At 44.4% G+C, this 52,775-nt stretch overlaps 5 protein-coding genes across 10 annotated transcripts in view; 2 read left to right on the top strand and 3 right to left on the bottom strand.

Moving 5' to 3' along the window:
- Positions 1-1,879, top strand: part of LOC114785202 (T-box-containing protein TBX6L-like) — a 2,113-nt gene extending 234 nt beyond the window's left edge. Inside the window, exons 2-8 of the mRNA XM_028971064.1 lie at positions 1-46; positions 260-434; positions 536-687; positions 756-826; positions 991-1,076; positions 1,160-1,364; positions 1,450-1,879. The exon at positions 1-46 is cut by the window's left edge and continues 57 nt beyond it. Coding sequence (XP_028826897.1) covers positions 1-46; positions 260-434; positions 536-687; positions 756-826; positions 991-1,076; positions 1,160-1,364; positions 1,450-1,879 — 1,165 coding nt within the window. The remainder of the gene's footprint in view (positions 47-259; positions 435-535; positions 688-755; positions 827-990; positions 1,077-1,159; positions 1,365-1,449) is intronic.
- Positions 1,880-14,675: 12,796 nt separating this feature from the next.
- crkl (v-crk avian sarcoma virus CT10 oncogene homolog-like) lies at positions 14,676-20,142 on the bottom strand. The gene is made up of 3 exons (XM_028973345.1): positions 19,043-20,142; positions 18,137-18,599; positions 14,676-16,026 (listed from the first exon to the last, which is right to left on the bottom strand). The coding sequence occupies exons 1-3, from the start codon at positions 19,351-19,353 to the stop codon at positions 15,892-15,894; spliced, it is 909 nt and encodes a 302-aa protein (XP_028829178.1). The 5' UTR covers positions 19,354-20,142; the 3' UTR covers positions 14,676-15,891.
- Positions 20,143-22,893: 2,751 nt separating this feature from the next.
- Positions 22,894-36,523, top strand: med15 (mediator complex subunit 15). 5 transcript variants are annotated; one of them, XM_028974345.1, is made up of 18 exons: positions 22,895-23,065; positions 24,056-24,143; positions 24,274-24,325; positions 25,229-25,252; positions 25,354-25,512; positions 26,365-26,687; positions 26,839-27,153; positions 29,914-30,099; positions 31,478-31,579; positions 32,334-32,452; positions 33,308-33,426; positions 34,054-34,188; positions 34,272-34,335; positions 34,733-34,799; positions 34,886-35,046; positions 35,150-35,316; positions 35,859-35,957; positions 36,115-36,523. In XM_028974345.1, exons 1-18 carry the CDS (start codon positions 22,995-22,997, stop codon positions 36,249-36,251), a joined length of 2,388 nt encoding a protein of 795 aa, XP_028830178.1. In that variant the 5' UTR covers positions 22,895-22,994; the 3' UTR covers positions 36,252-36,523. The 5 variants fall into 5 exon arrangements, with proteins under 5 accessions (XP_028830177.1, XP_028830178.1, XP_028830176.1 ...); XM_028974343.1 differs by having other exon boundaries at positions 36,112-36,523; XM_028974342.1 differs by having other exon boundaries at positions 29,911-30,099.
- ccdc74b (coiled-coil domain containing 74B) lies at positions 36,422-41,822 on the bottom strand. Its single transcript, XM_028971063.1, has 7 exons — positions 41,567-41,822; positions 40,837-40,884; positions 40,388-40,496; positions 40,072-40,264; positions 39,859-39,959; positions 38,984-39,043; positions 36,422-36,763 (listed from the first exon to the last, which is right to left on the bottom strand). The coding sequence occupies exons 1-7, from the start codon at positions 41,820-41,822 to the stop codon at positions 36,625-36,627; spliced, it is 906 nt and encodes a 301-aa protein (XP_028826896.1). The 3' UTR covers positions 36,422-36,624.
- A 515-nt stretch (positions 41,823-42,337) lies between these two features.
- smpd4 (sphingomyelin phosphodiesterase 4) lies at positions 42,338-52,533 on the bottom strand. 2 transcript variants are annotated; one of them, XM_028974797.1, is made up of 20 exons: positions 52,341-52,533; positions 51,914-51,981; positions 51,630-51,716; positions 51,013-51,149; positions 50,851-50,926; positions 50,665-50,779; positions 50,534-50,586; positions 49,570-49,718; positions 49,192-49,324; positions 48,811-48,882; positions 47,393-47,482; positions 45,511-45,659; positions 45,332-45,422; positions 45,138-45,238; positions 44,810-44,973; positions 44,295-44,500; positions 43,932-44,159; positions 43,718-43,849; positions 43,507-43,635; positions 42,338-43,030 (listed from the first exon to the last, which is right to left on the bottom strand). In XM_028974797.1, exons 1-20 carry the CDS (start codon positions 52,528-52,530, stop codon positions 42,704-42,706), a joined length of 2,697 nt encoding a protein of 898 aa, XP_028830630.1. In that variant the 5' UTR covers positions 52,531-52,533; the 3' UTR covers positions 42,338-42,703. The 2 variants fall into 2 exon arrangements, with proteins under 2 accessions (XP_028830630.1, XP_028830631.1); XM_028974798.1 differs by lacking the exon at positions 47,393-47,482.
- Between the last annotated feature and the right edge of the window lie 242 nt (positions 52,534-52,775).

Raw genomic sequence — 52,775 nt, 5'->3', positions numbered from 1 at the left:
TGTAGTCATGGTGGACATGGTCCCTGTAGACAACTTCAGGTATAAGGTAAGCAAAGCAAAACGTTCCATCTTATGATCTTGAATCATGCAGTCTCTTTTCCCATAATACTTTGTTTTCCCCAAATGCTTCCAGCCATGACCAATGGAGTAATTGTGTATTATGGCGAGTAATTGTAGAACATATTGGATCATATTTGAATCTGTAGTAACATTGAATGAGATCAATGTTACTACATTTCAACATCTTAATTTTTTCTAGTGGAACAAAGGGCAATGGGAAGTGGCTGGAAAGGCAGAACCACAACCTCCCTGCAGGACATATGTTCACCCAGACTCCCCTGCACCAGGAAACCATTGGATGAAGCAGTCCATCTCTTTGCTGAAGCTGAAGCTCACCAACAACACTCTAGATCAGCATGGCCATGTAAGCACCTTTCAAAAACTGTATTGGGATTGTTATATTTTCAATTGCTCCTGTATGCTTGTTAAAGTCTTGCCCAGCATTGTGTAAGGAGATGTTCTCCCTGACCCATTCCTCAGATCATCCTTCACTCAATGCATCGGTACCAGCCTCGTTTCCACATTGTTCAGGCTGATGACCTCTACAGTGTTCGCTGGGGAGCCTTCCAGACCTTCAGCTTCACAGAGACTTCATTCACTGCAGTCACGGCTTACCAGAATACCAAGGTCAGTCCCAACAACCCCTTTTTTTTTTTTTTGACCGGTCACTGGCTTACTGACTTCTTATGTTTCAGATTACAAAGTTGAAAATCGACCACAACCCTTTTGCTAAAGGATTCAGGGAAGAGGGCACTCATGCAAAAAGGTGAAAAGCACAATTCTATCTTCTCCCATGAGACAATAGAGGTGACTCTCAGGGTCATACCCAGGCCAGCAGCCAAATAAAAACTTTGCGGCCATCTCTTCATGCTGTACCCTCAGACTGTTCTGACACAAACCCCCCCCCTTTTTTTTTTTTTTAAATGGCAGGTTCCGTCTTCACAAGAACCAGGAGGGTCTGTCCAAGAAGCAGAAAACTGATAATGGAAAGGAGCCGGAATATCTGAACAGCTCAAGTGAGTTATACCAACCTTTGATTCACAAAATAAAGACAATCTCGTCTTATACATCAGAGTAATGGTAACTTTCACCCCAGCAGATTACCCACGCCTGCCTTATGACCCCCAGAGAGAGGATGAGGAGGTCCCTGTGGTTGACAAACAGGGTCTGGGGTCCCAGGATGATCACATGTCCCCGTGGGATATGGAGCAGGACCCCACCCAGGGACTTCATGGAGATGCTGGTATGGACTTCAGCAGCTCAGAGCAGATGGTACCAGGCCAGGCATCCTACCCATCATTTAGGTATGAACTAGCATTGTTATGATTACCCTGTATGAAAAACAGAATGGTGATGAGGAGATGACATAAAAACATTATTTTCTCTCAGGGTGTCTAGATCGCAAGACTTTCCCCGACTCCAATCACCTTCCAGCTCAGAGGCCAGCATTGAGCGCCGTAGCTACGAGTCTCAGTTCGCTGACGTGGCCACGGTCCCTGATGAGGAGGTCACCAGACCACCGATGACCACTGGCATGGGACCATCACAGTGCCCACCACTGGACTACTCGCCGTCCACCAGCCTGCCAACTGCGTCAAAGAGCAAGCCCAGCCTCCGACCCCACCCTGTTTACGGCCACTACAGCACCGAACACACCCTGGCCCAGTGGCCCGGAGGCGTCCCGGCTCAATACTCAGGACCCGCCTACCCCCACCCACAACACCTAGCACCAGAGCACAGCGTGCCTCATTATGGCTATCACCATGGCAACGTGGCAGAGTGGAGCCAGTACCCACTGTTTTCCTACTCCTGTTGGTAAAGGCTGGCATGATGGACAGAACTACCAACCAATCAGAGTTGATGTGGTCACATCCTGGACTCCTGGTTATTGTTTCAATATAAACAATAGCAATGATTACAAACTTTTTGAAGCATGTTTTTGAGCAAGTAGTTTCATTTTTTTAGTGAAGCTAAATAAATATGAAATGAAGGAAAATGCTGAAAATGTTTCGTGTTGAAACGTTGAAGATGTAAAGCCACTTTTGTTAGACTGGAGAGAATATGTTTGCGTGTGTGTGTGTGTGTGTGTGTGAGAGAGAGAGAGAGAGAGAGAGAGAGAGAGTTCATAATTAAAATGTGCAATAAACTTAGTTCATGTGAACATAACTTCTGCCTTACTGGTTTTATTTCCGGGATGATGAGGTTTGCTAATGAATAAGATTGTACATAAAAAAAAGTTTTGCCAAATTGGTTAAATTCATTTGCTGGGGAAAGAGAAGGGTTTTAGCACACACACTGTAAATGGAAGTAAGTTTGGTGTGTGTGAATTGTCCCCCGGCTTGTTAAATGTTGCAGTAATTGGGACTCTGGTGTTAGATCCTAAATGAGTTGCAAAGCTGTGGCCCTCCCTTTGGGGGGTAATTGTGAGTTTGTCCTGGTTGTGAAAGCAGCTGTGGCAAGTTCTGAGCCCAAATGACGTTTTAACAGCCGTCTGTGTCCTCCCCACCGCAGGGGACATTTGTTCTGACCACCAGCAGTCAGCAGCCACCCATAGAGTTGTGGACATCCCTGCCAATTTTGATTTTAAATGATCTTGACCTGCCTACATTGGTGTTTCTTCATACTAAAAAGAGAGTACCATGGAGCAGCACAAGGTCTAAAGAATATGTAAGAATTCACTGTGACATCACTGGTTGGTGGCTGGCTTGACAACATTACAGTCATTCCGGAAATAAAACATAGTCAGGCAGACGTTTTGTTCCCATGAACTCATTTTATCGCACATTTTAATTGCAAATTCTCTATTACACACAAAAATATTCTCACCAGTGGCTTGACATCTTCAATGTTTTAACACTAAAAATTTTCAGCATTTTCCATCAGTTGATATATATTTAGCTTTTCATTCACTTTCACTCTGTAGATGATGATTAGAGCCAAACCTGGATAAATGAGAAACGTTTGAGGACATGTTGAGACTGGATTCTGGTTAGTTTATTCCTTAGTGCATGATGACTGTTATGATAAAACATTCCAATATGAGGGGTGTGGTGTTTTCCTGGACAGTGCTACCATTTACATTTATAGCATTTAGCAGATGCCCATTATCCACAATGACTCACAGCAATCAGTAGTGACAGGGACAAGAGCGTGGATACACTCAGGGTTAAGTGTCTTGCTCAGGAACACAATGGTAGTAAGTGCCTGCTAAATACCAGAAATGTACAATGTAAATGTAGTAACTTTGTGTTCTTCTGGTTCATAGACTACCACCCCCCTACCCTTATCCACAGTCCATTAGTGTCCCTGAATATTAAAATGATTCATGGTTCAATGACCCCCCCCCCCCCCAGTTAACACAAGTACATAAACAACCATGATGATTTGCATAGCCTCTGACTATTCAAATGTTGTCACACATTTCCATTTTACATTTCCATTTAAGGCATTTGGCAGACGCCCTTATCCAGAGCATCTTACAACGTGCTTCCATGTTACAATCAATGAAGTGATCAATTTTGGTTCACTGGGACCCCCAACTATGAATACAATATTTTTATTCACTATGTTGTAGTTTCTATACATAAGTCGGACAATAAGAAGGTTACAAGTTAATTTAAATATTCTCTAAAGAGGAAGGTCTTGAGCTGCCGTTTGAAAGTGCTCAGTGACTGAGCTGTTCTGACCTCCAGGGGAAGTTCATTCCACCACCGAGGGGCCAAGACAGAGAAGAGTCTAGATGAATCTCTTCCTCGTACCTTCAGAGATGGAGGGATCAGGCGAGCTGTACTGGAGGCTCGGAGTATACAAGGTGCAGTGCAAGGTATAATACGGGCTGTGAGGTTGGATGGTGGTATTCCATGTTTGCCTTTGTAGGCCAGCATCACTATTTTGATGCGTGCAACTGCTGGGAGTCAGTGGAGGGAACGTAGTGGAATTTTGCAGTGTTGGGAAGGCTACTTTTAAAATGTATTCCACTACAGATTACAGAATACATGCCCCAAAATGTAGTTTGTAACGTATTCCGTTAAGTTACTCAATGTGAGTAACATATTCTGAATACTTTGGATTACTTAATATATTGTCATGCTTTTTACAACTACATGAATGTACCAAACACAGATAATAAAAAAGCCCTGTTTTTCCTTAACCGTTTCTTTATTTACAAAGCTGAAAAGTGGAAGAGTATTAGACAAACTGTCATGATCCGGAGTCACCCCTGCCAGACATCGCCATGTTCAGCCCAACGTGACAGAATGACCTGACCATATTTGGATGCAGCCAATCGACGCCCTGCTGAGATCCAGGGAGCCGTGGTTGGTTGGGAGGACGTCTATCCCACAGTTCCATGTCTGGTGTTATCCAAGGTTCCATGTATGGACGTCCCCCAATGCTGCCGTCTCGTCCGGATTCCAGCAACGCACCCCTGGTAATTGCCAGTTCCCCGCCATGATCCATGCCTCGTTTTTAAATTTCCCCCAGTGTGACAGACTCTCGACGGCCTACGAAAGCTACCATGGGGTTGAGAAATTCTGTGACTCTGTCCATGTTCCCCCTGGCGATTCCAGAGGCGGGGAGTACTGGCAAATTCACCGGTCTCCTCAACCCCACGGTAGGTTTCGTAGGCCATCGAGGTCCGGTCGCACGAAATCGCTGGTACTCCCCGCCGTTCAGGTGCTCCCAGTGTTAACCAAGAAAAGGAGAGCGCAGACTTCCTAGCGGGGCGAGCCGGAGACTGACCGGAGTGACGGGTGCCTGCGGAAGGAGGATGCCAGTCCCCCAAAGACGAGCCGCCACTCATTCTTATGGACTTCCTCCCCCCCTTTCATGGACCGTTTTGTGGGGCACTCCGAAGGTTGTGCCTTTTGAGGGGGGTACTGTCATGATCCGGTCTGGCAGGGGTGACTCTGGGTCCGGAGTTAGTCTTGTGCAATGTTCCCTGATCGTGTTGAACTGTGCATAATTATATAATTGTATAAAGCTATCCTGTTTGTGTCTGTTCGCTGTAAAGTCATTGTGTCGTGATGTTCCCCTGTTGCGTGCATCATGTATTAAACCCCTGTCCTGTGACGTTGTGTGTATGCATCTTCCTTCATCACCATGTCCAGCCCAATGAGACACAAATATAAACTATGCCATTGAAAAGTTTTTACTGTTATGGTCACCAACATATTCCAACATATTTGACCTAATCTTCCTGATTAGGTCAAAAAAGATAATATATAAAAATTAAAAATGTACTTTTTTTGGCATGTACTGTCAATATTATTCTTCTACAAAAAAATTCAAAATACTAAAGATCCTTCAATACAAATAAGATATTCAAACATGATGTGACAATGACAAAATGCACTTTAAACCTTGCCACCAGATATAATTTTAAACACAAGGCAATATATGTTTTAATGCAACCCAGCAACATTATTTCATGGCCATTTAACAAAAGCATGCAACAAGAACCATCTAAGGTGTCAGTGAGGAACTGTTTGGTTGAAAAACATAAATCCCCCCCAAAAATGCAATAATTGGCTAACAATTACCATAAACATACAGTATGAGGTGCTGCTTTTCAAATGCTTGCAAAAAAACAAACACTAAGTTTACAAAATAATTAGGTTACAAGCCTTATCAGCGAACAATAAAAATGCATGAATTAATTATTCCTCACACTCATACTGAACTTGGAGAAAATGGAACATTTTGCTGAAGCGTTTGGCATTATTACGCGCACTATTACGCACACTTGTGTTTGCTCTGTAACGGGCAGAGGCTTTTGCACACGCAGGCAGCGCTCAACGCGGTTCTGCCCGGCCAGGTCGTCCTAGTGGCAGTGGGCACCATGTAATCCATTTATTTCAACAAAGTAACTGTATTCTGATCATCACTCATTCAAACGGTAACTGTAACGAAATACAGTTACTCATATTTTGTTTTCTAAATACGTAACGCCAGTACATGTATTCCGTTACTCCCCAACACTGGAATTTTGGAAGGTTGAAGATCAGTCGTGTTGCTGCATTTTGTATTAGTTGTAGAGGTCGGATTCTACATAGAGGTAGACCAGCTCGAAGGGAGTTACAGTAGACCAGTTGTGAGATTACCAAGGACTGAACCAGTATCTGGGTGGCCTGTGTTGACAGATAAGGATGGATTTGTCTGATATTGAAGAGAAGGAATCTACATGAGTGGAAAAGATAGGTGGGTAGCCTAGTGGGTAACACACTCACCTACGAACCAGAAGACCCAGGTTCAAATCCCACTTACTACCATTGTGTCCCTGAACAAGACACTTAACCCTACGTTACTCCAGGGGGACTGTCCCTGTAACTACTGATTGTAAGTCGCTCTGGATAAGGGCGTCTGGTAAATGTTGTAAATGTAAATGTTGGAAAGATTGCTGATGTGAGTCGAGAAGTTGAGTTGGTTGTCTATTGTTACTCCAAGGTTGCGGGATGTTGTAGAAGGAGAGAGCTGTGAGTTGTCCAGGTAAGATCCTGATGTGGTGAAGGTGGTTGGTACATGGCCAGATGTGATTGAGCTGTTTATGAAAAAAATGAAAGGAATGAGGTCAGGAGAGATGGTTTGGATCATTGCAGAAGGGATTGGATCTAGTGGACAGATGGTTACATTTACATTTATCAGACGCCCTTATCCAGAGCGACTTACAATCAGTAGTTACAGGGACAGTAGCTGTGTCACACTGGTTTGACATGGCGAGGCAGTAGATCTGGAACAATGGCTGGACATTGCGAGGAAAAAGGACGCATACGCATGACGTCATGAAACAGGGGTTTAATACATGGTGAACAGGACAGGGGAGACATCAAGTAACAAAAACCTGACAGCGAACTGGGCAGCTTTATACAATCAGGAAACAGAATAGCACAGGACCAACATGAAACTCCGGTCCGAACTCCAGACCTGAAATGTAAAGTTGAACAAATTCAAGTTTATTTGAGGTCCCATCTCCTCCCTTCCCATCTTATCTATTTCCCTTTGTTGTCTTTGCTCATAATACACCTTGTCCATGATGTCAGCTGACATCACAATTGCAATCTCTGTTATAGTCATCTTAGAACTACTGTTACAAAATCAAGCATATATATAGATTTAATTATATAAACCAGAAAAAAATCAAGAAATTCTTAAAATACAATAATAGTACAAAATAGTAAGCTGTGTTAAACTTGGCATTAGTGAACACTCCTTGTCCACCTTAAAATATCCCCCTTTCTGTGGCATCATGAGCATTCTTGCCTGATAACTGAAAGAATGACAACACTGCTATTCAATCCCAAATCATCTAGAATTTATACCTGTTATACAGCAATAGTCACAGGTCAAATCTGTTATTAAAAGAAAGGGTCATTCCAGTTATTTGTGACCAACTGACAGGAGCTACAGATGCTGTTGTCCTACAAAAGTGCAACATGAAGTTTGTTTGTGATTGCTTCATGGCAAATTAAAATGCATCCAGGTCACTCTTATATTAAAATGGTAGCAGTGCAAACTCCCACTCTATAACATTACAGCAGAGGGCTGATGAATCATATGGAGGCTTGAAGGCCAGAAAAAGAATGAGAGAGGTGGTGGGCAAGAGACAGAGAGAGAGAAGAAAGTGTGAAAGGTCGGATGACTCAGACAGAGTTTGGCAACAGAAGGTAGAGAAAGAAGAGATGAAAGCAGGATTAGCGATCGGGTGCGCTCCCCGGAGGTCCTCTCTGAATCGGGAGCTCCACTTCTGGTTCTGACCCAGATCCCAGAGAAGCGGGTGGGGAGGCGGTCAGGCACAGCCTGGCCTCGTTTCCACAGCACAAGGTAACCGATTCCGAACCGTAAATTTAATCAGAGGAGATCACAAAAGGACCAAGCTGGTCAGAGGTGTCCTTCCCATAACTGAAGGATCCGGACATCTTACCAACTTATGCTGCCTCTGGTATTAGTGAAGCATCACATGATGGACATGCAGGTACCATATGCAGTATGGTAATACATATAGTACAGCAAATCTTCAAGACTTTATATTGTCATTGTACATTTAAATCAGACAATCTGGGCTGCATAAAGACACAGACAGAGCAAGAGTAGCATTTAACAAAAAAAACAGACAGCACTAAACTAGTGAAATAAATAATAAATGTGCAAAATAAAAACCATGCAAACACTGCTGTGCAAAATGGAACAGTGCAATAATAGATAAAATTACTCAATATAACAGTGTGTCTTCTTGGCTGTTGAGCTGGTGTTCCAGGAGAGGTTCTCCTCTAGATGAACACAGATGAAAACCAATTCTTGACAATCTCCACACAAGATCTGTCAATGTTCAGTGGGGAGTCATGATAAATATATTTATATAATAACCATAAAGGGGGAAGGGCTTTAGTCAGTAAGAATAAGTGAAACTATTAGGTGGGTTGGTGATTGCACATTTGCCAGGATGTTGCACAGGTCCATATTTAGTAGCAGCAGTGGGATGACTGTATGGAGGAAGTCTGCACATGTGCACACACTGCACACACACTCTCTCTCTCTCTCTCTCTCTCTCTCTCTCTCTCTCTCACACACACACACACACACACACACACACACACACACCCCAATGAAGGGAAAAGGTTATATGAGTTATGTCAGTGATCTGGTGCATTAAGAATTGTGGCTGGCAACGGGTGGAAGCTATACTTCAGTCTCTTGGTTTTGAACCTGATGGATCTGAACCTTTTTTCCAGAGGGCAGTATGTTGACTAGGTGGTGGTTGGGATGGCGGTGGTCTGTTATAATTGCTCTGTCTGAGGAGAGACACCTTGAGCTGCCAATGGAGTCCAGGGAGGGGAGAGGAAAGGTGATCACCTTCTCTGCTGTTCTGGTGACCCTCTGGAGTCTCTCCTTATCAGCTACTGTACAACCAGCATACCACACAGGGATGGTGTACACCAGCACACTCTCAATTGTGGCTCGATAGGAGGACACCAGTAGGTTGGTCTGAAGCCTGTTTGATCTCAGGACTCTCGGGAAATAGAGGTGGGCTTTCTTCCCTAGTGCCGTTGTGTTTGTAATCCAGACAGGTCCTCAGAGATATGGGTCCCGAGGAACTTTAAGGAGGACACCCTCTCTACATAGTCACCTTTTATGGAAAAAGGATGGGTGATCAGCTTTTGTCTTACGGAAGTCTCTGACCATTTCCTTGGTTTTCCTGGTTTTGAGGGTTAGGTTAAGCAATTTTGAATTCACAGAAGGTTAAAAATTTTGGTTTGGCAAAGATGGTCAGTCCTGTTTTCTTTTATATACCACAACAATGCATTTATTGATTGGTTCATACTGTCTTTGGGAAAATAAAGGAACCACAAATGAAAAGATGATCTATGAATGAGGGAAGGAATGCAAATGTTGTATTATGAAAGTGATTGTCATTTCATCGTGAAACACTGCTGCATGGCACATAGTGCACAGAACGAAATAAGCAGTGGGCAGCCATGACAGGCACCCGGGGAGCAGTGTGTGACGACGGCACCTCAGTGGCACCTTGGTGGATTGGGATTTGAACCTGCAACCTTCGGGTTAGGGGCCCGCTTCTGCTAGGTGAACACTGCCCCTTAAGGTTGGTTATGTGGTGGCCTAGCAGGCCCACACACCGCTCCCCTGGCACCTTTTCCTGCTTCATGTTCGACTCTGACTTTCAGCATCTGTTTAAACTGGATCTACCATATTTATTATTGAACGCAGTAAATGGTTATTTCCAAGTAAAACTCTATCAAATATGTAAAACCTCAAGTGGTGGGTGCCAGGGGAAATCTGTCATGCGGGATTCTGGGTGACCCTAAAAAGCAACTTCAGTGGTTCAGTAGCGCTCGGCTAAATGTGGCATGAGTTCACCTGACCGCATTTAATAGAAAGTGACTAAAAATAGACCAGTACCTTCCCCATCGAGGTTACCATCGAAGGAGAAACTGACTTGTCTCTCCGATTGGAACGGGCGAGAAGAGGAGGAGACGATGTGCGACTGCTGACCCTTACAGCCGGACAATTTTGCATTACCCAGATTCTGTACTTAATGTTTTCTTTTGTATTTGGATAAAGCAGCTATGCAACTAAAACAAAAGTGGGACTATTGTAATTTTCTTCCATCTTCATGTTTTTCTTTTTGTCTTTTATCCTTTTTTCCTGAATCTCAACCAATTACACTACTAGGGATATTGTTATTTACATGAGTGCTTTTCAGAATTTTAATGAAATAAGTAAAAGTTCCCTTTGATATTACTAATAATGTATGAGAAGAAACACCATTTTATTTGTTTAATATTTATTACCCCAAAAATATAGACAATAACAAGGATATCCCCAAAAAACAAAAATTGACAATGTCAGAAGCGGGTGTTTCCACCATTTGCCGCAATGACAGCTTGACAGCAACATCTCATGCTCCTCATTAGTCTCATGATGTTGTTCTGAAACAATGTGTTTCACTCTTCCACAAGTGCTACACTCAGTTCTGCCAGGTCACATTGGGGTGGGGTATGATCATTCAGTCTCTGCTTCAACTGGTCCCAGACGTGCTCCATGGGGTTCAGGTCAGGGGACATTGATGGCCATACCATATGAGGCAGTCCAACTTCCTGAAGTCGAGCTGTGATAATTCTGCCACTATGTGATGAAGCATTATCATCCATGAACAGAAGGTTGGGGGTGTGCTCATGGAATCGGGGGATGATGATGGGTTCTATGCTGTCTCTGAGTTAAGAACGTGCTGTGACATGTACAATAACATACCATGTTGACCTCAGCATATCAATCACCTTGCCTTCTCCAGCAATGCTGACATGACACTTATCAGCGAGCAGGATGGTAGACCACTGCTGCATTGTCCAGGTCACATGGTTTTGTGCCCACTGTAAACGTTCACGGCAGTGTCTTGGTGTCACCTGCAATGGTCATCTAGCATTCAAGCCAAAGCAGTGGAGTCAGTTGCGAATGGTTTACTGTAAACGCTAGTACCCCTCGCATCTCGTAAACGGGCCTGCAGCTGTGTGGCAGTTACATAACAATGTCTGAGTGCATAGGTCCTTAGGCACTGGTCATCATTGCGGTCTGTCACTCGTAGAGCTCCACTCCTGGGTCTGTCATGAACAGAAGTTCTGTGTTTTGATGCAATTGTGCCGTATCAAGTTCACGAGCAACATCTTACTGCCTGCCACCGACCCGAAGGCGTGCCATAGCCAGGTGGTGCTGCTCGTCCATTAAGTGAAGTTGTGTGTTCATGGATGTTTGAATGATGAACTTGGAATGACTTAATGACAATACCAGGTTTTTATACCCACAGAATGTTGAAATAGATGCCACACTGAGAAAGGTTGCCTCTTGGTATTGGCCCCAATATAAGCCACACCTGTACACAATGAGACCATTACATGGAAAACACAAATCAAGGTGTGTATCACCCATATACATTTATCTCCCTATCCCAAAAATGTCTGAAGTGAAACAAACACCTTATGTATGACATCCACTACGTCTCTCACAATATCCCTAACTTCTTGTGAGTAGTATTCTTACTTAAACATTCATAAATCAGCATTCTGTTATACAGTCTTTGCACTGTATTTCCTCTCAGTTGCATCCGTGTTGAGGTTTCTGGGCTAGATGTTCTTGACCCGGTCTTTCTTGTACATCTTCAGCCATGCCTGGTGGTGCTGGCATCTGTGTTCCTGCGCATGGCCAATTAATCTTCTTCTCTTGATCACCTCTTCCACAGAGTGCTGACACATGGCCAGTGGATATTCAAAAAGTTTGTCCTTTTGGTCATGGAGGCCTTGGTGTTCCTATCCTTCATTTGGTAATAGGCTCATGGTTAGGCTGTGGTTAGGCTGTTTTGAATATAATTTATTGTTCGCCTATCCTAAAAATTTATCTTTGTGAGATTATTTAACATTAATACAAGCTCCCCTAGCCTGTCTATGGTCCTTTAGCCATTCTGCTTCACTGTTCAGAGAGCAGCAGCTCAGACGGTCGGATCTGGAGGTTACCTCCTCTTTCTCATGCTTTTTCCAATCACTCCCCTAAAACATTATCTTCACCGACTGTCATGGCTTCCAAATGTTCCATCAGCTGGGATGGAACTAAATGGGTTAATTTATTTTTTTATGGAAAAATGGTAACACAATTTCCTATCTGCACCAAACATCATGGATGTTGCTGATGAATATATTGCGTGAATGCCTGCTCATTTCTGTAGGTCACTCTCCTAGTGATCCCGCCTCTCTCCTCATCATTTAAAGCTACAAAGAACGAAATGGCGTGTCATGGGGAAATCTCATTATGGGACTGGATCAAAGTGGCTGTAATTCTGCAACAAGGCTGAATTTCGGAAAGAGACTTCAGATACAGTATTAGTAGACCACTGAAAAAAAAAAAAAGAATTCATAATAAAAGTGATGCTGCACTTCTTCCAGGCTGAAATCCGAATGGACAAAATTCAGGCAGCGTGAAAACAGAGCAAATCAATCATTTTCATGGAGAATGGTGACACCTAGCATACTGGTGGCTAATTTCCTGCCTCCGAAGTGGAGCTGCTCATTAAATATTTAATGCCGGTCTTCAGAAAAGTTATACTCTTTTGGTGAGCTGGCAAAAAAGCTCTAATCCAAAAACTGCTCTCCTTCAGAGGAGAAGATCTGCTGCTCTGCATAAGTTAAGCATTTCAAATCTAGAATTACTGCACGGGGTGACCAGAGGGAATGAGGATGGGTAGGAAAGAAAGGTCAGCCCCTCTTCGTCCTACACACATACACTTCGGTAGAGTTGGGTAAAGTACCCCACATGTTTGTCACACCCAGGGCTGTGGTGAGCTTGTGGTGGTCGGGATTTTCGCATCTGAAGCCATCTGTCAGGAGGTTGCGACAGCAGAAGTGTGAGAACTCGAGCTCCGGTGTGAGTGAGCGTGAATACACTACAACGGCCGCGTGTGAGCAGACGACCTGGCAAGATAAGGGGCTGGGTAACCCTGCACTGCAGGCAGTATTAGGAACAGCATGCGAGTGGCAGGGTGAATATCCTGGGGCTGAGCACTGACACCCCCCCATCCATCCCATCCCCAGCCAAAAGTGAAAGACGAGGTCAGGATAACAGTAAATGAAAAGAAAAGCCCTCAGGAGGACATTACAAAAAGAGGTGAATCTATAAATAACACATGGTGCTGGAGAAGAAGTCTGCCCCCACTGGTCAGATTAAAGAAAGCATTATGATCTTTCAGATCAAAGCTGCTGCTTGCTGTATGCAGCCAAACTGTTCTTCATTTCGTGTTCTCATCGTGCCTCATGCGCCCCGCTAATCGAACGTCCTCGGTCAGCCGGTTAATTGCTGCCAGTTTGGAAGTGGGGAGCAGGGCCCAGCGACAGTTGCACAACAGGCAGTATTTATAGAAGCGGCGCAGCAACGGCCCAGTGCCTGCAAGCCACCCGCGTCCGTCCCGCCCGCAGCCAAGCTCGGTCACGCTCGTCCACACCTGTTTGAACAGATCACCCCGCTGAGCCACGCCCCCCTCGCTGGTTCACAGAAGAGCTGCCGCCCACAACCCCACCGCTATTTCACTTCCTCCTTGTGGCACCCCTCCCTTGTTTACCAGCACGAGGCACGAAAAGGCTTTCATTATGACTTGTGCCAGCCGACCACCCAGCGCCAGTAAATCTTGTTGTTTGGTGCCACCAATCCCAGGGGGGGCACAGCCAAGACCCCCACATCACAGCATGCCTCCTCTCTTCCGGTCCTGAACCACTGAGCGAGCTTCTCTAGAATAGCAGAGGCGGCCATGCCAACAGCGCACAGCTCACAAATAGCAGTCAGTACCTAATATTTCCAAGCGGCTCGCCCCAGGTCTGTAAGAACTTTCCTTCCTGTGGTACGGTTGGCCTACTAACTCCATCCCAATGCAGGCACACAGCGAGGTGACCTTCAGAAGTTTACCGCTCTGGGTCGCATACTTTCTTTAGCACCTCATTAAGATCTCCTAATTGCTTGCAATCTCATGGGCACCGTCACAAATCGCAACAGGCACCGAATGGCAATTCGGCGGAGAACTAGTGCGGCCCACGCCCCATACCGATGGCACTCGAAGTTAAGAGGACGCAAAAGGCTGGAGTGGCTTGAAGAAGACCTCCGTGTTTATTTACTAGATCTGTACGGTATGCCTTATACCAGCATGGGTGTTAACGCACGTGATAGAAGAAGAAAATCGTTCACCATTTAAATAAATAACAATAAAGTGAAGATTTGTCACATGTGATACAAAGCTGCACAGCACATGGTGTACACAGTGAAATTTGTCCTCTGCATTTAACCCATCAACCTGAGTGAGAAGTGGGCTGCCATGACAGGCGCCCGGGGAGCAGTGTGTGGGGACGGTGCTTTTGCTCAGTGGCACCTCGGTGGCACCTTGGCGGCTCGGGATTCGAACCGGCAACCTTCTGATTAAGGGGCCGCTTCCTTAAACGCTAGGCCACCACTGCCCCCATTTGTCTCAAGGATAAACTAAGCTCAACATGGACAAAACATACATTCTGCACAAGGAGCATTTGACCTGGTGGAGAGAAACGGGGGGTCTTCCTTTTAAAGAACATCAACAATGATACGTTTTTACAACTGTTTTATTTTAACACACATTAAATGGTTTAACAGCTGGCTAATAAAAAAAAAAAAAAAACATTCGAAAAACAAAGGTTTGTCGAGTTGTGTACTGGTATTAACGCTATTGAACTGAAAGGCTGAGACCTACTCTCTGTACATTATCGATGTGCGGAGGCATCGAGGCACGCAAGCCCTGGCACTGGAGCGTGAGGCGCAGCACAGTAAAGTGTCAGATGCGGCGTTCACTTCAGTCTTTTATGTGGTGTGAGGGAGTGGGTTAAAAAAAAAAAACAAATGCTTGTGCGATCGGCCCCTTTTGAAGAGTAGATGCTTGCCAGGTGGCCACTTGGCCGTGTCATGTGTTAGTTAAGCCCTTCACTGTCCTGGAGTTCAAAGTCTCACCACAACTACAGCAGCACGCAGACGTCGTGCTGTTATGGCACAAATGGAGAAGAGAACAGAAAGGCTACGATGGCAGAGGAGGAAAAAAAAAAAAAAGAAAAATAAATTTGCACATTCCGGATGTTTGGAAACAGGTGACGCGCGTGTGCCGAGCTGTGGAGAGGCACGTAAAGAAGTTGCGCACATACGCAGTTCTCTCTCCATCTCTCCCTGCAGGCAGTGCGGCTCCCGTCAGAACTTGCATCCATCTCTCTCTTGCACACACACACACACACACACACACACACACACACAAACGCGCTAGTCTAAAGGGAAGCAGCTAGGCAGAGATGCAGTAAAGGAGTCGTAAATTGTTTAGAGCGATGAAGCTGGAGAACGAGGGTTTGTTCCTCTCCAGAAAAGCGTTTATCTCCCTCATCAGCCTGTGGCGTCCGCAGAGAAGCCCAAAACAACTTCGGTCTGAAGATCTCACTCAAGGAACAGGAAAACAGGCAACGGAGGAAAGACAAGGCAAAGAGAGAAATAGTAATGGCAACGCTAGGCATGGTGGCGGGACAGACATGGCACGCATGTGTTCATCACCTTGGTAACAGGAGTATAACCGTTTACCACGAACTTGGGTAGATGAGGGGGGGGGGTCCTGTAACCGTTTAAGGGGCTTAGAATCGGTTTGAGATGGGAGCTGTAATCAGTCAGAAGCCGCAGGATGGTTGAGCTGGAGACGCACTGCGGTGGCGGAGCACCCCTGCAGGCCGGCTGACGGCGTGTCGGGGCGACCTGCGGGTGGAGACGTGGGCGAGGAGGAGGAATCCCCGGTCATTCGGTCTCGTCCGCGTTCTGGCCGTCCAGCAGTTTGACGTGGGTGAAGGGAAAGAGACCTCTCCTGCCGTTCACCTCGCCTTCCCACTGACCACTGATGTTCATCCGTGTCACCTTCACAATGTCTCCCACCTAGGGACAGGGAGAGAAGTGGAACAGAGGAATTATTATTAAATAAAGCCTCATTGCAGTCAAAAACAGGACAATTTTCCTCAAACACAGAAAAGTGACCCAAATCCATCATCTCTCCGGATCCAATCCAACACATTGACATATTGTCGAGATTAACTACCTGAAAGTAGTGCTGCGTCCACGGCCTGGTTTAATCTTAGAGCGAATTTCTCCTTCAACGTCCTTGAAATTGAAACTGTCAACGTCAACGGCGTGGTCAAGAAGCTGCGAGGCAGGCCCACTTCCTCAATTTATTTCTTTTCTACCATAACAAGCATGAAAAGGACGTTGGAATAGCGGTCAAGAAACTAGATTCTGACCCACATACAGAGAGACCGAACAGGAATTACACTTCTCTCTAGGGCTGCACCAAATACCTACACAGCTGAAAGAAAAAAAAAAACCCTGACAATAATCAATAATATGGGAATGGCAGTAACTGGCAGAAAACATGACATTTCGCAACACGGTATACCGGCCACCAGTGTTGCCATATTCTTAAACCTAACTCTTCATTTGCACCTTAGTATAGTCATGAAACTGTTACTTCATTTAAATATAAACAAATCGATTAAAGTGAATTACTGAAAATTGTTAAAAATCTTATTGCCGTTGAAAAAAAAAAAAAAATGTTCCAAGCGACACATTTAATTTAGACAAAATGAAATGCCCAACCTGGGAACATATGCGAGAGGCCAAAGCACAGGAGGCTTCGGAGAGGTTACACACCACGAGCCCTTCGGCAGCTCGTAGGCTGTACGTGCTGCTGCTTCCTGATTCCGCCAACAGACTACGCGCTTCACTTGCACATCTGAGTCAGCATGATAAGGCGCTGCTGGTGTGAAAATAGAAACGCCTCAGACTACTTCACTGCCTCTGAGGCTCTTTGATTAATCTCAAGTTTGTTTAGCCTCACAGAATAGGCTATTGTTTCAGCATTCCCCAAATGCTCATTGTCCTGAAATTCCCCAAATATTTGTCTAGGTAGGGCTCAGTCTTGGCTGGGACACGAGGGGGGAAGAAGAAAAAAAAAAAAAAAAAGGCAGATGGAATCCCAGAATCTTCATGTCCCTTCATGTCCAGGTGCTGGTAGATGTTCTCTGTCTGCGGGACTGGAGCTCGGATTCCACACCGCGGACGATCGGGTGCAGGAACGTGCCGGAAAGCAAGGGGCGCGAGGTCACCTCATCGCAGAGAGAGGGTGTCCTGCCGTTCTAGGTGGCTGTGTCCCCGAGTCAAGGGGGATGTAACTGCGCTGCAACCTGCTAAATCGGTGCTGGACTTCGCAGAGACGGATACTGGCAGCCTGGTGTTACTCAGTATGCGTGAGTAAGACGAAGGAAAGTCCCTCCACGGTGAAAAACATGCTCGTACAGAAGAATCGCTCCCCCACCAGCCACAGAGTGGCGTTAGGGTCGGATACTTTAGCTGCGACGCAGCGATTCTTTACAGTAAATGAACGGGCTTCTCGTTGGCGGAGGCCAGTTCCATGAAGCGCGCTCTAGCTCAAATTGCACATCGCTTTGTTCACATCACACGTACCACCGAATTGTTTCGCTTCGAAAGGGTCTCCCTCATTCGCACCTCAGAAACACGCAAGTCACGCTGGACGCCGAGCTGAGAACAAACGGACAACCACAACGCAGCCTCGATATGCAGAAAAGGTTTATGCTAAAATGAAGAGCAGAGTTTTATCTGCCAGGCGTCCATATTGAGGAAGCGTTTCTGGCCGATCGGGGCAGATGGGAAATGCGGCATCTCCGAATGGCTGTTTTTTTGTTTCAAGAACATTCATCATAAAGTCATAGATAGAAATTAAGCCCATCACTATATTCAAATAGATTAAGTTGTGAATAGTTCAGTTGCATAAATAGTTGTGCAGCGCATTAAAAAAAAGGATTGAAAATGAAATGATTGCTCTGGATTGGCTCGACGTTTGGCCCTACAGGGCCGTGCATTCAGGCGAAAAGTATGCAGAATGTGGGGACGTGCAGCGGCACGCTCGCCGCTCCGCAGCCGAATGTTTGAATGAAATTCACGTGACAGGAATGAGCCCTCGATGGCGTCTTACCTCCAGCGCCAGGGCGGTCTTGTCGTAGGCGCACGGCACCCTTTTCTGAATGGCCTTGGCTAGGACCGGGCCGTTCTGCATGGAGGGCAGCGGGTTGATGATGGCACCGGGCGTGCCCGGGGGCTGGGGAGTAGGGGTCTGCGGCTGGGCGTAGGCGTGCGCGGGCTCCGGGATGCCGTAGCTGTTGGAGTTGCGGCCCGGGTGGCCGGCCTGGCCTGGGTGGGGCGATGGCCTCACCAGCTTTTCGACGTAGGGCACGGGTATCATGCCCACGCGCCCCTCCTTGTTCTTCGCGCTCCACCACTGCTCCTCAGGCTTCTCCATGATGATGAGGATCTCACCCTTCTTGAAGGGGAGGTCCTCGGCATCGCTGCCTGTGAAATCATACAGAGTCCGCACATACTCCAAGTTCTCCTCTGGCATGGCCCCGGGCAGGATCGAACCAATGCTGCTGTTGGGGTATCTGTGAGAGGATGGGAGGGGATAAAAAAAAAAAAAAAAAAAAAACGATGAATAACATGTTGAACCGAGGAACGCTAAAGACACAGAGACTTCCAGCACTTCTATTGGGCAAGACCTCCGGACTTGTGCAACATCCCATCAATCACCTGGCCCACAACTTCAGCCTCAGAGCACAAACATTTCCAACTTACATTTACATTCACAGCATTTATCAGACGCCCTTATCCAGAGCGACTTACGATCAGTAGTTACAGGGACAGTCCCCATGGAGACAGTGTCTTGCTCAGGGACACAATGGTAGTAAGCGGGATTAGAACCTGGGTCTTCTGGTTCGTAGGCTACCACCACCCTACTTGCAGCCGTATAGGCGATCAAGAAACGCACCCTGGTCTACAGGCGATTAAACGGCGTGCAACACGCGAGACATATGGTCCAGCTGCTCACCTGGGCGCGGGTTCTATCAAGGTGGTCGTGTCCAGGTAGTGGATTTTGTAGAACTCCAGCAGCGCGGCGAGGTGCTCGAACTCCTGGTCGCCGATCTTGAAGCGCTTGCTGGACAGCGAGTTGATGATGTAGTGGGACACCTTGGAGTTCTCCGACACCGACAGCACGTAGTCGCCGGGGCAGGTGGTCGAATCCCGGACCAGGAACATGCCGTGCCTCTGTCCCTGCAACCGGTTCTGCGCCTCCTGGCGCGACACCGGCCCGAAATACCAACTGGACCGGTCCGAGGAGTCGAACCGTGCCGATGACATGATGCAGGAATAAATTAGGGGGGGTATGAATAAAAATCTAAAAACGAGTGCAATAAATAGCCAAGAACCGTCGCTGCGGAAGTGCGAGTTCAGTCCCAGTTCGGGTCGAGTCGCAACCTGACGCTTCACAGACAGGCTGCGACCAGCGCCGGCCAACTCTGATGCATCCTCTTTTATTTCTTCTTCAAAACGTCCCAGCGGTTTCCGATTTCTGTCTTCCGTTAACAAAAAAAAAAATGCAACAATGATCAATTAAGGTTCCCCTTTCCGTTCCCTCTTCCGAAAAGTGGGCAGCTTATGAAACAATGTGGCGCTCCCGCTCTCTCTCTCGCCCCCAAACGCTGTCAGTTCACTTCACGCGAACGGAAAAGGTCGCAAAACCGGCCGACATGTCGACGAAACGCGGGGAAACGCGACGGCCGTGTCCGCCCCGGTCTTCCCGTCCGCAGGGACCGCGTTTAGGGAGATAGAAATATTAAACCCGCGACCACTTTACTTAGTCCCGACAGGGTTTTTTTTTCTCGCCCAGAAGCCGTAACAAAAATGGCGGCCTTCCACACGTCGTCACCCCCCCTTCGAAAACGAATTCAGGGGCCAGCGCGGCAGGCCGGCGAAGAGTGTCGGTCCGCAAAAACACACACACGCCCGCACGCCGCGTTCCGTCCCTCCAGGGGCCCTCCTCACGCCGTCCGGTGAGATGAAGGCGCTTCGCCGGTGGAAATTGTGTTGGTGTCGAGCTCCGGTCCTCCGGCCGAGTGTGTCGGCGAGAAATGGCGTCTGGAGGGCGGGTCTGCGCGCTCCCGGTCTGGCCCGACGTCACCGACGCCTCGAGCGCGTGTTGCTCAAGCCTCGTGTTGCCATGTCAGCTTTTTTACAGCCAACACATTTTTTGTCTCTTTCCGTGTGAAATTAATTAAATGTACTTTACAAATACAAATAAATACGATTTTGAAATGCATGTGTAGCCAGCTGACACGTGTCATTATTTTTCTTAATCGGTAAATAGTTTGTCAATAGCTTATTTATGAAATGAAATAAAGAAGGCGGAAGCTTTTTTAAAATTGCTTGAAACGAAACTCCATTCTAAACATTGCCTTAAAATAATATATGAATTCAATACAGGCACATTTTTTTTGCACTCTGAATATGTATTGCTATTAAATATATTACATTACAGCTGTGCTAATAAATGTCAAATATTAAAATTAATGTGCAGTACACGTAATGATGGTCAAAATATGTTATAACGTTATAGCATGAATATTATAATGGTGCATAAACACAAAATGCACTAGAATTTCACATTTTCAAAAATAATTCTGTCTTATTTCGCTGTTCCATTTGTTTTATTTTCTGCTACACAACAGATTTTCTTACACACAGTTTAACTGAACCCACAGGTTTGAATAATATATGTCATACTGTCCCTCCCCATATGAAAGAACACACATCGGGCTTATTTTCGAGAACAGGTTTCGTTTGTTTCCCACATGTCAGCGTTGGCCTGCTTTCTGCTCAGTATCTGGCAACAAGTAAGAATAATTTCAAGCTCGAGAAATGAGCGGAGGTGGTTATAACCAACCTTACCCTAGTGGCATGGATCGATCTAGAAAACCCGCGTGTTTTTTTTTTTAAGTTTGCATATTAATGTCAATAATATACACAACTTCGACAGGGATTTTAATGTAAATATATTTTATATTGTATTTTATATCTCAAATTAGGTGCTTCGTGTCAAGATGTTGTAACATTGAGAAATCTATCACAAGGGTTCACTGGAAAATCAGCATTAATCAGCATTTTATTGTAGGAAATAACCAATTAAAGCATTAGAACAACTGCTGAAGACTCAAGCCAAAAAAACAGGTCCTGAGTTTGTAGGGTGGTAGTGGCCTAGTGGGTTAAACACTTGCCTGTGAACAAGACCCAGGTTCAAATCCTACTTACTACCATTGTGTCCCTGAGCAAGACACTTAACCCTAAATTGCTCCAGGGTGACTGATTGTAAGTAACTACTGATTGTAAGTCACCCTGGATAAGTAAATGTAAAACCCGACAATGGGCTTCTTTACAGTCTGGGAGTCACACCATCGAAAGTTGTGATGATCTATATCAGTAATTAGTTTTTCTGAATTGGCGATTCATTTGCAAATGACTGCTGATCATTGATGAAATTTGATTTAGATTAGCCTTTACAAGTGGGTGGTGAACAAGTATTAGTTCAGAATACTCTGTTACGAATGGCTGTATTATGCCAATCAGTGTACACCCTTAATGAAATGCAGATTATGATGAAGTGCTGCAAAAGTTTGACATCCCTTATAGCGGGATTTCAAAACTTAAAAATCAAAAGGACAGACTTGTTCAGCGAGGAATGCTCTCATCGCAGTATTTGAGAATAGATGTATCACAAGACCCTATAGCTACATCTTGCTGAAAGCCTGGCTACCTCATCCCTCCACCGCTCTCTTGAATGTTAATAGACCTGCCTCCATTTCTTCATCTAAACCCTGCCAGTTCCCATAAGCCTGCCCTGGCTCAGTGGTGCAACAAATTGGATGGAAACAATCAAGAAGGCCTTTTTCATCTTTTTTCACCCTCCTTTTTCTCCAGCTCAGGCATGAGCAGAATGAATGGTTGGTGCAAAATACATTATATGATGAGCAAGGTTCAAATCCCACTTACTACCATTGTGTCCCTCAGCAAGACACTTACCCCAAAGTTTCTCCAGGGGGACTGTCCCTGTAACTACTGATTGTAAGTCTGATAAATGGTGTAAATGTAAAATAAAGATAAACATCTCTGGCATCAAGTTCATCTTCATACCAGTAATGATTGTCAGTTGATGAATAGCCTGTTTGATTTGCTCACTTTCATGTTCCATGCATTTCATATTCTCTTTCAAACAGATTGATGTTGTAATAGCTGATTAAATAATGGTACAGAAGTAAGGTTTGAAATTGGAATGGAGTCAATAAAGAGCCAATTAGGTGACCGCTCCCATTAAAATTTGGGTCGCATGTTCCAGAAATGTAGCCTACTGATTCCATCTAGTGGTCTCACAACATCAAATGAGATATTTCTTTATTTAAAAACATTTGAACACATATTTTTAAAGAGACATATATAGCGGAGACATAGCAGTTCTCTAATATTATAGTTTTGTGTATTCTCCACAAAAAGATCATTTCATCTCCAAATAAAATTGGCACTTGAGGGTCCTGAACATGGTTTCTAAAAAAAAAAGGGGGTCAGGAAAAAATCATTTGTTTCTATCGGTGTCAAAACATTTCTGCTCATAGGGGCACTTCCCCTTATCGCAGCTGACAATCAACGAAAGCCAAAACCAAGACTTTCGTCCATTCATGAAACGGGGAATAACGCACCGGAACATTCGGCGCCTATTCGGCTGCGTTTTCGCAACGTTCCCTCGACTGTCATCGTGTAACCATTTCGCGCCGGAAGTGTCGAAGGAGCAGCACAGAGCTGCAGCGGCTAGAGCGAAGGCGACGCGACGGGCCGCGCGGCGGCCGCTCTGGTTCTGTGTAGCTCTGTGCGGCGCCAGTCCTCCCGCTCGCTTTGTTCGTCCCGCGCCCGGTCCAGAGCGCTGCGCCTTCCCCCCCAGTGCGGTTAGCGTTTAAATGATGGAGGTCCCCGGATCAGACAGCGACTGGAGGAGCCCGGCTTTCCGGCAGAAAGTTGTCGCGCAAATGTAAGGAGGCACAAACAGACGTTGCTTAGTTATTATTGTTTTTTTGGGTGCATGTTTCGTTAGCTTTGTTGCTAGTTGGGTCGAAGGCCGCCGATGCAGCCTCGGACTCGCGGTTGCTCCTGTCCGCGGGAGGGGAGAGTCGCGAGGCGGTAAAAAAGTGTTTCCAAGTTCGTATCCTGCCGCCAGTTGTTCAGCACAGATGGAGTAACGTGGAAACGTTTCTTCTAAAACGTACGCGGTCCATTTCTGTACAAGTGCGTATGCTCGTCGGCAGGCGTGGGTCAGGCAGGTATGGCTGATCGCTGGAATTACGTTTCTAGATCAACAGTTCTATCGTTCCGTGTAAGACACACAAATAATAACGATTTAAAAGGGAAGGTGGCAAGAATTTCACAAACAAACAAACTGCTGATTATCTAGAGATGGTCGTCTACAGATGGAGAACAATATTGCATTGCTGCCCAGACAGCAAAAGGACAACAGACTTCAGACTCCACCTCTATACACATAATGTGTAGGTGTCAATTAAAAAAAAATGAAATCAGGTCAATTCTGCAATAAATTGTTTTCTAAATCAACATTTGATCCGTGTTTGACTTTGTTGTTTTTTTTTTTTTTTTGTTCCCTTACCAAAATATTACCTAAACCATCCTGATTTATTAAGGGAAACAATTTTATACTTTTTTAAACACAGTCCAAACTGGGCAAGAGTCGAGTTTTATTTTCTCAAAAAGTGAGATATGTAAATTATAGCACAAACACTGTATGTAGTAAACATGAAAATCTGAAAATACACCATTTTGACAGTGGTTATCAGATTACATATAAATTATAAGGGAATATTTATACGTTTTTCAAACCATCATCATCATGCTGAGAAACTGTACAGACCATCAATGATCATTAGTTAGTTCCCTAATTTTAATTAAATCTATCGTATAAAGTTTGCTCTGAATACACATTTAATCGTTTGTGCCGGATTGCCTACAGAGAAGAAGCCATGAGGAAGGCTGGGACGCCTCACAGCAAGAGCAGCAATGACATGGAGAACCACGTTTACGTCAAGGCCAAGTCCCGAGTGAGTGCCACACACATTATACCACATTTACCGCATCAAAAAGAACTTAGATGTAAGATGTATTGTGCTGGGAATTATGTATAGTGTTTTTAACAATGATTTGTTAATTGTTGTCTTTCTTGTTGTATAGGAGGAGTATTTGTCCTTGGTAGCAAGGCTGATCATTCATTTCAGAGACATCCGTGAGTATGAATTTATCAAAAGTTTGCAAGCATATGTGCCACCACCCAAGACTATAAAACACACCTACCATCATCAACATTGTGACCTTCCACCATCTGTTGTTTTTGCTGCCAAGACAGCCCTAACCCATGGACCCTCCCAATGGACCCTTAAGATATGCTGTAGTATCTTAAATACTCAAAGTGAAGTGATTGTCACATGTGATACACAGCAGCACAGCACACGGTGCACACAGTGAAATTTGTCCTCTGCATTTAACCCATCACCCTGAGTGAGCCGTGGGCAGCCATGACAGGCGCCCGGGGAGCAGTGTGTGGGGACGGTGCTTTGCTCAGTGTCACCTCAGTGGCACCGTGGCGGATCGGGATTCGAACCGGCAACCTTCTGATAATACATATTCTTGATTGGATTGAGGTCTGGAAAATGTGGAGTCCCAATTAAAACCTCAGCAGTATCCACAATTTGGCCCTTGTCAAGGCCATTCAAATTATAACACTAAGAACAAAATTTTCACTTGATGCCTAATATATGCCACCCGCTGCTAGGTGCCACATTAACAAGATAATCAGTGTTATTGACCTCACTTCTCAGTGGTCTTTATGTTGTGGCTGATTGGTGTACATGCTTGTACAATAATTGTGGGAACAGGAGAAATATGCAGCACACCATGACACACAGCAGTGTGTGGGTATGGTACCTTGCTCAAGGGGGACCTCAGTGGTACCTTGACTGTTTTTATGAGTTTGCTTCCTTACCCGCTAGGCCGACCACTTCAAAGTAAACCAGTGTAGAATTAATTTGCAATTGTCATAATTGCGCACAGCATACATTTTGCTCAGTGAAATATGATCAAATATGATATGATATAAGTTTCTTAAATACGTGTAATATTTTGTTTACAGATAAGAAGCAGCAAGGAGGCCAAGGTTAGTAATAAAATGTTCTGTTTCTCAATAATAGATTTAAAAAATAAAAAAAAACATGCTTTCAAGTGTATTACATTGAAAGAATCCTGTCTCCATGTCAGACCCAATGGCTGCCCTGCCTAACCTTGGAGTAGGTGGGCCTGGACCTAGCATTAACATGGGCCCTCGCCCTGCTGGCGCCCCCATGGGTGCGATGGGGATGGGGCAGATGCAGATGCAGATGGGAGCCATGCAGGCAGTGGCTGGAAATCAACAGACCCGTAAGTTTTTACTTAATCATTAGGGATGGTGTAACATGTGGATGGTAGATTAAATGATTTTCTGTCATGTAAGCGTTGTAAACAGCGACTTCCTTACTAATGAAGATCTATTTATAATGATTACAATATGCATGCAGCTCTCTTATGTTTGTTGAAGCAGATAAAGCTTCACATAAGTGTATGAAATTTACTAAGGACTCAAAACCAATTTTAAAAAAAGTGTTCATTTTTTTTATAATATTATAATTTTATAATAAAGTGATGTGATTTTCATTGTCAAAAACACAGCACAGCACACGGGTGGAACAATGAAATATGTCCACTGCTTTTAACAATCACCCTTGATGAGCAGTGGGCAGCCATGAAAGGTGTGGGTGGGGACAGTGCTTTACTCAGTGGCACTTTGGCGGTTTGGGATTTGAACCCACAACCATCCTATTATGGGTTTGCTTCCTTACCCACTAGGTCACCACTGCCCCCAATTATTATTCAGTTATGTATTTACAGGGCACAACAATTACCAATGTTCATACCATGGCACATATTGAAACAGTTATACTGATGCAGCCCAATTAAAACATTAACAACATTGTATGTTCGACGCATATGTTGACCATATGTGGACTAAAGGAGCCCTTAGGTACACTTTCTATATTCTATATTTGGGTTCTGAGTTGTTAAATGAACGGTATCTACAGATCGGGTCTTAGTGAACCAAATGAGGGATTTCAGTGATGGATATTTAAAGCATTTCAATGTCACTCTTTATAAGAGTGTCTGCCAAATGCTGTAAATGTATATATATAAATGATGCATGTAATTATGAAAAAATGCTTTCTTTATGCCATCTAGCCCAACTCCCTGGTGTAGTTGGAGGCCCAGGTCAACTGCAGATGCAACAGCTAGCTGCACAACAACAGCAACAACAACAACAGCAGCAGCAGCAACAGCAGCCACATGCCCTACAGTTCCAACAGTTTCAGGCAGTCCAGCAGCAACAGCAGCAGCAACAACAACAGCAGCAGCAACAGCAGCAACAACAGGCTGCACTGCAGCAACAACAACAGCAGTTCCAGATACAGCAATTTAAACTGTTGCAGCAGCAGCAGGTCCAGAACCAGCAGCAGCAACAACAACAGCAGCAGCAACAGCAGCAACAACAACAACCAAACCAGGTTGGGCTTAATATAAGTCTCTATGTAAGTCTCTGTACTGATATTTGAGACCTCAGATAACATTTTCTTGCTTCAAGTTAACATAATGATTGATGCCTGGAGTTTGTTTCTGCAAGACGTCTTTCTAACTGATGTTCTCTTCACAATCCAGATGCATCCATCCCGGCTCCAGATGGTTCAGCAGCTGCAGGCCCAGGCCCAGGCCCAGGCCCAAGCACAGGCTCAGGCTCAGGCTCAAGCCCAGGCTCAAGCCCACATGGTGCAACAGCAGCAGGCCCAGGTGCAGCAGACACAGGCAGCTCAAATGCAGCCCCACTCCCAGCAGCAGGCCATGGTACAAGGCCAGTCCATACCTGGGCAGATGCCACCTGGACAGCATCAGCCAATCAGCACGCTCAGCTTGCAGCAGCACCAACAGCAGCAACAGCAGCAGCAGCAACAGCAGCTTAAGCTTCAGGCCTTGCAGGTAAAGATAGATACTTAAGGATTTTAGAGGGTTAAACACTTTGAGTTGAAGTGGAGATACTCACTATAGATAAATGGCTTCTCAGATTAAATAACTCATCGATCAAGATATAAATGCTGGTCATGTGACAATAACTATAACAAAATATATAATGTGATAAAACAAGACTAAATATGGTTTACAAGATAAAAATGATATTAAAATGTCTTCCAAAAACAAGACAAGACGTTTCTCTCGTTAAATATTGTGATTTCTACCATCTGGTCGCACAGATGACGTCACTTCTGTAATATGCAATTGCAAAATTAATTTGATTTCAGGAGACTTCTGATGGATGAGCAAATGGCTGGGAGAAAAAAGATAACCTTGTTTAAATTATGATATGGATTTTACTAAAGAAAATTATTATAGAAAATTTACTAAAAAAACTATTATAGTGTATTGCATCTTCAGTGTTCTGTTTTGCTGCACATGGCTTCTTTTTTTTTACATTTACATCATTTATCAGACGCCCTTATCCAGAGCGGCTTACAATCAGTATTTACTGGGACATTCCCCCCCTGGAGCAACTTAGTGTTAAGTGTCTTGCTCAGGGACACAATGGTAGTACGTGGGATTTGAACCTGGGTCTTCTGGTTCATAGGCGAGTGTGTTACCCACTAGGCTACTACCACCCCAAATAATCAAATAATTTAAGGAGTCCTGTAAATATTGAACATGTCCGTAACCTCTTTGTGGTAGATAAGTTCTGGTGCAATATAGGGAATGCTTCATCATGAACCGCATTTTGCACACAGATTATTAGGTCCATTACTGCCACCTTCTGGCAGATGCAGCATTTACATTATTTATGGCATTTGGCAGACACCTTTATCCAGAGAGACTTACAACGTGGTTTCATGTTACCATCAATGAAGTATTCAGTTCTGGTTTACTAAGACTCTAACCATGAATATAATTATTTTATTCACTCTGTTGTGGATCTTCCTTGCATGTAAGTAAGAAAGTTACAAGATAGTCTTAAGTATTCTCTGAAGAGGAAGGTCTTAAATTGCCATTTGCAAATACTCAGCGACCGTGCTGTTCTGACCTCATTCCACCACCGAGGGGCCAAGACAGAGAAGAGTCTAGATGAGTGTCTTCCTCGTACCTTCAGTGGAGGGCCCAGGCGAGCAGAACTGGAGGTTCGGGAGAGTGTGAGGTGCAGTGTTAGGTCTAATACAGGCTTTGAGGTATAATGGTGAAATCCCATGTTTGGCTTTATAGGCCAGCATCAGTATTTTGAATCTGATGCGGGGGGGCAGCTACTGGGAGCTAATGGAGGGAGAGTAGCAGTGGGGTGGTGTGGGAGAATTTAGGAAGGTTGTAAGCCACTCACGTTGCTGCATTCTGTATTAGTTGTAGAGGGTGGATGGCATTCAGAGGTTACAGTAATCCAGTTTTGAGATTATTAGGGACTCAACCAGTATCTGTGTTGATAGATAAGGGCGGCTCCGTCTGATATTGTACAGAAGGAATCTACATGTGCAGGAAAAATTGCCGATGTGAGTCCAGAAAGAGAATTGGTAGTCTACTGTTACACCAAAGTTGCATGCAGTTGCAGAAGGAGCGAAATGAGAGTAGTTCGGGTAGATGGCAAGATCCCAATGAAGTGAAGAATCTGCTGGAATGAATATAAGGCCAATTTTTGTGGGATTTAGCTTTAGATGATTGATAAAATGTCAGTTAGACATGCAGAGATTTTGGAAGCAGCATGTACATCTGAGGGAGGAAAAGAGAAGATAAGTTGTGTGTCATCAGCATAGCAGTGGTAGGATATCCCATGTGAGGAAATGACCTCACCAACTGATCTCGTGTAGCGGGAGAAAAGGAGAGGACAGAGTACTGAGTCCTGAGGGACACCAGTGGAGAGAGCTTCTGCGTGAAGCTGATGTGGATCCTTTCTAAGTCACTTTGTAAGACCGCTCATCAAGCAAACCATTGCTATTCTGAGGCCTGAATTTCAAGTCTTTTCAATAATAAGAACAGATGAAAATTTTGCTGATCTGGCTGCATGCATCTCAGAAATAACCAGAAGGACTGTCTCTGTAGAATGACCTGCTCTGAAGCCAGACAGGTTGAGGTCTAGGACTGGTTGGGATCTGTGATTTTGTTGTCAGCACATTCAACTATGTAAAGAACAAGGAACATTTAATAAGAATATTTAATTCATTATTATTTCACACAGCATCGTCGTTTGCTCTAGACAACCTCTTTTTGAGACCTGGAAATTGTGTCCGGCTGAGTTTTTGGAATTGTCCTGGTTTTATTCAAATCCTATACGCTTTTCATTTCCACTCACGGTAGTGGATTGGTTTCTCGCCTGATCCCGCTTGTCGAAGAATCGCTATCACAACCTTTCTTTGCTCCAATTTCAGCCATTTTGCTCTTTGCAAGCTTTATCCTGTGAACCATGTTACATGGTACTGCATGCGTTTGTTCTGTACTCCAGAGCATAAGCAGCCACATGTCTCCATTTAAAAGTAATGTAAATGTACACACAAAATATGCTAATTCCTGTCATGGCCAAAAAAAAAATGGCCAAAGCTGATCACCAAGGTTGTATAATCAAGCAGCCCAAATCCAAGCTTCTGCGTGATATAGAATGCAATAGGCCTTTAGCACTCTGATTTGAGGAATTCTCTGTTCCAGACCATAAGAAAGAGACTGTTGACACCTTTCTGCTTGCTTTATTCTGTGCTCCTCTGTGTTGGACAGCAGCAGGCCCGACTGGCCCAGCAGGCGCAGGCCCAGGCTCAGGCCCAAGCCCAAGCCCAAGCTCAAGCGCAGGCTCAAGCCCAAGCCCAGGCTCAAGCTCAGGCCCAGGCACAAGCTCAAGCTCAGGCCCAGGCCCAGGCCCAGGCACAAGCTCAGGCCCAACAAGCCATGGCTTCTGTTCCAAATCAGGTAAGAGCACCGCAAGGGTGTGCAGAACAACTAAGACCCTGCATGCTTTCAGGTTGCCTCTCCGCCAGATGAGTCCTGGCTCCTCGGTTCCCGAAGATGGCAGCATGTTTGAGCATGGTGAGGACATCCTGAGGGAGGTTGTCAGAAGATGTCTGCACCTGGCAAATAGCATTTCCCGTTAAAATCCCTGGCTTAGGAATCATTTTAGAAGGTTCCGTTGGAGAACGTCAGTCTGCTGTGTTACTTTGTTACTGTGCGCCGTGCCTGTGACCAAGGCCTTCCTTTCTATCTGTCCTCCTGCCCTGATAGAAAAAGAAAAGTTTTCAATAAAATGCAGGCTTAATATAGATTTCTTTGGGACATAAATCATTTAAGCACCCCAACCCCACCCCCCAACCCCCTTCAACATTTTGCTTCATGAGTGACATTTTTTTGTCGTCATTGTGTGTCACATTTTGTACCGCTAACAGTAGTGCAGCTGCATGCTAGCTGTGCCTGCCTATAACCCTCCATGCAAGCGCATAAATTCTGCCCTGCCCTGCCCTACATGCGCAATGATCTGGATCAGCTCTGTTACCACCAGCTTTGTTAGTAATGCCCGGTCAATTAAATATGCAATCTCATAATCAAAATAGCAGAATGAAGGCAGTATAATAATAATAATATTAATAACAATAAGTTACCTTACCACCTCTTAACATCTCTTTCTACAATTGACAGATATTTCTAATTCGAATAATTATTTTTATGGTCAAGCCACATTTTCCAAACCAGATTTATTTAGTGCATCGCTTCTAAGACAAACTGACTGACTTCTAAATCAGGTTAAATAAAAACATATTTTTGAGTTGATTTGGGGTGCATCAATATCTCAAGAAAAGATGGCACAGGGGAACTCCGTATTCACTTGGTTAACTTTAATGGTCAGAGTGTATAGCACAGTAATTACATCTTTGTTTAATTTAAAGATTTACAATTTAAACAAATCTTTTTTTTTTTAATTTTATTACCCTTCATTGACCATTAATGAATGGTAATACGGATTTATCTGTAATGATAAAATTGGCTGGGCTCTAGTTAATATCATGACATGAAGGCATCACTATGCTTCTGGCTGTAGCATTACTTTGCAGTTTTTGAAGCTTGCGAATTCTTCTGGCCGGTCTGCGTTCTCTGTGTGAGTTTGTTTGAGCTTGTTTGAGCATGTCTGCTGGTTTGCATACATCAGGGGAGGACCGCTGCAGCGGGCGTGAGAAGGTGTGCGGGGGCGTGCAGGTCCACCCGAGCTTGTGCATGGGCTTCATCTCATTTCAGCTGATGGCGCTGTGTTTTATTGTTTTGGCTTGTGACATGTCTGTCCCCTCTGTCCTCCTCAAAGATGATGCCCCGGATGCAAATGCCACATCGGTTGCCCCGCGCCGCCCCGGGCTCTGCCATTCCGCCATCCTCCGCACCAATGGGAGGACCACAAATGCCACAGGTATTTACTTGAGGGTTGCGGTGACAAGGCCCTGGCAGAAAACTGGGACCCGCTGGTGGCTGCCCTGGCCCTCAATTGAAACGGGACTCCCGTTTCACTGTCTGCACTGAACCCTCCTGCCAGTCATTCAGATTCATTTTTATCTGACTACTTTTTATTACCAGAACGCATACATCTTTAAATATTGAAAATGGGGTAAAACTGAAAAACGTTTTTGGTGGGACAAATGTGAAAAATAAGTAGCACTTATTAACAATTTATAATTTTAAGTAAATGTTTCGGGGGGGATTTATACTTTCAATGTAAAAAAAACATGCTGACCGATGTAATAAAATCTATTAACAGGGGTGCACAATCAGAACTTTATAGGCCATAGTCAATATTCTTTCTCTGCACATCTAAATGAACATTAAGGTAGTTTATTTTTAAAAGGACAGGTAATTGTGGTATTTTCATATAGTTGATATTGTGTGTGTGCAAATCACAATATTTATGTACCCACCCCTAGTTTTTACACACAAATTGAAACATTTAATCATTTCTAAAAGCTAATATTTTTCCCCAAGGAAAGGATGAGAATCATGCTGATGGGGTTGCGCCTGTCAATTGTGCGCTGGTGGGTTGTGTTGTAGCTCTGGTGTTCTTCTCTAAGCCGTTCGGGTCTGTCCTGACTTCTCACGCCTGTAGGGCCCCGTGTGGCGCCATGGCAAAAATGTATGAACCGTGTCGGTCCCTCTGTCTGTTTCCTCTGCAGGTCACGCAGATGATGTCATCGGCCTCCCCTGGGCAGGTTCCAACGCCACAGTCCATGCTGCCCCCACCCCAACCACAGCCGTCACCACAGCCTCCGTCCTCCCAGCCCAACTCAGTCAGGTAAGGCCTGTCTGAAACCAGTTTCCTTATATCAGATCACATTTACATTTTTTCCAATACAATGATAAATGACCAGCAACATTAGCAAAACAGTGCTTTACCAGATCAAATGGACATTTCAAAAAGGAAATATTTATGTGCATTGGTTTGTTAGATATACCTGGCTAGGGTTGCAAAGATTCGAATTTTTGGTGGTACAAAGACATAGAGAAATAGTTTGATAGTAGCCTAGCAGGTAACACATTCACCTATCAACCAGAAGACCAAGGTTCAAATCCCACTTACTATTATTGTGCCCCTGAGCAAGACGATTTACTCTCAAGTAAATCTTTATGGGAGTTACAATTTTAGGACCTATGCAAACAGGGTACGTTTGAAATTCATATTGAAGCATATTGATTTTTATAGAAAAATAGGAAGCAAAGTTCAATCAGTTGCCTACAACAGTACAATGCCAAATGATAATAGTTTTCTAGCAGATCGAGCTAGTCTTTTACGACGTTATATTGTATAAATACGCATTTTAGAAAACGTACCTCTTAAGTGGTGAATTGTAGCATCTTTAACACTCTATACCAGCCACCCGCCGCCCACGTAGAATCTGAATCCGCCCCCTTTGGACTTTTTTTATGCATGCTATGCCAATGGGTGACCTGTGGTGCTGGATCTCTGCTTTAGCATCTTATGGGTATCCAAAATATTGTGCTTCAATGGGAGTAGTCCCATTAATCCATGCAACCCTATACCTGGTAGGTGTCTGTATCAGACACCTTGACATTTTAAAGTGCATGTTTTTAGGCAATTGAAAAGAGCAGACATTAGGGGGATGTTTGATTTGTGGTTTCTATCTCACAGCTCTGGCCCCACTCCGTCCCCTGGAGGCTTTCAGCCCAGCCCTTCTCCTCAGCCATCCCAAAGCCCTGTTCCGGGGCGCACCCTCCAAGTCCTTTCACCAGGACCTCTCAACACCCCAGGTACAGATGTTACGTCCTGGTCTAGGTCAGGAACGGGAACAATTTAGAAAGAGGGAGGGAAATATCACAACCGTTTGACAAGGTGATTTTTAATAATAATAAACAATTCAAGTCACGCCTTGAAACATAATCAGGCCACGAAAAAGCATTGGGTAGACTAATGGGAACAGGGCATCTGTCCGGTGTATTTCCCCATTCCCCCTTTCCTTCCCTCTCTTCTCTTTTTCTCCTTCTCTCCCCCCTCTCCTTTTTCCTCATCACAGCACGCCGTCTTTAACGGCCTCGCTCCGACGGGAGCGCAAATCAGCATCAGGTCTGGGAGGAGTTCCGTAAATTACAGGCCCCTCCTACAAAAAGGAAAAACACAAACAAGACAGAACATACAGACCACACATCACATGATCACAGGACGTAACACAGATTGCCATATAGTTCCACATCTGCTCTGTTATTGGTTGAGGAACCAACTGTGGTTACGCATTGGCCATTAGCGTATAAATCATCTGCCTCTTCTCACAAGTGTCAGCAATTGCTCTGGCAAGCAGACATCCATAAAAAGTCTTCTGTCTCAGTCTGATACAAAGCACTAGGTATTCTTATTTTAAAAGTGTCCTTTATAAATTGAAGGCAACCCCAGTTCTGTGATGAGCCCTGCCGGAGGAAACCAGACAGAGGACCAGCTGTACATGGACAAACTGAAGCAACTCTCCAAGTACATTGAGCCCCTGCGCCGAATGATCAACAAAATAGACAAAAACGAAGGTAACGGTCTATTAAAAGCAGCCCAGCGCATGTACACTGATTGGTTCTTACAAACTGGAATTTTACATTCTGACCCATATCAGATCGCAAGAAGGACTTGAGCAAGATGAAGAGCCTTCTAAACATCCTGACAGACCCCAAAACAAGGTATGGAGTAGTGACTGTCGAAAATATCGATATGTAATCCACAATAACAACGATATCACAACATTGACAGTTGTTGCAGCACAGTTCTCGATGATAAAATCATGAATTGTGTATAACGGAGAAATTCTATATCATACACAAACATTTACATTTACAGCATTTATCAGACGCCCTTATCCAGAGCGACTTACAATCAGTAGTTACAGGGACAGTCCCCCTGGAGCCTCTTAGGGTTAAGTGTCTTGCTCAGGGACACAATGGTAGTAAGCGGGATTTGAACCTTGGTCTTCTGGTTCATACGCTACTACCACCAAACATCAATATATTGATAGACTAGAAGATCACCCAGGAAATTATCATCATAATTCTTATTCATAATCCACTTCTGGACTCACAGATGTCCACTGAAGACCCTGCAGAAGTGTGAAATAGCCCTGGAGAAACTGAAGAATGACATGGCAGTGGTAAGCTTATATTTTGTACAAATGAAGGATTTTTTTTTTTTTTAATGTCCGTATCAACATGGAAACATGCGTTTTTTTTCTACCAGCCCACCCCACCGCCACCTCCAGTACCCCCCACTAAAAAACAGTACCTGTGCCAGCCCCTGCTGGATGCGGTGCTGGCAAACATCCGCTCGCCAGTCTTCAACCACTCACTTTACCGCACGTTTGCGCCGGCCATGACCGCCATCCACGGTCCACCAATAACGTGAGTATAATCCACGTTACACCTATTCATAGGCTGTGGGCAGGCAATGTAGAGTGTAGAGTCTTGGCTGCTTTCGGACTGTCCGTCTCCATCTGCCGAGCAGCGGGCCTTCAATTCCGGCAAGGAAGCGTAAATACGAAGAGGATGAGCGACAGACCATTCCCAACATCCTCCAGGGGGAGGTGGCCCGGCTCAACTCCAAATTCCTGGTCAACCTGGACCCGTCCTACTGCAGCAACAATGGCACCGTTCACCTTATCTGCAAACTGGGTGAGGATTGTTGCCTTGTGGTCAACTCGAGACACAAAAAATCTGCACACTTACAGTACCAAGATCTTGCACACAACTTACCGTGTTGCTCTGGACCTGTCACCTTGGGAAAGGTTAAATGTAAAGTTTATGGGTAAATAAAAAAAACTGATTGCACTCGCCTATGAAGCAGAAGACCACAAAGTCACAGATTCAAACCCCAGGGGTATTGGAACGGCAGAAAAACGCCTGGTTCGGACATCCGTGTGAACGAGTCCTTAACTCTCATCTCACTGACCCATTTGAAGGAAATGTGAAATAATGTCGAAAAATGAATGGGATTCATCATGATGCATCAATTATTAATTGATAATCCGAATCGAATAGTGAAATCCAATGAAGGTTCACACCTCTACTTAATACCATTGTATTATAAGTAGCTCTGGATAAGGGCATCTGGTAATGGTGTAGATGATGTGGACTATGGGGGGGTCTAGGTCTGAGCTCTAAAGTTTTTGATGGGTAATGAATAGGAACGTTGTGTTGTGTCGATTCATTCCCAGACGATAAGAGCCTGCCCAGTGTGCCTCCTCTCCAGCTGAGCATTCCAGCAGATTACCCTGAGCAGAGCCCCCAGTGGGCAGATGACAGCCAGCAGTACGGTATGAGAAGCCCTGCCTCATGCTGATGCTTCTGTACAATGTGTTTTTTTTTAAATACAGGAACAGGATTGAGAAACCTGGTATAATACACAAAAATAAGACAACAGAAATCGAAATCCTTTCGAAATCAAAACCTCTTCCCTCTCACTTCCAGCAGAAGCGAATCCGTTCCTGCAGACAGTGCATAAGAACATGACCTCCAAGCTCCTACAGCTTCCCGATAAGCACTCGGTGACTGCGCTTCTCAACACGTGGGCTCAGAGCGTGAGGCTGGCCTGCCTGTCTGCCGCCTGAGAGAGGACGGACCCGCCCGCCTACCTGCACACCATCAGGACTTGCCCAGCATCATCACCTGCTCTGTAATCGCTTTACAAACTGTCAATAGATGCAAAGTATTGTTATTTTTGCTATGTGGAGACTGGAAATGAATACTGAAATTCAGATTCTTTAAGATATGGGTTATACTTTATTGTTTGCTTTTTTGTATTATTATTTTGCTGTGCACGCTAAGAAATGTAAAAAAAAAATTTTTTTTAGATAAATAAATAAATACTCTTAATCCACAATATGGGTGTTAATGCTCCTTAATTGCAACACTGGTGTGTTGCATTTAGTGTAGTATATATAATAAAATATAATACATATTTTTTTAATTCAACACCTGCTGTTATTTGTACATGGTCCTTTTCAGGCGACCCCTCTGTATTGCCTGTGTCCTCCTCTGTCTCTCGGCTACGCTGGTGCCCAGGCTCTGCCTCAGGGCGGGAAGGATCACCCTCTGGGCCTTGTGTTCCTGGGGTACTTGGCTGTCCATGGGAAGAGAAAAAGACTGTTCAGAAAGGCATTTTTGACGCTTCCGTCTCTTTCTGCCTGATTGAAGCTCTCTGGTCAGCACAGACCCCTTTACCAAGCTGTGGTCTCCTGCAGGACCCCCTTGGTGTTCCCATCCCACTGCTCTTATTTGAGCCTTTTATTTGGTGAGGCAGTGGGGACTAAGCAGGTCTGAAGAGTCTGGATCAGGTGAAGTGACTCTTTGTAGTACAAGTGCAATTTAAAAGACACTATGTTCCCTGTCTGGGAACCAGACCTTGCTGGATTCATATGAAGCTGAGCCGCTGTTGCCAAATATACTGATGTGGGATTGGGGTTAGGTGTTACCTGGACCTGGATTCAGTGTTGGCCCATTATTGAAACCATGTCTCTCATGAAATCCTAAGGTGGTAGAAGCCTAATGGGTAACACTGAACTGGAAGATCCATGTTACTACAAAACTCACGTTACTACACTCTGGATATGGGAATCAGCTAAATGTCATAAAAGTAATCCATTGCTACAAAACAAATAAATGGAACACAAAAATAAGACGTCTTAATAATTAGAAAATAATTCTTATTAAATACTTTTTTCTTTACGTAGTTAAATGTTCTTAGAACAAAATCACACAAAACTATTGATGGAAATCAAACTTAACCTATGGAGGTCTTTTTTTGGAGTAAAACTCAATTAAAGTGGAAAAAATAACACTACAGGATGATCAAATTTTGATGTAATGCCCTTAAAACAAGTCAAAATTTGGCTCAGTAGTGTGTGTGGCCTCCACGTGCCTGTATGAGGTGGCAGATGGTCTCCTCGACTACAGAAACCACCAGGTCCTGGACAATCCGTGGTGTTGGTGGATGGAGCGAGACATGATGTCCCAAATGTGCTCAATTGAATGCAGGTCTGGGGAACAGGCAGGCCAGCCCATAGAATCAATGCATTTGTCTTTCAGGAAATGCTGACACACTCCAGCCACAAGGTCTAGCATTAGGAGGAACCCAGGGCCAACCGTACCAGCATTTAGTCTCACATGTGCTCAGTGTGAACCTGCTTTCATAGGTGAAGAGCACATAGCTCCATAGGTAAAGTTGCCATTCTTTATGTTCTCTGGTGAATGCAAAATGTGTTGCACTGTGTTGGGCTGTACGCACAACCCACATTTGGGGATGTTGGATGCCCTCATACCACCATCATGGAGTCTGTTTCGGACCGTTTGAGCAGACACATGCACATTTGTGGCCTGGTGGAGGTCATTTTGCTGTGTTCTGGCAGTGCTGCTCCTGTTCCTCCTTGCACAAAGGCCTCCTCCACGTCTCCTGATGTACTGGTCTGTCTCCTGGTAGCACCACCGGACACTACACTGACAGATACAGCAAACCTTCTTGCCACAGCTTGCACTTATGTGCCATCCTGGATGAGCTGCACGACCTGAGCCACTTGTTTGGGTTGTAGACTTTGTCTCATGCAACCACTAGAGTGAAAGCACTGCCAGCATTCAGAAGTGACAAAAACATCAGCCAGAAAGCATAGGAACTGAGAAGTGGTCTGTGGTCACCACCTGCAGGACCACGCCCTTATTGGGGATGTCTTGCTAATTGGCTATAATTTCCACCTGTTGTCTATTCCATTTGCACAACAGCATTGATTGTAAATCAGTGTTACTTCCTAAGTGGACAGAAGTGTGACTTGGGGTTACATTGTGCTGTTTAAATGTCCCCTTTATTTTTTTGAGCAGTGTACAAATGACTTATGTAATCTAAGTGTGCAACTACTAGCACAAATGAAGTGAAGTGATTGTCACATGTGATACAAAGCAGCACAGCACATGATGCACACAGTGAAATTTGCCCTCTGCATTTAACCCATCACCCTGAGTGAGCAGTGGGCAGCCATGACAGGCACCCAGGGAGCAGTGTGTGGGGACGGTGCTTTGCTCAGAGGCACCTCAGTGGCACTTTGGCGGATCGGGATTCGAACCACCAAACGGCAACCTTCTGATTATAGGGCCGCTTCCTTAACCACTAGGCCACCACTGCCCCGAAGTAGGATCTGAAGTAGGACGGATATTACAAATGTTAAACAGGGCGTTGGAATAAATAAGCTTTTCGCCAAAGTTAACATGAATCAAACTCATTAATGCTGGCAAGTGTAACCATTTCATGAGTGAACGCTGGCAAGGAAGCAACAGGGTGGAGAAAACCACTTACTTTATTTTTGGCAGTGTTTGCAGATGTAGCTTTGGAAACCTCTCTGCTTCCTTAATTTGTCTGAAAGGAAAATAAAAGTGAATGATGTGACAGAGGAGAGTTGTTACATGATGATTACTAGGGGTGTAAACATACACTAGGAACACAATTTTACCTAAAATCAAATGAACAAAGTAATTGGTCGACTGATTAATGCTTGAGGAGCCCTGTTATAAATGTTTACTATTTTTCATTCTGATTAAACCTTCATTGCCATTCAAAGTGTATAATTGCCATTACGATATTGTTCATTAGTAGTGCAGATCTATGCACTGATCAGCAAAAACATAATGACTACTGACTGGGATAGCAAATGTTGACATGACTGAATCAGAACAAAGGGCATGAATAAGGACTTTTAGAAGTGCCAGATTTTGTTGGCTTGACAGAAAGGTTATAACAACAAAAGTGCAGTTCATGAGGGACGTTCCAAAAATGGTCCCAGAAGTGAAAACTGGTGTCTGGTAAGTGGCTGAAAACGTTATTGCTGTTTTGACAGAGGGGTGCCAAGTGCATGGGGCTGCATAGACCACCAACTAAAGTGCCTACAATGGGCAAGTGAGCATCAGAATTAGTCCACAGAGCAACGGGAGAAGGCGGCCTGGCAGTGGCCTCTTTCAGCAAGAAAGTCAAGAGGAATTGGTTCAGCAACGACTCCAAATTCTCCCGATCTTATTCCAATCGAGCATCTGTGGGGTGAAGGAACCACCTGCTACTGACAAAAAAAAATCATATTGGCCACCACTATTCTGTCACAATGGCAAGAATATCAGCACATTGTCACACAGCGGCGTACTGTGGTCATGATGCTTTGCCACCCCCCTCCTGCTGATTACCCGTCTCCACTGGCTAGGAAGGCTTTGGTCATGATGTAGTTCTCCGGGGTGATTTTCCTGTTGAAGACGATGTCCCTGAGAACCGATTTCACTCGCTGAATCTGAAACAAAGAGATGCAGGATCTCACCAGTGTCAGCCAGTGCCTGATAAAGGCTGAATAAACCGAGGACAGGCCCGAGGACAGGCCCGGGGAGTATTGAGGTGGTACAGACCTCCTGTGACTGAAGGCTATTGGCGTTGTACAGCTGCCGTATGATGACCTCACACTCCTGCAGGGTGGGGGGCCGCGGTGGCTGTGACGGGCTACAGTGGATCCTCAGGGGCTGCAGGGAGCTTATAAGACCCCCCCTCAGTTCTGACATGTCCTCGATGATGCCAGATGAGCCATCGCATGGCACTGTAGCACTTAACGACCAACAAGCAATATTTAGTACACTGACAGGAGACAACATTCTGACAACATTCATCTTGGGGACACGCGTGTGACCGTTGCAAAGGTCAAGGTTTGGGGTTCTACTGTGCAGTCACCTTAGCTCAGTGTCCATGTGTGGAAGACAGGACTCCTCCTCCAGGTCCACCCCTCCATCCTGGAACCCCTGGCTGTGGACATGGGGTCTCAGGCCCCTGTGGCTGGAGCCTGAGTGTGGAGAGGTGTGCTTTGTCACTGTCTCTGTTTGAATGACCCTCCACAAACGGAGGAATATGCTAAACTATGGGGGTGGACTGAGGTACTAACTGTATTTTACAGACAGACATAATTGCTGCTTGCAGCGTGTAAGAAACGCTGCCAGAGAGGTCAGGGATTTCACAACGGAGAATAATGTGCAATAATTAAGTTCTGGGCCTTTTTGTCCAGGGGACAGAGTGGATGTGGTAATAATGGAGCCAATTTCTAAAGCATTGACTGGGTGTAGGTGCAATTATATATGAAAATGGTGTGAATAGGCGGAACGGATGAACGGGACACTGCTGCGTACCTTTTCGGCTTGGCATCAGTGGTCCCATAATCTGCCTGAACTGCAGTTCTGAAGGCAGACAGGAGTCGGGAGAAAAGCCATGCTGTAAACAACCAATCTCATCAAAAGGGCTCTGTTCAACAGCAGTGTCAGGAGAATGGAAAAAAAACTGCCTCCATGGGGGTCCACAAAACAAAGGTGATACCGAGTTGAAGGTTTGTTTCAGTAACTTGACGCTGGGCTTTACCACCCACTGGGGTTGCATTCACAATTCATGACAACGACTGTTCACTTTCCTTATTCACTTATGGTTGCCAGGCAACCAGTACAGACTTGTTCATAAGCCTCTAAGGTGACACCTGTGACAGAACCTGTGGCTAAACCCCGGTTCCTCACTATGTTCCCTACAGAATATTAATCTGCATGTTATGGGGATTTAATATGCTACAGCATACACAAGGGTCACATTAAAATATGTTCTAATCTGCTTGTTATATCCCCAGTTGTGCATAATGCAGGGTGAATGCAGTGGAAGTATGGAGTTTGCAAAGCCAAATCATGGTGGAGTGATCTTCTATTCCAGAATGTAGAATGTAATGTCCCACCCAGAGCCTTTATGCCATATTTGGCCTTTTAGCCTTTTTTCGTATTTGTGCAGACCACCTGCATTTTGCACTTCTGTTTAAATGAACAATGTCTTTTTATATATATAATTATAATTTATACAAATATAATAGTGTGTCAGTGATACCTCTGTTTTGCCGCTGCAGGGTCTCGATCTCGGCGTGCAGCAGTCTCAGCGTGTCCCTGTGCTGCCGCTGCAGAAAGTCAACGTCTCTCTCCAGTGAAGCCACCCGCCTATCCGGATCCAGACGCCCGGACAGACAGGTCGGTGGTGCCAGATCTCGGGTCTGGTCTACACTAACCAGACGGGACCATTGGGGCAAGTGTGGCGGAGGACTGCTGGAGGACATGGCTGAGGCGTGCAGGCTGGTGGGTGTGTTCATTCTACAGCTTCTAATGTTACAGCATCCAGCGAACTGGCCCGCCTGATCAACACTGAACATGTCATATCAAAAGTTTTAAAAACATATTGTTTGGCAGAACGTCTCAGTCGGTCTTGCTTTAACTGGTGTTTCCTGTAATTAATTAAATTGGAGTCAACAGATTGGTAAAAAAAATTGCCATTTGCAATCTCTACACCTGATTAGTCAGTTTCCTGTTTATGGATTGTTTAGTCCTTGACACACACACACACACACACACACAAAAAAAAAAACTTTTAATCTAGGACCATGAATACAAAACTGACCTTGAAATATTTAACACATATACTTATGTGAAATTCCTGTAAATGGGACCTTCAGAATTATTCTACACTCATAGCAGTTTCTGCAATTTAGCTTACAGTTTGCCTTTATGGCAGACACTGTACACCCAAAATAACCAGTCAAGTCTGTCAAAAAGTCTACCCATGAACGATCAAGTCATTTATTCCAAAAATTAATCACACCATGCTCTGTTGTCATTGGTTACAATAGAGGAAATTTATTGTAACAAATGTTATAATACAAGTGAAGGTCAAGTGCAAGTCAAGAAAAATACAGCAAATCAAGATCGAATCATTAGCCCAGGACAGATTCACACCTCTCCTTAAAGTTTAAAAAAAGCAGAATTCCTTAAAAAAGTAAGGAAAAACCACGGACTTGGAACTAAAAAAAAAAAAGTACAACTACCCTCCAAAATGCTGAACAAAATGCAATTTAAGCATCAAGGAGAGCATCAAAGAGTGCATGGCTTATTTTTAGGTATATGTACAAATTTCATTTTAAAAAGGTGGCATTGGACACAGAATTTGGCTAAATTCATGAAAATTGCAGTAGTTTAGTTAATGGAACTTCGGTTTGTCAGCAAACATCACATTCACTAAGAGTTCATAAACTAAACCAGCCACCAAGAGGAGGCCTGTGCTGGACAGCAGTCCCAATGACAAGAGCGCCCCCAGCAGGTAAATCAGCAAGGCCATGAGCAGGGTACGATAACTGGCCAGGACGCGTAGGCTGACCCTCGGCCTGTGCTGTCGCTCTGGGTTGCGGCGCGGCGCTGGGCTCCTCCTCTTGCGCTCGGCGACGGTCGAGGAACTGGTGAGGTAGTGACGGCCCACTCTGCCCAAGAAATCTGGCCGAGAGCACAGGGCTTCCATGTGAACTCCGAACTAGAGGAAGGAATTTAAACACTTTAGATAATCTGATTTGATAACAACCAGAGAAAGTTATGTTACCATAATCCAAGACAAGTCAATATGGTTGATGTATCTTGTAAAACTATATATTATACTGTGACATTAATATAATATTGTATAATATCTGAATAAATTTATGTACTGCAATATTGATAATAGGGTGGCCAACAGTCATGAATTGTCTGGGACATGACTAAATACGGGTGATTTTGATTTGAGCTTCAGTTGCCTTGCTGAACACGATCTTTACACAGCAGAAGAATCTGTACAGGAGCATTTTCCACTAAGGATGTGCTATACCACTGATTTCCTTTTCACTAACTGATATATCATTTGGAAAATCGAAATAAAGTTTATGGCATTTGGCGCCGTGGGATTTTCTGGGGAGGGAAATATACAGAATGTTACAATTAAGAATGGAAACACAAAGAATATAAAACAATGCTCACCCGCTCATTGAGAAATGAAGAGAGCTGGTAGAACAGGCGAACCAAGAAAGCATTTTCAAAACTCCTAATGGGTTGGAGCTCGGGGTCCCCTTGATATTCAATTTCAAACCGACGAAGACCATTGATAATCTGTGAAGGACGGAAAGGCACGATCATGAAAATTCAGAAGAGACATTCATGAAAAGAACATGCTGGTTAAATCTGGCCTCACCTGCATCCTGCCCAGGTCTGTGAGGACAGGCCCATTGTCTCCCAGGATGCAGTCTGGCAGTTTCTTGAAGCCCATGTCATCTTGTGTTGATGCCAGGTTTGCCATTAGTTGTGACAACTGTCCTGCATTCAACTAATAATTGAAACATTAAGAATTGACCTCACAAATACAATCAAACAAAGCCGGTCCATGGTGGTTAGATGAGCACACACACTTTAAAAATCTGGCACAGGTAGTCCAGGGCTTTTTCCAAGTACTCGTGCGTCTTCACACACTCGCCCAGGTCATCTCCTTCTGCCCCGGTAAATGTGTTGTTGAGGTCAGACGAGCCCAAGTTAAACCAGGAGAAAAAGGAGTTATTAGCGGCCACCTCCGCAGACTGGTCTGATATCCTTTTTGCAGTCTGCCGGGCCTGGCCTATGATCTGGACCAGCCTTAATACCTAGATTTTTGCAGAAGAGGGGCAAAGAAAACAAAAAGAAAAAAAAAAAATCTAATAAATATATTAACAAGATAAAAAGAACAATAGTTTCAAAACGTGTCCCTTTTAAGGGTCACCTAGCACCCATCTACTCACCGCATAACGAAGCTCAGTCCCAAACATCTGCTTGTACTGGCAATCTTGCCCCTCCAGACTGTACACGTGGCTCTTCACCTTGAACACGGCATCTGTGGCCACAGGCTGGCGTGATGAGAGGAAGCTGCCACCGTGGGCAGGGGTGAGGAACACCCGGTTCTGGCGGTGGTGCAGAACATGTTCTGGCTCTAGGAAAAACTGCTCACCTGTAAGAATGAGATCATTCGAGTTAACAGGCTGAAAGTGATTATACTGTTTGCGTGGATAAACTAGACTTCTACAGATATTCTAATGTAACAAAGTACATTAGAAGTGCCATCATTTACCAGACGCCCTTGTCCAGAGCAAAGTACAAAGAACTACCCTACCAACCCATTCCTAGTTACAAGGCCCAGCAGTAATGTTCTTCTAAGAAATGAAGTCACTGTCAATGTATTAATCCTGATTATCTGATATTCTTCTTTAATATCTTAATTGCTTACTTTGCATTTGAAAAATTATAGCATGTCCCATACCTTTCTGAATCATGTCGGCTAAGTTTGGTTGAGCAAAAACTTTGGCCACCCTGAAGACCATCTGAGCATTCTTGGCATTGACCAGGTCAGTGCGCACAGCTCTGTTTAGAAAGCCCTGGAATAGCTTAGTGTAGATCAGCAGGTTCTCCTGCACAAAGGAAGCCCTGGAGAAAAAAAAAATTCTCTCTTGATCATCATCTCTTACAAACTGAAATATTGGCCTGAATAGGAGCCGTTCGTATTTAAAATACATCTGCACACTTCACAGTTGTGTTCCTTTAATCAATATTTCCAGAAATATTAATCCGTGCAGACAACAGCTAATCACCATTGCTCTGGGACACTCTTGACCTGCCCATCAACAGGAGGGTTGTTTTTCTCTCCAGTATACCTCCAGGGCTGAATGTAACTCAGCCATGTCTCTAACACCTAGAGAAGGGGGGAGGGGAACTCAGACTTTACATAACAGCACCAGAAAACACAAACTCCATAATTATGGAGTTGAAGGAAACTTGGACGTACCGATCTAAAAGAGGCATCCAGTGGCCAGTGACCGAAGCAGTGCTGAAGGAAGACATACAGCTTCTGCTGGACAAACCGCTGGACAACTACCCTGTGGACAGGAGCAACAAGTCAGAAGATCAGCCGAGCAAAGACACAGATTCTGGAGGAAGCTGAAGCAGGCATTATATATCTTAAACCTCTTAAATTCCTCCAGGGGGCTGGCATGGGAATGTGGAGAGGGCGATGAGGAGATCTGCTCTGGCTTCAGGCTGTTGGAGAAGGCGTGGAGGTGCTTCACCAGCAGACGCACCACCAGGACATGTTCCTCGGTGGGACTGAAGGGCTCCTGAAAGTACAGAGCTGTGTCATTGGCAGACTGCCTGTGTATTACACATGATATTTCTTATAAAAAGGTGCGCAGTGAAACGTTTTTTCTCCAAAATTAAACTATGGGGAAGTATTTCACCAGAAAGGTTCCCACCACAATGCTGCCTCCTAATAAACATCTCAAAATACAGGTTTAAATAGTACAGTAAATATGTAGGAGAAATTAGAAACTTTTTCTAAAGTTTTTGCTTCCATGATTGAGCATTATTAATGCAACAGCCGGCAACAAGTACGAAACGATATTTAAAAGACATGAGGCAGACTTCTCCACTGGTCAAGTCAGAATAAACTGTGGTATAATAATTGGTCTTTAATCAGGCTTGTTTATGCTCCACGGTGCAGAGCAACTGCTTTCATGAGACTGCCTCCTACTCCCCACTCCCACTCGGGTTACGTAACTTGAGGCACGGGTATGAATTCTAATGCTGGGAAATGTGCAGGTGACCATGTACAAAGTCATGCTAGTTGTGGGGAATAGGTGACCATGTACAAAGTCATGCTAGTTGTGGGGAATAAATTCAAAGGGAACCACAATCCTAACAAGAGAGTACATTAAAATAAACCTTCTGTAATCTTGCCCTTCATTATTTGTCACCAAGTTGACACCACCAGTCACAGGTTTTAAAAACAGTGGTTAAAGGCTGTATTTGGTCAGCTGGTCCTTGACAGAAATTCTGAACATGAATAATGAGAAACAGATAAAGCTCCTGAGCCTTGAAGAGAAAAGTAGTGCACAAGTATAAAACGAAAACATGTAAAGAATATCTGAAATTAGGGGTCTGCATTGGCAAGGTTCTAAACAAGGATCTATCACTAAATTTGTTGACAGAAATATTGATATTTGATGTCTCTTTATCACTACAGCATTACCAAAAATTAGTGAGAGAAAATATTGATACAGCATTATAACACCACTGTCTAAAACCATTGCATATTATCCATGTTGCTCTCAAGATCTGTGATGGATACTGTTCAAGCAGAGTGATCTGAGATTAACTGCGCTGCTAGTCATAGGCATTGTTTAAACGAGATGCAAGACACTTTTAAAACTGGTGCCCTTTGTCCAGAGCATTAGACGTGCTCATTAATGTAGGATATAAATAAATAGAAGAAAGTTCTAGTGTGGGTTTAATTCATTCATCTGCAAGATCTGTCAATCATCAGGCTTCTCCCATTTTACACATTTACATGAACATTAACAAACATGACTAAGGATAATGGTCTTTAGGGCAGAAATAATTATACAGAAACCAAAAGGCTTGGTGTGAATCTTTGTAGTTTCTACCAATCAGTTCTTTCATGTTTTATCATTTTTACGTAAATCCTGACTTACATTGGATATCAAGCACCAGGCACATAGTGTCGTGCTTATCGCCAGCTTGAAAACAGTGCCCAATTACAGCAAAAAAAAAAACCAAATAACAAACAGATATTTCCGGGGCAATTTCTTTGGGATAATGTGGGAAATGTAGTAGTGCTTCCGAAAAGAAAGGACAAACACAACAGAAAAGCACAAGAACAACAAAAGCTGCTCATGAGTCGCCACATTAGAACACACACATCTTCAAAGACAGTAATGCCCATCTCTATATGACCTGCTTCCAGGATGACTTTTACAACTAAAACAGACCAAGTAAAATGAAGGTTGGTTCAGCAAGTGGTGGATGGAGCCATATGAAAAAGGTGAGGTACTTGGTAGGAGTGCAGGGTCCCAGAGGCGGGCGGGCCGGGGGACTGGCACAGCATGCTGGACATATTGAGGCGGTACTGCAGCAGCGCCAGCTGAAGGGCCCGGAAGTAGGAGAGGAGGGAGGGCAGAGGAAAATAGTGGGGGGAGGGCACAGGAGGTAGGGAGAGAAAAAGAGAAAGGAAGAAGGGGAGGAAGATGAACATGAGAATAGTAGGAAAGAAAGAACAGAAAAACAAAGTGATAAAAAAAAAAAAATGAACAAAAACAAATAAATAGGTAAGAAATAAAAATGAAACTTAACGAGAGCACAATAAGACCACAACACAAATGCAGATGTGTGATGCAACAGGTTTTTCCTCAAGATTTTTAAAATTAATTATTATCTTGTGTCTTCATGAAGTCTTTATCTAAGATTTGGTCTTTTAAAGAATATTTAAATATCCAGTGTAACGCAAGAGCATGACTGACTGTAAAAAATGCTCAAACCGTCTGTAATTATGACATTCTAGGGAGGAACCAATCTGAAATTGAAAATAACTTTCAACAATCAGGACAGAGATGATGTCCTTATGGGATGTTAAATGAATTATAACTGCACAAAGCTTTCTGAACCCAGTGAGGTGGGAAAAAGGCAAAAGAGTGCTGCATCGCACAGTCTCCATGGTAACCAGTTGGCAAATGGAACAACATTTCTCAAAAAACAAATAATTATATATACACATATGAAAAAGTGACTTGCAATTAAAGCAGCGGAAAATAAATGGAAGCCTGAAACCGATTTCATGGCACAGGCTAACCCACAAGTGCTCATGAGCCAGACAAGCAACCTCTGAGTACCAACAGAAAGCCAGAGGAGTCAGATACATGCAGAGAGGGAGAAGAGAGACAACAACCCAAAGCACTACTACCAATATTACATGCCAATTGGAGGGAGTGAAGATTTCTGCATTATTTGCCCAGGAAGAACACAGATTTTGTTGTTCTTATTAACCCACAAAAAAAAAAATGCAGCAGGTAAAATTCAATAACACATAGGAACTGAACCGATTGGTTTATTTCCTGGTGGAAAAGGAAGTCAGGAAAATATTCAGTGAACTACCTACTACATCTGAATATCAGATCAGAAGTAAAATTGTGGACAGGTTAACAGTATATCAGTGCCAAGCACATCATTCACAGAGTGTATGTTCCAGCATGTGTGTGTGTACTTGGGTTCAAAAGACGCAACATTTACATCAGGTTGAAATGGTATTATGTGTGTATGTACCCTACAGTGGGCAGTGGAGGAGGGGCAGAAGTCCCAGGCCAGCGAAAGGTGGGCAGGGCTGCGGGCAGGGCATAGGGGTGTTCAGCCAATCAGCCGTGCGGTGGAACAATGCAGCAGGAGGGAGGAAGTGCTACTTCCACATCATGCACTTACCTTCACCTGAGGGGACTGAAGCTTCTGGTACATTTCTAGAGAGTAGTGGTGCAACCAGAGCTCCACAAACACCTACAAAAAACATTTACAGCATTTATCAAACGCCTTTATCCAGAGGAACTTACAATCAGTAGTTACAGGGACAATCCCCCTGGAGCATCATAAAGGTCTTGCTCAGGGTGGGATTTGAACCTGGGTCTTCAAATGTGTTGACCACTAGGCTACTACCACCCCCAAGACAAGACGAAAAAAAAAAAATCTAAATAGCCCAAGCATTTAAATTATAGTACACTGGATTCTTTTTAGACCCACTTTCATATGCTCATGCGAGTTCTAGAAGGTGCACAAGAGAAAGATGTGTAACCATCTGGTTCTCCTCACCTGCAGAAGTGTCTCTGACCTCCAGATCTCCTGGGCTGCGGGATCAGCGTTGACTGAGGGCTGATGGGAGATGTGGCGCTTCAGCAGGCTTGTGATGTGAGCACCATAGCCCAGCAAAGGCACAGCAGGAGACCTGATGGTAACAGGAAAAACATGCACAAGACGTCAAAATCCGATTTTATACAAATTAACCTTTAGTACAGAATAGTAAATGGGGAGGACTGGGTCAAGGGCATCCAAGACAATTGTGTGAACAGCCACACCGGTTCATCTGCTGTGGCGACCCCTCATGGGAGCAGTCAAATGAGGACGGAGAAGATAGCAAACTGGGTTGCATATTACAGCAACAAATGTGAATGCATGTCTTGCAATTTGTACCTTGGAGGAGGAGGAGACATGCTACTTCTGAGGTCAGAGAATGGAGATGATGGCACATTGCCCTCGGTTGGGAGGAAGTACTTAAGGTAGGAGTCCACAAGTATAAAGTATGCGCTGTCTCTAGAGGTAGCATTTCCTGCAGGGTAGTTCTGTAACAGGAAAATAAAAATTAGGGCTGCACGATTTGGTGAAAAAGACATATTGCGATTATTGAGATCAATATTGCGATATGATAAAGGACACTTGCTTGTATATAAATGAAAAGTCACATACTAATATTGAAATGTTTAATTTCAAAGTGAAACAAACTACTTATAACAACTTGAAATGCCCAGTGCTTTCAAAATACAATATTCTACAAAATTAAATAAATCACAAAAAACTCGACATTACTGTCGAACGACAAACCCTGGTAAGGCTAAACAACTGTTTTGATTATATTTGGCCATTATAAAATCCCGTATTATAGTTCCTACGTTTAACCAAAACGTTGTTTGGAGGCTGACTTGAGCACAGGAATGCATAGCTTTGCTAGCTTAGCTAAGGTTAAGACTTATAAAACGGGATTTTAGCACAAGAGTGAGGCATTTTTATGCACTTCTTTCCATAGACGTGAATATGCTTCATGCCACAGCAGCGCCTATCGCAATATGGCGGCGACGTTGACGTACGATGCAGCGCATCATGCGGCGTCTAACCATATGTCTCTGAATCGAAAGTCATGTGACCAAACACGTCACATCCGACTGAAGTGAGACTTCAGTCAGCTCACAAACTTTGAGCGAATGGATCGGATATGTTGCCGATCCAATCCATGTACTAATCATTTAAATCGCAGCTTTTTGCGTTGCAAAAATTGCACAGACTGACATCGCGATTACGATTAGATTAATCGTGCAGCGCTAATAAAAATGCGCTTTAGATTTCCTACAAAAAAAAACAACAATAATAAAAAGAGTCTTACCTTTGGTGCTAAAAGGCTGGAGGCAAAATTGAACATGTAATATTCGAAGGGATCTGAATGAAAGTTAAGGACATTCATCTGCTCAACAGACCAGGATAAAGCGTAAGACACATTTCTGTTGACAAGGATACTGAGCAGCATGCTGAATGTCATCTGGGGAATTCCAGACATGGGGAATTGGAGCTTGTTGTGGAAGAATGGACTGTCTGGTAGGACACCCTGTTGAATAGAAGCTTTCACCGGGCCCTGCATGGGACAAACCGTTTAGTGATTGGACTGAGTGAACATACAGTGACTGGTTCAGCTTCTAGACTTACAGGCAGGTAGCTGATGGGCACTTCGTACTTGTGCTCTTCTGCTTGCAGTTTGTACACAAGCTTCAGCATCGGACCACTAAAAACAAGCACTTGTCATGAAATATCTGAATTTAATATAGCTTTACCCACGCAATGGGAGAATGTTAACACACACACACCCACCTTGGGTGCAAAAAGTCCAAAGCAATGTTGTACTCATTGGTGCGGGGCTGCACAAAGCGTAGGTTCCATCCAACTAAGACCCCATCAAAGCTACCAAAGATGCTCTCCACAAGCCAGGGGAAGATGTGATGCAGCTCCTGTAGAAATGAGAGTTTTCCCAGCATTCTTTAAATAGACTGTATCTCTTTTTTTTTGCCCCTGAAAGCATCTAAACGCAAATTACTGCCTTATTGATTCAATTACACCCTGCCCTCTTTTCAGACCTTGGGAAATGAACAGATCAGGAATGTGTTAAGTGTCGCAGAAAACAATCTGGATAATGGATTTAGTAGATTAAAACCTCACTTTGCCTAGTTCATCAGACAAAAACAAACGTGAGGGGCACAAAGAAAGCGAGCATTCAGCACAACAGCATGCGGCCGTTCCAGTCCCAGCTGCTGTCTCCTCCTGTCTCCTCTAAACCGCAAGGCGAGTCCCTAATCTGCAGTGCACTTCTGCCAGAGGTTCAGCTGCCGTAGAGCAGCCCATTTAGGGGTGGATTCTGTCCCTCGTTCTACATTTAATGGGCCGCACAGGCCAAATGGCATATGCTGACATCATACAGGGAGGGCCCGTACCTTTGCAGAATAGTCATCAATCACCTTCACCAGATCCTGACAGCGCTGCAGTAAAGGTTTTGTCGTCCAGTCAGCTTTTAAATTGGCCTGAGGGGGGGAGAAATGTCTATTTAAAACATATATACCACTATACAAAATTGATATAAAAAGAACATACAGAATGTATATTTGAATACGAATTACACTCCTGTGGCGTAACACTGCACTCCGAGACAACCTGAAAACACACACACACGAATGCACATCTCAGAACACGAAGTGTTGCATCCAAAACGAGTCCTTACCAGCAGATAACTGGGCTGCTGAAGGGCAGGGGCGGCCATACTTCCAACGGGGTCAGTCCGAGCAATACCTGCACGAGTACACGATCATTATCAGCTAATAACGCCAACAACTTTACCTTTATTGTCAGGGAAATAAAAAGAATGGTAAAGACATTACGAAACAAACTAAATTGGGCTACTAAATCAGCTACACTGGACTTTGCCGTTATAAGATTTGATCTGACCATAACTTTAGTCTACGCGACCCCCCGTGCTGTGCTTGACACGCACTGGCCGTATATGACGAGCTGACAGCTGGGTGGAGGTGGAACCAGCTCCGTTGGCTGCTCGGCTAACGCGTACAACGCGCGGCTAGCTCCTCAGCTAGCAAACAACACTAGCCGTTGACTTCCTTGCGGCGGGAAAGAAAAAGGAAAAGTTCCCGTACTCAAGCAGCAGACGTGTACAAAATTCCACGCCAACACGTCGTCGCCGCCGCCGCGTAACGCTGGAAATGCAGGCGGGCCACCGGCCTGGCCTCCCACATCCACCTTGCTGAACTCCGGACACGCTTTTACTTCCGAACGGGGCTCGGAATTAACCGCGCTTGCATCCAAGAAGAACGCAAGCGTGCACATCGCGTCACGTCCGGACTCTGCGCGGAAAAAGGGGGAAACAGCGGCATCTGGCGGCTGTGCCGAGTGTTGGCGACTGTGGGAGCTGCAGCGTGACAAAAATGATTGTCTAGTGTCAGATGATACTGAGGGTAGATTATCATAAATTATATCTCATACATTGAAAATTAAACTGCACACACAGCGAGAAATATTATTGAACATGAGTAGGGTCGCCGATGTTTCATGTCCAGCAGCTGTCGGTAGAT

This window comes from Denticeps clupeoides, chromosome 3, assembly GCF_900700375.1.
Source record: "Denticeps clupeoides chromosome 3, fDenClu1.1, whole genome shotgun sequence".
In the NCBI taxonomy this organism is placed as follows: domain Eukaryota; kingdom Metazoa; phylum Chordata; class Actinopteri; order Clupeiformes; family Denticipitidae; genus Denticeps; species Denticeps clupeoides.
The sequence above is the reverse complement of the archived record's forward strand: the minus strand, read 5'-3'. Positions and strand labels throughout refer to the sequence as shown.

Excerpts from the sequence above, each read along its gene's own strand:
- crkl (XM_028973345.1), bottom strand. The coding sequence starts at position 19,353 with ATGTCATCGGCACGGTTCGACTCCTCGGACCGGTCCAGTTGGTATTTC. Across the intron at positions 18,600-19,042 it reads TTGATAGAACCCGCGCCCAG|ATACCCCAACAGCAGCATTG; the intron begins GTGAGCAGCTGG and ends ATCCTCTCACAG. Across the intron at positions 16,027-18,136 it reads AGACCGCCCTGGCGCTGGAG|GTGGGAGACATTGTGAAGGT; the intron begins GTAAGACGCCAT and ends CCCTGTCCCTAG.
- med15 (XM_028974341.1), top strand. The coding sequence starts at position 22,995 with ATGATGGAGGTCCCCGGATCAGACAGCGACTGGAGGAGCCCGGCTTTC. Across the intron at positions 26,688-26,838 it reads AACAACAACAACCAAACCAG|ATGCATCCATCCCGGCTCCA; the intron begins GTTGGGCTTAAT and ends TTCACAATCCAG. Across the intron at positions 32,453-33,307 it reads TCCCAGCCCAACTCAGTCAG|CTCTGGCCCCACTCCGTCCC; the intron begins GTAAGGCCTGTC and ends TCTATCTCACAG.
- ccdc74b (XM_028971063.1), bottom strand. The coding sequence starts at position 41,822 with ATGAACACACCCACCAGCCTGCACGCCTCAGCCATGTCCTCCAGCAGT. Across the intron at positions 40,497-40,836 it reads ACTGATGCCAAGCCGAAAAG|GCTCCAGCCACAGGGGCCTG; the intron begins GTACGCAGCAGT and ends CTCCACACTCAG. Across the intron at positions 39,044-39,858 it reads TTCCTAGCCAGTGGAGACGG|ACAAATTAAGGAAGCAGAGA; the intron begins GTAATCAGCAGG and ends TTTTCCTTTCAG.
- smpd4 (XM_028974797.1), bottom strand. The coding sequence starts at position 52,530 with ATGTGCACGCTTGCGTTCTTCTTGGATGCAAGCGCGGTTAATTCCGAG. Across the intron at positions 49,719-50,533 it reads CCAGCCTTTTAGCACCAAAG|AACTACCCTGCAGGAAATGC; the intron begins GTAAGACTCTTT and ends TTCCTGTTACAG. Across the intron at positions 44,501-44,809 it reads AGCCGACATGATTCAGAAAG|GTGAGCAGTTTTTCCTAGAG; the intron begins GTATGGGACATG and ends TCATTCTTACAG.